Source organism: Electrona antarctica, assembly GCF_951216825.1.
Source record: "Electrona antarctica genome assembly, chromosome: 8".
NCBI classification, from domain to species: Eukaryota; Metazoa; Chordata; class Actinopteri; order Myctophiformes; family Myctophidae; genus Electrona; species Electrona antarctica.
This window is the reverse complement of record NC_136789.1, coordinates 23,729,277-23,788,776: the sequence shown is the minus strand read 5'-3', so window position 1 is coordinate 23,788,776 and position 59,500 is coordinate 23,729,277. Positions and strand designations below refer to the sequence as shown.

General features: G+C 42.2%; 2 protein-coding genes across 2 annotated transcripts; one reads left to right on the top strand and one right to left on the bottom strand.

The window, feature by feature from the left end:
• Positions 1–25,092: 25,092 nt before the first annotated feature.
• Positions 25,093–55,788, top strand: jakmip2 (janus kinase and microtubule interacting protein 2; the record flags this gene model as incomplete). Its single annotated transcript, XM_079507816.1, has 23 exons — positions 25,093–25,221; positions 25,937–26,191; positions 26,970–27,212; positions 28,049–28,264; positions 29,388–29,486; positions 30,013–30,159; positions 33,861–34,001; positions 34,953–35,009; positions 35,474–35,596; positions 35,999–36,127; positions 36,808–36,891; positions 37,038–37,100; positions 38,075–38,173; positions 50,609–50,710; positions 51,107–51,160; positions 51,272–51,337; positions 51,451–51,519; positions 51,870–51,947; positions 52,179–52,229; positions 52,561–52,713; positions 53,329–53,394; positions 54,003–54,079; positions 55,727–55,788. 22 exons carry the CDS (start codon positions 25,093–25,095, stop codon positions 54,051–54,053), a joined length of 2,475 nt encoding a protein of 824 aa, XP_079363942.1. The 3' UTR covers positions 54,054–54,079; positions 55,727–55,788.
• LOC306927930 (E3 ubiquitin-protein ligase TRIM21-like) lies at positions 40,941–44,251 on the bottom strand. Its single transcript, XM_079507817.1, has 2 exons — positions 44,176–44,251; positions 40,941–42,946 (listed from the first exon to the last, which is right to left on the bottom strand). Exon 2 carries the CDS (start codon positions 42,942–42,944, stop codon positions 41,304–41,306), a length of 1,641 nt encoding a protein of 546 aa, XP_079363943.1. The 5' UTR covers positions 42,945–42,946; positions 44,176–44,251; the 3' UTR covers positions 40,941–41,303.
• Positions 55,789–59,500: the final 3,712 nt, after the last annotated feature.

Here is a 59,500-nt window from a genome sequence, read left to right as displayed (position 1 = left end):
GCCATAGGGGTCTCCACGCTGGCCCAGTTTCCCCACACGCCATGCCTGCTAGGCCAGGGGGCATTATTTGTGATGCCATTGGTTTTTGGATCAGCACTGTATGGTTAATCTCTATGAGTTAATAGTTTATAGATCGAATGCCAAATGCAATCCTTTCCCGTTTCCACACTCCTCCACACACCAGCAGAGCCAGGCAGAGCCAGCGTCTGCTTCTGATTGTAATGCAAGATGGAGGCAAGATATCACAATAGAGCCTGCTTTTTTATGTTGAGGACCTCCACATTAATATGTATTTGGCCACGGACCCCCATCTGAAAGGTTTTTGTGCCAGGGAACCCCATATGACAAGATTTGTGTTCAAATAAAATCAAGAAATGTCTAAATGTGTCAAATCTTTTCAAGATGAAAAAGATCTACAGTACAAGCTCACAATGCATTGCAACATGTTGTGAGCTTGTAGATCTATTTTCTTGTTTAACCGAATTATAAAACAAAGTGGTGAAACCGATTTTGATGCTATTTCAACAAATGTTGCTGGGGACCCCCTGGAACCCCTTCAAGGACCCCTGGAGGCTGGAGGTCCCTGAACCCCACTTTGAGAAAGCACAGACGTCTGTGTGTTGTGGTCATTATTTACATTTGAAAGTACAATATGGTTAGAAAATGACACTGATCTTATTCTTACACTTGTTACGTCTTGTTTTGGGAAGGACCTGGATATAGTATCAAGGCATTATGTCTTGTTTTGGGAAGGACCTGGATATAGTAGCAAGGCATTATGACTCATCCATGGTCTCCATGTTTCTCAGCGTCTAACAATGTCAAATGAATACATTTGCTTTGATTGATTGATTGAAGTATTTATTAACAGTTTGCAGAATTACAGTACATTTCAAGCACAACTCAATACAAAAATGTATCATTAACCCATTTTGGGGTCATTAACCCATTATGTTATGCTTTAGCTATTGAAAAATAGCAGATCTACAAGCTCATAGCGCGCCACCGAGTGGCGCGCTACGAGCTTGTAAGTCTGCTATTTTTGAAAAATCGAAGAACGGCTGACATAGAAACATAGCTTTTTCAGAAAACTGTCAGGATGTAGAAGACATTTTTTGAATCTGATCTCAGGTCAAAATGGGTTAAGGGCTTTGGGTATTGTATGTGATCAGTGATTGAGTTACTGGTGGTGAGTGGCCTGCTTTGGTGTTCCAAATGCAAGCCACGATGGGCCTATTTCATATCGACTAGCCTACCAACCGCTGTGTTGCACTCCATCTGAGACTGCTAATCTTGAAAAATGTACACAACTGTCTGTCAATAATGGTGCCATGCCTTTGTTCAATGGAAAGTAAGCTGTAAGTCTGCAATTCTAGCTTGCACTAAAGATGTAGGCCTAAAGAAGGTATAGGCAAGTGGAGTACTAACTCAAAATCAACTAATGAATATTACAGACATCTACTTTGGAAATAGTTATTTTATGCTTATGGCATCCAACCATTAATGTATATTTGTATATGTAATAATCCCAGTTACAGCACAATAAATCCAAATTTAAACCAAGCTGAGTCACTTTTTGGCCACACTTTATGTCTTCATGCATCTCTGTATTAACTGCGATGCCATTTTGCACTCAGTCTGATGGATTGGTGGTGATGTGTTTTCTTGGCCTATAGCAAGCCAGCAGACATAATCCCAGATGAAAACATTGAGGGTGGTGGTGCTTTACTTAAGCAGTCTGTATAATAATGGCATCAAACAGCTAGTGTCACAACCAGATTTATTAAAATTAAATTGCTCTTAGGGGTGGAGGTCGTAAGACTGATCTTATGTAACTAGGAGTGTCATTTGAAAACAGTCCAGCAATTTAAGTTGTGTCTTATAAAAGTATTAAGCAGACAGTGGTAAGCAGTGTGGAGCACTTAGATATCTAATCACTGCCTGGCTTGTCGAGGCAAGGCAACGAAATGCAAAGCAACTTTATTTGTACATCACATTTAATCAAGGCATTTCAAAGTTAAAATAAAATGAAAATCACACCCATGTGAAGTAAGTGGTGCAACTCCGTGTGGGGGTCCCCGGGGGTCCCTGTAACTTCCAGACCCACAGGAACGCGCCCAGGGTGCCGGCCTGGTTCCGGCAAGCCGCCCCGTGTCCGAAACGGTCGAGAAATGACAGAGTTACCGTGTGGGGGTCCCCGGGGGGTCCCCGGAACATCCATACCCCCAGGAACGCGCCCAGGGGGCCGGGCCGATTCTGGCGAGCCACCCCGCATCCGAAACGGTTGGGAAATGACAGAGTTACCGCGTGTGGGGGTCACTCTACTGTACTGATACACCTGAAATCATATACAGTTAATATGTATGTGTGTGTTAGGCTGCACAGTGACACTTGGTTTTGAAAACCAACCAAATGCTATTTTCGTGCTCAGACACAGCCAGCCAGCCAGGCACACACAAAGCTACTTAATGAAATGGTTGCACCACTTAATAATAAGAGAATAAAACAGTGCAGAAGACAATACAAACAACCTCAGTTAAAGGAAGTGATAAACAGAAATGACTTCAGCTTTGATTTATAAGAACTGAGAGTTTTAGCAGACATGCAGTTCACTGGGACTTTGTACCTGATATGTAGTGCATACAAACTGAATGCTTGCCATTTATTTCTGATTCCAGGTTCAGAAAGCAGCATGTCTCAGATGAGCTGAGAGGCCTGGATAGTTCATGATGTAGCACAAGTTCAGAAATGTATTTTGGCCCTAAACAATTCAGTGCTTTATAAACCAACAGTAGTGTTTTGAAATCAACTCTTTGACAGACAGGGTTTGGTTGTTGTCTGTGGTGTTCTACTGCTATTGTTTATGGTTGGAGATGGGAAGACATATTGGAAATGATGTGTTATTACAGACCTCCACATACAGTATTCGAGCTACCAAGGCGGGAAACAAACCCACTCACCTGTGGTCAAGGGTGGGGTTTGTAGTTCCTTACGAGCACCAGAAACTTGATTCTTTAGATTTTATAGGTTAAACCAACTAGTATGTGTTCAACAACACAGCCATGCAAAATAACATTGACACTGACAGCTCATATATGAGGTGACGAAAGCTTGCGTTGTTATATCTATTTTTGAGTGGTGTAAACCACTCCTACAACTGGCTTTGTTAGTCTGTCTGTGCAGAAAAAATGAGTTGCTACGGTCACCCAGTTCACCCGGGTGTGATTTCATTACGTCAGACATTACGTCAGACCACAGCTGATCAGGCTATATAAGACCTTACACCACTCAGTTCACACGGGTGTGATTTTTTTTTTTACTGGTGATAGTGTGGGAATGTTTATGATTCCTCGAATGATGGTCTGTCAGAAGCTCTGAAAATCAAATTCCTGCTTTACATGTGAAATTGCAAATATTGCATGGTCTAATAGATATCAGTGCCAGTGCTGCAGCCCAAGCACACATGTGCTCCTCAGCCACAGCCACTTCGGCCAGGGCATCAAGTCAGAGTTGCACTTCACTATGCATCTTTATATGGTCCTTTCTAGTAATGTATGGTGTTGAAGGGATCACACTGTGATAGTGAGCCCACCTTTTCATAATGTGCATTGACATTTGTGCCTTGTTTAACATTTCTGGCAAGTGTACACAAAATGTGATTATCATCACGCACGCACGCACGCACGCACGCACGCACGCACGCACACACAAACACACACAACCTACAGTACACCAGCAGACCAAGTAAATAGCATTTTTCTTATAAATAACAGTGCCATTAAACATCAATAAGCCATCATGCACCATTTCCTTAGTCCTCAGTGCCTGCCAATGCCATCGCTGCCAATCGGTAGTTTTCCATTAGGTCCAGTTGGCTGGTCAGAGGAGCAGGCAGATTCCAGTTTCATGTCTCGGCTCAGTGGGCTGGCATCTTCCCGGAATCGGTCTGGACGGTCCAGCTGCAACGCGGCTGGATTTGTCTGTCTCAGTGGAGCCGAGAAGTGGGTCATGGTGCCAGTGTGCTTTGTGATGTGGTGGTTAATGTGCTACACACACTAAGAGACACACTGCATACGCATGCACACCCACATGTGTGTGTGTGTGTGTGTGAGTGTGTGTGTGTTGTGGGTCACACACACAGAGGATATGGACCATTCAACTCCCTGACTGTGGTCAGGGAGATTATCCTCTTTCTTACTCTCTGTCTGTTAAGCTGTTCTCTCTTATTAGTCCATGCTGCTCTGTCAGCCAATACATAGCCATGTAAGCTACTGTATAACATGTATGTACGTTAAACCATGATTAATTTAATTAGCTTATTGTATGTTTGTTACGTTTTGTCTTTATTCACCCATGGACCACTGTCCCTGTCCTGTGCAGTCCTTGTCCAGTGGTTCTCACCCAGAGGTCCGGGTCCTCTCCAGAGGTCCGGGTCCTCTCCAGAGGTCCGGGTCCTCTCCAGAGGTCCGGGGACGTCCAGTGGTCCGGGTCCTCTCCAGAGGTCCGGGTCCTCTCCAGAGGTCCGGGTCCTCTCCAGAGGTCCGGGGACGTCCAGTGGTCCGGGTCCTCTCCAGAGGTCCGGGTCCTCTCCAGAGGTCCGGGTCCTCTCCAGAGGTCCGGGGACGCCCAGTGGTCCGGGTCCTCTCCAGAGGTCCGGGTCCTCTCCAGAGGTCCGGGTCCTCTCCAGAGGTCCGGGTCCTCTCCAGAGGTCCGGGGACGTCCAGAGGTCCGGGGACGTCCAGAGGTCCGGGTCCTCTCCAGAGGTCCGGGTCCTCTCCAGAGGTCCGGGTCCTCTCCAGAGGTCCGGGGACGTCCAGTGGTCCTTGAGCATGTTCGAGGTGGTTCCCAAATGATGGAGAGTTGGTAACCAAATGGTCCCTTATAGATCTTTAATCCATTGAGACCTGGAACGCATCCATGTCACGTTAGCGTTTAACCACATTAACCATTTTGGGCGGAAACCCCTTTTGGTGTTTTAAACATTATGTTATAATTTAGCTATTGAAAAATAGCAGATCTACAAGCTCATAGCGCGCCACCGAGTGGCGCGCTATGAACTTGTAGGTCTGCTATTTTTGAAAAATCGTTAAAATGTGCCTCAAATCTTTCCGAAAATTGTCATGATTTAGAAAACTTTTCTTTTTTAAATTTCGACGTCAGGCCTGAATGGGTTAACTCATGAGAGTGTTACGCTCTCAAGAGTAAAATTATTGTTAAACACATGCACTACTTAATTTACAAGACATATACACAATTATAGAATGTGGAAGAATTGTTATTTTGTTACAGTATCTGTTACAGTATCTCTCCTACGGTACCACATCAATACGGTTTCACACCGGTTTTCCGAAGCCAGCTATTCCGACACACTACCATTCCGATGCTCACGTCGGACACATAGTCGGACTGGTGGCATCATCAATACATATAGCATGGAATTGTGGACAAAATCCTATCCGACGATAACAAAATATTCTAAGTCTTTGGTCTGGGAGGCTAAATCTCATCAAATGGTGGTCCGTGGCTCAAATGCAGAATATATAATGGTCCTGAAAAGGGTTGAAAACCACTGACTTACAGTATGACCAACTTGAGAGCTTATCCAGGAACAGGTGATGATGACGTGCCTTGTTTAAGAGCAGTGGAAGTAATTGTGTGAACTGAGAGAAAGTATTACTTTGGTGCCCTTATTTTGCCCTTATTTTGCAACCATTTGCTGGGATTTGAACTATGACCTGTCTGGTCACATATACGCCTTTAATCTTTAAGCTACAAAAGATTGTCAAATTGCTATTGCGGATTCAAAATGATGAAGCGTCCATTGCTATTGTTCCTGTAACATGCGTTCTGTGTAGCTCAGGAAATTACTGTCAGTGTGTTTTACTGTTTTACTAATTTTATTAGTAAATTAACAAAAACATGTAAATCTTATACATTTTCTGTGACTCATTTGAAACTTGAATGCACTCGAGAGTAATTAATTGCCACGGTTGTCATTGTTGGTAGTCATATCTATTATAGGGCTACAATTCTATACTTAAAAATTATAAGAAGATGACGAAAACAAATGATGTGTAATTGGCAATTTATGTCCTTTGCTTGAACCCTGCTAGCTGATTCTTGGAGCAGCAAACTGGTACTGCTTTTGCATGACCCAAAATTCAAGACAAGGAACATAACTCTTTTCTCTGTAAGGTTTCTTACGGAATGATCATCATTTCAGATAGCACTACTGTATCTTCTTGTGCCAGAAGCTGTTCAAAGGGTTCAGTTGCTTTCTTCTGTGATTTCTTTAAGTAGGCTGCTTCTCCTGCGCGTTCTTTGCCTTATTTCTCTCTTTATTGATGTTTGTAAGAGGTAATTTGAAGATCGATGTTCACTCCCTTTGTACAGTAGAAGCAGGTTAAGTAGCACTCTGTCTGTGTGAGACCCCTGGCATTTTATAATGCCTTATGCTGCTTTAATTGAATTGACAGGAGGATTCATCTTTCTTGTGATATTGAAAGAGCAGTTTCAAACTAACTTGACGTCTTTGCATATACTTCTGGGTTCACATTTTGGTTCTGATGTTCTGATTCTTAACCTTGTACCTAAACCTGCTGAAATAAATACTTGTCATTGTGACAATGAAAGTGCAGCCACCATAATATGCAACGAACAAAACAGATTTACCAACAGGATACCCGCTGTCACGCTGCCTTTGTGGATACATCCGGTGCGTCAGATAATAATCCCAGTGAGATGTGTCCGCGGCTGTATTATATTCTCAGAAAACACTAACACCCATGGGATTATTCCCATTGCCTTCCAAATAATATTAGTCAGATTTACACTTCCACTCAGATTCAGTTCATCATAGTGGTGTCTAGGCTACAGCATTATTAGCAGTGATGGTAGGTTGGTTGTTTTTGGTGAAGGATGGAGGTGGATTTATATTATATCTTTGTGATTATTCTATCGATAACATGCTTTTTGATTAATCAAATAATCATCAAGCATGTTTTATTATTAAAAGAAATGCCATATCGGTATCAGAACGGTCTCAAAATAATACAGATTATTTAATCTGTATTATTTAATAGTCACGGTAATAGTCACGGTAATAGTCACCGTGTCTATAGTACCTCTAGTCTAGAACAAAAGCCAAATCAAATATGATGTCAATTTAAATCTTAAGTAAAAACCTTACATTCTTCTACAGTGTACTCATCTCATTCAGGCTATTTATTGATTGATTGAATACTAGGCCTAGGGGCTTGGGCCCCTAGGCCTAGGGCCTAGGCTTGGTTCCAGTTTTCTGAAAAAGCTATGTCGTTCTTCGATTTTTCAAAAATAGCAGACCTACAAGCTTGTAGCGCGCCACTCAGTGGCACGCTATGAGCTTGTAGATCTGCTATTTTTCAATAGCTAAAGCATAACATAATGCTAACACCAAAAGGGGTTCCCGCCCAAAATGGGTTGGACCGGGTGCTGGGCAAACCCTCCTTTCAGAACAACAGCAGAACGCTGCTCTAAACTGTGTTTAAATATTAAAAACTGCTCCACAGTGTGTTCAATAAGAAGTGCTGAATAAGAATAACCATGTTGGGTTTGGGTGATTTACTGAGCACAAATACTGTAGGTGTCTGTGCGTGTGTGTGTGTGTGTGTGTCTGTGCGTGTGTGTGTGTGTGTGTGTGTGTGTGTGTGTGTGTGTGTGTGTGTGTGTGTGTGTGTGTGTGTGTGTGTGTGTGTGTGTGTGTGTGTGTGTGTGTGTGTGTGTGTGTGTGTGTGTGTGTGTGTGTGTGTGTGTGTGTGTGTGTGGGTGTGTGGGTGTGCGCGTGTGTGTGTTTGTGCGCGTGTGTGCACATAAGAAAGATCTGCAAATAACTATGAACTACTAAACAAATGAAATGAGTGCTTTTATTTCATTTATTTTAAATGAGAATCAATCCAATTGAATTGATATGAAATCATTGTTTTCATATCCAGCCAGTGTTCGATTGGATATTAACTTTCACAACAAGTATCCTGAAGTTCAACAATGATTTTCAGATACTGTAGATTTCTCATTCTATGGCTGGTGTCGTTTTGTCACTTTGTTCATACTTTGCAGTGCACTGTAAGGCCGACGGCGGTGGGGGGATTGTTGTTGGCAGTACACACAGGGAAATTAAATGACTATTCGGGAGACAATGTGTGGGGGGGAGATATTACCCTTGCAACCAGTACTGTATACCTAAAGAAATAAGGATAGACATTGTAATCTCCACATTGCCCCTCTGAGAGCTGACTTTGTGTGATCTCACTGGTCCTAATAGCCTGCTTTATGATCTTTGTAGAAAATGTTTAAGACACCCTTCCTCTTCTCATGGTCGAAGTCCAAAGCTGTTTTGTTTTTGTTCCCCTCAGCAATATTGTAAATACTTTCGTTGCTTGGTTGTTGTTGTTTTTTTGTCTTTGTCTTTTTTATTTTGTCTGCCCACTCTTTCTTCTTTTTCTCCTTCTGAAATGTTCACTCTGAAGCGATATTGCCCTTTGCCCCTGTTAAGTGTTGACTTGATGCCATATGTAGTCCTGAAGAAAGCAAGGATGTTACAGAGACACTGGAGATGGAGTAAATGGTAAATGGTGCATTTATATAGCGCCTTTATCCAAGGCACTTTACAGAGATTGTTCATTACATTCACCCATTCACACACACATACATACACCGATGGCAGCGGAAACCATGCAAGGCACCAACTAGCACATCGGGAGCAATTAGGGGTTCAGTGTCTTGCTCAAGGACACTTCGACAGTAACTCTGCGGGAGCCCGGGTTCGAACTGGCAACCTTACGGTTACCATCCAGGCACTCTACCCCTGAGCCACCGCCGCCCCATAAGAAATATGAGTCACTTGGAGGGGGGAGGGAGGGAAGAGGGGTGGAAAAAAATAATCCTGGGAACTGCACTCGTGTCCTATGTATACATAGAAATGCTGTTATTGTACTGCTTTTTCCAAATAAAATAAATATTATAAAAAAAAAATACATTGTAATCTCACAACGTAATAATTGACAATGAGGAAGAGATGGCGTGATGAACAATACTTTTTTTTGGCGACATGGCTCGTGCTGTCTAATGCTCTTTCAGGCATTCTGCCAACTACTATGTTGCATTATATTGAAAGGTACTGCAAAAGACCCTGTAATTAGCCTGTTCTCTTGGGTACAGGAGTTCATAATATGAACATCATGGCTATAAGGAAAATTGCCGTTCTTGCAAATTGTAAATTCTCTTCGACATTATAATCCCACTCATAGCAGCACACTCCCATGCACAGTGTAATGTAATGTGATAAATAAGTGGCCGAAAAACCGATGGAGCCCATGTAATCTACTCACTGGGGCATAATTAAGCCATATTATACGAGAGGGTGTTCTTTATTCTTTATCTTTCACTTCTGCGATACCTTTCGGAACGAGTTCCCACGGCACTGCAGGCGGAACGAGTTCCCACGGCACCACAGGCGTGCATTAATGATGATAAACCACACCCTCGAGTGTAATATTGCAATTATACAACAGTTACCCGTAAAACTAAGATAATCGCCGAAAAATCATATTTCTTTCAATGACAGATGTAGTCACTACGACCACAAATGTCCCAAGAAACTAGCTAGCATAGCCACCGAGTCTTCTGTGCTCTGGGAGAGGAACACAGCTGAAATCCTTGTTTTGATTGTTCCTTTGCACTGGTTCAAGGAACGGCTAGAAGCTGTTTCAACCAATCAGATTGCTTCCTCGAAACGACCTGTTGTATAATATGGATACATGGAGTGATCAAAGTTAGGCCTTCTATTGTACGCAGTGATCATGAATGGAGAAAATTGGGAGTAGTTTCGGCTCACATTCTCACTCTCAAGATGGCATGCTGTTTACTTTTTGGGACGGATTCAACTAAACATAAACTTTTTCGATGTTAACGTTTTAGCGTTAATCGATGAATCAAAAATTAAAACAGTTAACAATTAATTGAGAATTCTGCGGTTCTACTGTATCAGTGTGCGGTTTTCTGTGAATGTAATGCTGTCTGCTCTGCGCACGCACGTGGCAGAGGAACGCACATGTGGGCCAGTTAAATGTACTACAATGCTGTGTAATGTATTCCAACATTGTGATATAGGCTACGTTTTTTTTTAGTTTTTATTTTATATTTTTTTATGGAGGGACAGACAGTAGGCTGACAGGAAATGGGGAGAGAGATGGGGGGAAGACATGCAGTAAAGGCCGTCGGGATCGGGAGTCGAACCCGTGGCACACTGCTAGACTGGATTACCAGCCAAGGTGCCTGGACCATTGAGCCATGGCCCAGGCCATAGGCTAAGGTTTTAAACGGCATGTCTACTGTTCCATCAGACTACTGTTACACAAATGTAGTTCATTGCATGTAGCTTCTGATAGGCTTAACTGTTGCTGCAATTTGGGATTGAAACTAAAAATGGCATGACAGTTCATGTTCTTGAAACAGGCTCAAATGTCTGCTCTGTTCCTGTGATCTCAGTGCGCTTTGCGTACATTTCGTCCCTTTCCCCTTCCCTCAGTAATGAGCTTTCCCTATCGTGCAGTGCCATACGAGCCCAGACCCCAGACCCCCAAGCCTTTTACAGCCATACATCCGCTATGTGGCTCCATTTGGATTAATAACAGCTAGGGGTACAAACTCTCAGGGTGTGTGTGTGTGTGTGTGTGGCTGCGACTGTGTGCGTGCGCATGTGTGTGTGTACTGTATGTATGAGGAGAGATACAGAAAGAAAGGATGCTGGTCATTCTCTCTCTGCATGGTATCGGCTTAGCTTGTAACTGTATTGTCTATTTTTGCTATAAACATTTGCTATATACTGCTATAAACAAATGCAAAATACATAACTGTACATAACTGTACTTATGAACTGTACTTAGGTTCATGCTATTATGAAATGCAAAAACGCCGAAACCATCCATTATACTACAAGTTCTATTTTCTAAAAAAACAGACTTTGCTAGTCTGTAATGCACAGATCAACATGGATGAGTAAGTCAATAATTGTCTCTGATTGTCTGTGTATTCTCATCTTATCTAACTGTAGATCAGTACGTCTGAGGCTATTGTTTAGCCACAGTGTGGTTGGTACATTATGTACTAGCAGTGTGCACATGTGGTTTCATGGTGCATTATAAATTCATTATCATTAGTTGTGCTGGGTTCAATACATTGTCCAGTCTTTACCAAGATCCCCTAATATGATTGTAGAATGGCAGCTGTTGTAAGGGAACAGACAATTATAATCTTACATTTTACATTCTAAATAGTGCTGTCCAACGATTACATTCTTTAATTGTGATTAATTGCATGATTTGTGTAGTTAATCGCACGATTAATCGCATACTAATCGCATGTTTTTTATTGGCTCAAACTTCAATGATAAAAACAGAGAAGCAGTGCATTGTGTGTGTTGCATACGAGCAGGATGCATGCAAATGTATTATGGACAGCACTAATTCTAAATATGCAGTTTTATGCCAAATAATATTTTCCAAAGCAGAGTCTATTTTACTACGACCTTCCTTTCCAACCTGGAACGAGTGAGAACAAGGAGATGAGATGATTGATGAGATTATTAGCTTGTGAAGGATCCCTCTGTCTCATCAATAATTTAACTGTGAAACTGCTAGATACACTTATACTCTACCTCGACAACATCTGCCAGATTGTCTGTCATTCTGTCCAAATGTACCTAGAGACTGAATGTTGCACTCCCTGTCACACTGCAGACAAATGAAGTCCGCTTTGTGCCTCAAAACCGCTCTCAAAATCCACCTCTTCAATATGGCTTTCCACAAATGTTTTGATTTTTTTTTTTAGATTTTTATTTTAGCACAGTATAGAGCAATACATTAAAGCATAAAAATAAAAAGGGAAAGTGCCAGGAGGAGGCAAGAAGCCCTGGAGGCTTATACGAGGCCTCTACCTATATAAAATACAATAAAGACTTTATAACAAGATATAAATAAATATATATATAAACATGATTCAAAATACTTGATAATCTAAGACATGATTAGAGACTACAGAAGAGAATACAAAACTATGAAAATTAAGCGATTGTGAATGTTAGTTCAGTGAAACGAAACGAAAGTTCTACTGAGACCTGGGAACCCACCATTCCATATCACTATCAACTCAATCACCTCTTTGGTCCTGCTCCAATCAGATTAGTCGTGCTGATTGGTAGAGGCCCTACATAAGGGCTCCTCCTCCTTCCTTGTCTCACTCGTGCTCTCTGTTCAGGTCACCCACCACCTCCCCCACACCACCCAAGCAGCAGGCACCACCAGGTTGGCCCTATCCACCCTACAGGGGGGCGGGCTCGGGAGCCCCTGCCTTCCATCAGGCAGGATCTGATCCGGACGGATCTGCACTAATTACTTTGGGGCAGGCCCGTTTAGGGCAAGGTCGCTTCTCGCCCTCAGGCGTTATTATTATGGAACAGTAGGTTCTGTGTTACCGTTGATGTTGTTGGTATTTCTCCGCCGTAAGACAGATCCATGTAAAATGTGTTAGACTGTGATGGTGAATTAAGGCATTCTGATTGTATTCACTCACGGAATCCTCCCACGACGACTTGTCTTGAGAGATCACATGTTACGTTAAGTAACTTCTTCAAACTTCTTGTTTAGTACACGTGTGCTTTCCATGTTTCAGTCTGCACGCCGCCTGTGCACAAGAGCAGTGACTGAGCACTTTGTTTAAAATGCTTTTCAACAGAATAGCTGTATACTTAGTGGCTATTAACTCCTATTTTTAGATTTTTGGCATGCGTTGAGCGTACAGCAGCAAATCGAGGCAATGACATCCACATGTTCCATTGGCCAGAGTCCATCCATGGCATAGATTAATACTTTTTTTTTTCTTCACAGTTTTGTTTATTCAAGATTTCAGGGTATACAGTAAATCAAATAATGACAATATATGTGACACACCCATACGGAACATATCAAAGAGATAACATGTACATATATAAATGTTGTGACCACCATATGCAAAATATTGTGGTAGCATAAAAGAAAAATAAGTTGTATAGTCCTATGCTAACAGGGAAGTGTCACTGATACAAACAAACATAACCTGAATAAAGTTTTGAAACAAAAACAAGACAAACGTACGACAAGACAAGACAAGACACAACATGGCATGGTCATTGGTCACCCCTCCAAAACATAATGGACGTGGCAGTGCACCCATACATGGTTCCTAATAACAAATATACTTAACAACCCAGCTGCGTCGGGAATCATGTCTAGCATGCTCAGATTCAGGATTAAACTCGTTTGGAACTGCAAGTAATTTACCAGTGCGAGGAAGGGGCCCCATGTGTCTTCAAATTTGGATACCGAGCCTCTCATGGTACATCTAATTTTTTCTAATTTAATAAAGTGGAGTACATCTCTAATCCAGTGAAGATGGGTTGGGGGAGCAGAGGACTTCCATTTCATCAGAATTAGATGCCTAGGGGAGGTTCCGGTGACGTCATGACCGAGGCAGACGTGTGAAAGACTAGCTCCGCTGAACCTATTTAAAAAATAGCCTTAAAACTAATCAAAACCTAACAAATGAGTTCGAAAATATACTGAAATGGTCGTCAAAGAATGGTGAAAGGCAAGACTACGAAAGATTCTAGCAAAGGAAGCACAGAAGGGTCCGAATTAAGACCAAACACAAGGCAGCTACGGCTAACACAGCTGAAGCTAACCGGTGAATCATCGCAAGCCATGGCTGGTGGAGGGAACGTGGAGTCGGAGATGCTAACAGAGCTACGGAAGCTCCGAGCGGAAAACAGTGACTTTTATAGAGACACAAAGACCTCGTTGAGCAGACTGGAGGCATCCATGACTGAAATAAAACAACGGATGGACACGCTGGACCAGAGAGTCACTACGGCAGAGCAAAGAGTGAGTGAAACAGAAGACAGAAGCGTGCTACATGACAGAGCATTAGCTTACTTGCTAAAAAAGGAGGCCAGCCTGGCTGCTAAGTGTGATCAAATGGAAAATATGTCACGACGCAACAACATTCGTTTGTTTGGAATTAAAGAAGGGGCAGAAAAGAATGATATGCCTGGCTTTATACAAGGATTCATGTGTGAAACTTTGCATTTGGAAGAAGAACTGTCTGTAAGGGTGGTGAGAGTGCACAGGGCCACTGTGCCCAAACCGAAAGAGCCGACAGCACCACCAAGATCCATAATCGTTCGCTTCCTGGACTATGGGGTAAAACAGACAGTCTTGGAGCAAGCGTGGTCACAGGGAAACATCCAGTATGAGGGAAGAAGAGTGGCGTTTGACCATGACTATTCACATAATTTACAAAGAAAGAGAAAAGCGGTGTGGGAAGTGATTAAAAAGCTGAAAGAAAAGAAAATCAAAGCCCGCACCATCTATCCGGCCCAAATAAAGATCTTCTTGGACACCGGAGAGAAGGTCTTCCCATCCCTACTGGATGCTAGAGAGACACTGAAGCAGATTGGAATCATCGTGGATGCTGAGGAACAAGACGTGTTCGACAGGGAGCTGACACAGGACGGGTGGAAGACGCAAGGAGGGAAAAGAAGGAGCCGTCAGCTGAACCTGGAGGACATCAGAGCCATAAAAAGAGGCAGTCAATTAAATCCCGATGACACCAGACCCACCATTCAAGAGGACGACCAAGAATAGCAACAGACAGAGTATCTCATCCAGGGACGTCGAGGACAGCGAGTTATCTAGATATTCTGAATCACATCTATGAACGTCCAGGAGGTCAGTATCATCTGAAGGGATGTAGTGATAAATTGAATCATTTGTTAGTATAATAAGGACTTAAGGTAAAAAATATATAAGGCAATGGTTATTATTTGAAATGAAGGGGAATGCTTTGGGTGAGGGTGCGAGGGGGGTGGCAGATGGAAATATGTAAAAACGGAAGTCAGTCTAAGGATTTGTTAATTTGTATTATTTTGATTTATGTGAATTTTGTGAAATAATATATGATCCTGCCAGGGAGGCTAATACATTTATGCTAATCTTTTGAGTGTGTACATATGAGGGTTTGGCTTACCAGGGGGGGGGGGGGGGGGGGGGGTAAAGAAGGGACAGCAAATGTAGACATAATTTTTTAGTTCAGTGTTGGATTGTCTCTTCTAGGGGAGGGGCGGCAGGCTAAATACTGAGGTTTTTTTGTTTGTTTATTGTTTGGTTAATAACAATCTCTCAAGTGTATGTTGGGTAACAAGCATATTTTGGGGACAGAGAGACAAGGGAATATCCTCAAATATTGTTTTATTTTATTATCAAGGGGGATGCCTGCCGAGGGGGGGGGGGGGGGGGGCAAAGTATTCCTTTTTTCTTAATTTCAGATAGGTTTTAGTGCGAGTAGGGGGGGGAACCTATGCATGCTCTAAGTTTAAGAGATATGCGAATCAAGCAATGGGATGAGGGCGACATCAGGTGGAGGCCCGTTGCAACTGCACTCTGTGCAAACCAAGAGAGTTTCTCTCTACCCAGAATGCTCATAGGGGGTTTTATGTGTGTTTTTGTTTTGGGGATGAAGCATTCTATGGGGAATTTGGATTGTTGTTTTTACTTTACTTTCTCATTTTTCTTGACATACTTTTGGGACTCAGTGTTTATACAGCTTAAATTCATTGTTTGTGTTTGTAAGGCAGACTTGGGCTTGTGTGGTGAGGAGGGGAGGCATGTTAAAATGAAAAGCAAAAAATATGGCAGATTTAAATTTTATTAGCTATAATATAAAGGGACTTAACAACCCTATAAAAAGGAAAAAGATACTTAGTCAATTGAAGAAATTGCAGTGCTCTGTGGCTTTGATTCAGGAAACTCATTTGTCTGAGATTGAACACTCAAAACTTAAAAGAGAGTGGGTAGATCAAGTGTACGGGGCATCGTGTGCGGGTGGAAAGAAGAGAGGGGTGGCTATTTTATTCAGTAAATCTGTATATTACAGCAATGAGCAAACCTTCCAAGATAAAGAGGGCAGGTATGTAATGGTGGTTGGGACGCTAGGAGGCATAAAGGTCACAATTTTGAATGTGTACGCCCCGAACGAGGATTGTCCTCTGTTTAGTAAAAAAATTGCTGCATTAATTGCAGACAACGGAGAGGGGTTCATAATCATGGGAGGAGATCAGAACTGTACTTTGAGTAATAAGTGGGATAAACTACCGTCATCAACGAAACCTTTATCCAAAAAGGCAATGGCTTTAACAAACATGATGAGGGAGTTGGGCTTGGTGGATGCATGGCGACATCTTCACCCGAATGAAAGAGATTTTTCATTTATGTCCCAAGTATATGGGAGTTATTCTAGGTTGGATTACTTTTGTGTGTCAAAGAAGGATCTTTTTCGTATTAGGGAATGCACAATGGGACAGATCACTATTTCAGACCATGCCCCAGTTTCTATGAAAGTTGGCTTTGAGTTAGTCAACCACTTAAAGTACTGGAGGCTTAATGCCTCATTACTATCAGATGCTAGTATTAAGGAGGAAATAATGGGTGCCATTTCTGAGTACTTTGCTATAAATGATGATGGGAGTGTTTCACCCTCAGTAGTCTGGGATGCGGGTAAGGCCACAATCAGAGGGAAGATTATTTCTATAGGAGCGAGAATAAAAAAGCGAAGGCTTGCAAAACAACAAGAATTGGAAAACAAAATAAAAATCCTAGAAAAAGAACACAAACAATTTGGGAATGGGAAAACACTGGAAGAATTAAAAGAAATTAGACAACAATTGGATGAGTTGTTAACGTATAAGGCAGAGGGGGCACTTAGGTACACTAACAGAAAATATTATGAAATGGGAAATAGGGCGAGCAGGTTGTTGGCCTTTCAACTCCGGAAGGCCCAATCTGGTCGTGCTGTGGCCAAAATCAGACACCCCGAAACCAACCTTGTTGAAACGCAGCCTAAGCAGATCTCGGATGCCTTTGCCAAATTTTACGAACAATTATACAAGGGTCAAGAACAAGAATTTAAAAGAGAAAAGATTATTGAATTCTTGAGACCTCTCGAATTAAATAAATTGGCAGAGGGGGAAGCATCCAAATTAATAAAGCGCATCACTGAGGAGGAAATAAGAGAAACCATTTCCAACTTGAAAAACAACAAATCTCCAGGTGCAGATGGCTTTTCAGGGGAATATTACAAGGTTTTTGTAAATGAACTTTCTCCTAGGTTATGCAAATTATATAATTGTGTATTATCATCAGGAGACCCCCCAAAGTCGTGGTCAGAAGCCATCATCACGGTACTACATAAAGAAGGAAAAGACCCCATACAGTGTTCTAGTTACCGCCCAATCAGTCTTTTGTGCGTGGATTATAAGATATTAACCTCTATATTGGCGAATAGAATTCAAAAGTACATTAAACAATTAATAAATCCTCAGCAAACGGGGTTCATCTGGACTAGACAAGGGACAAACAATATTAGGAGGGCATTAAACATACAGTCACTAGCAGCGAGAGATAAAGACCCATCGATGCTCCTTAGCCTCGATGGGATTAAGGCTTTCGATAGATTAGATTGGCTCTTTTTAGAAGAGACTTTAAAAGAAATGGGTTTTAGAGAAGAATTTGTTTCTTGGATTAATCTGCAGAATTTTTCAAGGTTGAGAGGGGCGTAAAACAGGGAGATTCATTATCCCCTGTTCTCTACGCAATTAGTATAGAATGTTTGGCTGAAGCTATACGTCGAGATACTCAGATCCAAGGCATTCCAGACGATGGTGGGTTCGTCCACAAGGTGGCGCTATTCGCTGACGATGTTTTGCTCTTCATAAGAAACCCACTGCTCTCTATCCCCCCACTCATGCAGTGCCTGCAAAGTTATGGATCCGTTTCAGGTTATAAAATTAACGAAAGCAAATCGGAGGCAATGATGATTTCTGGGTCCTGGCCTACACAACTAAACAAAGATGTATCATATCGTTGGTCTAAACAGGGGTTTAGGTACTTGGGGATTATAATCACACCAAATCCCACACAATTATTTGATGCAAACTATACAAAATTAATTAGAGCCATTAAAAATGATCTGGGGAGATGGGATGTTCTTCCCCTTTCTTTATTGGGTAGAGTTGAAACGGTGAAAATGAATGTATTGCCTAGACTTCTGTTCTTGTTTCAGTCCTTGCCTGTCAGAGTACCCATCTCCACCTTTAAGGCACTTGATCGAATGATTTCTAAATTTATTTGGCAAAATAAAAAGCCCAGGATAAGGCTCAAAACACTTCTTTTGCCAAAAATTAGGGGAGGCCTAGGCCTTCCCAATTTAAAGCATTACTATTGGGCGGCTCAGCTGACTGCAATTGTCGCATGGATAGGTAATGATGAAGAGACAGGTTGGAACCGAATAGAACAGAGCACAATTAAAGGGGTGTCTCTGTCAGCATTACCCTTCCTTGATAAAAAAACTATTGATAAAAACAAAATTAAAATAGGAAATGAATGGATAAAGCATACATTAAAGGTGTGGGAAGCAGTTAGGAAAACACTGTGGGGACCAGGGTCAGTTTCAAGGGCAATGCCAATAGTGGGTAACATTGATTTCTCTCCATCCATAAGTGATACTGGATTCAGTCGTTGGGCTGATAAGGGTCTTAAAACCATAAATCAGTTATTTGAGGGAACAACTTTTAAATCCTTTGCTCAACTCCAGACGAAATTTAAACTCCCTTCAAGTGTTTTATTTAGATATTTCCAAATAAGGCATTATATCATGGATCATAGAGAGAGAGAGCTGGTTAGGAAAACCCCAAACGAAATTGAGGTGTATTTCATTGGTATTGCAGAAAAAAAATTCCCAACTAAAAAACATGTTTCTAATTTATATAAAGCACTGGATGATGTTTCTCAAAATACATGGTACATTAAGGATAAATGGGAATTGGAATTAAATATAATAATTGAAGACAAAACCTGGGAGGACATGTGTGAAGGTTGTCACAAGGGAATAAATAGCCAGTTGTGGAAGGAATTTGATTGGAAACTCAAAACTAGATATTTCAATACTCCTCTGGTCATTTCTTCATACGTGAAAACACCATCCATAGAATTATGTTGGAGAAATTGTGGGGGAGTTGGAGACCATACACACATTTTTTGGGATTGTCCAATAATTTCAGGGTTCTGGAAAAATGTTAAAAAGGAAATTGAAAGGTGTTTGGGGTTGAATATTCCTTCTGGACCCGAGTTATTTCTGCTGGGAATTATACCCGAGGAGTTGCGTGGATGGAGTTACATATTAAGGATACTTTTACTGATTGCTAAGAAAATGATAACAGTAAATTGGAGGGAGGTAAAACCACCTACTATAACCCAATGGAAACAGAGACTGAAGCAGGTTTATATAATGGAGGAAATGACGGCAAGGTTACAATTAAAAATGGAAAGTTTCATACTTAAATGGACTTCTGTAATATTGTACTTGGGTGTTTCGGTGTATGTGTAGAGGTCTAAGAGTGCTGAGTAGGGGTTGTTGAGTCTATAAAAATGCTTCGAATGTTGGATATCTGCTGTATATTGTATTGTATTGTGAGTCATGTCTCCTGCTGTTCCCTGCCTTGTCCTGTACTGTCTGAAGAATGCTGTGTTTTTGAAGTTTGTCAAGCTGTTTTTCTGTTTTTCTTTGATTTCTTTTATTGTCTCTGTTTTTGTTATGTATTTTTGTTTTCTTGTATTCACATTTATGTTTGATTTCTGTTTCATTGTTCGTGTTTCATTTTTTTAAATAAAAACAAAGTTAAAAAAAAAAAGAATTAGATGCCTAGCTAAGAGAGTGGTAAAGGCCACCAAATGAGCTTTGTATTTTGGCAGTAATAGAGTAGGGGGAGAAATTCAGAAAATAGCCGTCATTACATTCGGTTCAAATGGTATCCCAACACTCCTTGACATAGTGTCAAAGATCTCAGTCCGCATAGATTAATACTTAACAGAGGGAGGTCCCATTGCACGTTAGGATGAGACGTGCATAGAGAAACTGTCCGTGATAATGCCATGATGTCGGGAGGTGGTCATTTAGTATCAGATTTACAGAACGTATGTCCATCAGTACACTTATACAGCTGCAGTTCCAGCTCTGACCACTACGTCTCGTGGCTTAAACGTTGGCCAGCCTTACTGGGGGCTTGGTTGTTGTTAGGGTGGTGTCTGTCCTTCACAACCTTTTTAGCTCTGCTCAAACACCTGCTCTCGTGTGCGTCCTGCTGCATGGAGCTCCCTGTGGTGCGCTCAGTCGACCGCATCATCTTTCTTAGACCTCACAGATCCTGGGAGCATACTGTATATTCCCTTAGCAGTGATGGCCCCCAATTTACAATTACAATTTACAATTTAGGCATTTAGCAGACGCTCTTAATCCAGAGCGATTTACATTAAGCAATAACAAAAGCATGGCATACATCATATATATAAAAAGTAGTTATCATGAATCATGCGTAAACTAAGAACGTAACAGTGGAGTATCTATGTAAACTATACATACTATACTATATAATATATTATACATGTGTACTATAAAGTGCTATGACTACATAAAATGCAATTCTAGAGCTGTCTACGTAACAAGCTATAAGTCTGTTTAAAATACTATCTAAGTCTACATAATGTGCTATCTAAGGGCCTAGGCTAGGGAAGGTGCTACGGGCCATGGTGGAGTCTGAAGAGGTGGGTTTTCAGACTACGGTGGAAGATTGGGAGTGAGGCTGAGTTCTGACTGTGATGGGGAGGCTTTGGGTGGTGGTGGCAGAGTAGAAGGAAAGGAACCCCTTAGCAGTGATGGCCCCCGTCAGGAGGCTTTGGGTGGTGGTGGCAGAGTAGAAGGAAAGGAAGCAGTGATGGCCCCCGTCAGGAGGCTTTGGGTGGTGGTGGCAGAGTAGAAGGAAAGGAAGCAGTGATGGCCCCCGTCAGGAGGCTTTGGGTGGTGGTGGCAGAGTAGAAGGAAAGGAAGCAGTGATGGCCCCCGTCAGGAGGCTTTGGGTGGTGGTGGCCCCCGTCAGGAGGCTTTGGGTGGTGGTGGCCCCCGTCAGGAGGCTTTGGGTGGTGGTGGCCCCCGTCAGGAGGCTTTGGGTGGTGGTGGCAGAGTAGAAGGAGCAGTGATGGCCCCCGTCAGGAGGCTTTGGGTGGTGGTGGCAGAGTAGAAGGAAAGGAACCCCTTAGCAGTGATGGCCCCGTCAGGAGGCTTTGGGTGGTGGTGGCAGAGTAGAAGGAGCAGTGATGGCCCCCGTCAGGAGGCTTTGGGTGGTGGTGGCAGAGTAGAAGGAGCAGTGATGGCCCCCGTCAGGAGGCTTTGGGTGGTGGTGGCAGAGTAGAAGGAGCAGTGATGGCCCCCGTCAGGAGGCTTTGGGTGGTGGTGGCAGAGTAGCAGTGATGGCCCCCGTCAGGAGGCTTTGGGTGGTGGTGGCAGAGTAGAAGGAAAGGAACCCCAGTGTCTCTGTTCTGGCCATGTCATAATAGGCCTTGTTTGTCTGTTTGGAGGCAGTACAACGTTTTTAACATGTTGAACAAAATCTACTTTTTAATCATTATATTGTTGTCGCTGTTTGTTGTATGAGAAGTATATCTGAAGGTCTCAGCTTTTGTCTCATTTTTGGGAACCACTGGTATAATATCTCTGCTGCCAGGAAGAAACCACCTAAATGTTCATTTTTCAGGAAATAAAAAATGTGATCTTTTTAGAAATGAAGAAATCCTTATATTTGGAAAACAAAGCAATACTGCCTCATCAAAGTTGGTATTGTGACTTTATATGTTGTCAATTACTTGCATGAGAGGGGAAGAGGTGGTTGCTTTAGCAGACAGTTTGAGGGTCCAATGGAGTTAAGAGGTTTTGTCCAAAGCGTTTTTTTACTACATGTACTTTTCCATTGGTTCAATTTCTAAACAACACACAGATGTAAAGGGTGTTCAATAGCACTGATGTATGCAAAAAGAAGAAAAAAAACCCCCTCTGAAATGGAGTTAGGAGGTTTCCTCCCAACAGCAACAATTGTATACAATGAATATATGTATGTACTTTAAGTATGTATGTATGCCCATATTACAGTACATACATTACATACATACATGCATGCACACGTGTACAATTAATCAATAATGTATTTGCATGTCTATGCATTGAAATATGTTCTTCATATACATACAAAGTGTAGGCCTGTGTTTCCCCTGATACAGTAAAGACGATGACGGTAATATTGCTATGACTCCTATAATACATTATTCTCAGTGTGTAGGATATGTCTAAAGCAAGCCATCATGTTGCCTGGCAATGTTGGACTATTCTGTTACGCACGCACGCACGCACGCACGCACGCACGCACGCACGCACGCACGCACGCACGCACGCACGCACGCACGCACACACACACACACACACACACACACACACACACACACACATTTATAACAACCCAGTGAGAGAGCTGTCTGTAGTCTTTCAGGCCTGGTGATTATCTTTTAGCACTGCCACTATTGATTATTTTCTTAGCTATTATTCTATCGGTTCCTATCGCTAGCCCCTCCAATGTTCAGCTTTGAGGGTTTGTGTAAACACAAACCTTGAATGCCATTGACAATGAATGGCCAGTTTTGAGTGTTTGTCCTAACACAAATATTGCGTAAACACAAACATTAAAGACAAAAGTCGGGACGCAAATTGTGATTGGCCGGAATGAGATGATGTATGATGATTAAGAGCACCCCTCACTTCACACATGTGTGATTCTACAAGCTCACAACGTGTCACATTGCCAGGTGTTGTCAGCTTGTAGATGTGCTATTTTTGCAAATGATGATTTTATTACAATTGATACTTTTTAATAATCGATTAAATTGAATAGTTTCATTAACTGTTGCACCCCTAATTGTGATCCATTGCTAAGCAAGTGAACTGACCACATAAATAATATTAAATATACTAGCTGCATTTTTGGCTACACAGCTAGGAGAGGTGGAAGGATCATTCACCAGGGAAGGTTCTTCACACAGATCTCTTTCAGTTGCATCCTGCTTCACACATTTATTTTTATTTAATACTTTATTAGACAGAAATGTAAACAGCACGAGGTGCAGTCAGACATTTCGGCTAAAAGGATAGCACAAATGGGGTCATGGGGACAAAAACAGAAGGGTGAGCATTTTCATAACCACTTTCCCGAAAGGAAGTGCATGTATTTAATTACAGTCTGACCAGAAACGGGGATAAACCATATCTCCACTGGTGATTAAAAAAAAGACCCAAATCAGAGGCATGGATCCTCCCATGTCATCCCCCCCAGCCATTTGAACTCTGGTCAGTTGCAGTTGCAGTGGCAGCGGTGGCCGAACGGATTGCGGAGCGGTCTTGATACCGGAAGGTCGCCAGTTCGAATCAGCGGTCCGACACGTTAAAATTACCACCGCTGAAGTGCCCTTGAGCAAGGCATTGAACCACTACCATGAAATGTTCTATGAGCAGGGCCTGGCTGGAAACAAGTTCTTGAGCTTAGCCCAGATACCCTGGGTAAATATAGTAACTTTGCTTTGCTTTGCTTTGGTCACACACATAGATAGCAGGGAGTAGCTCAATGTTAAAGTCTCCAATCAGCCAGAGTGGAGTATTTGGGAACAAAGACACTTCAGCTCCACTTAACGATCGAGCTCTTCGCTCAGTCAATAAGTACTTTCACTTGTGTTGCTGGCGGTGAATAGTAATGCGCTTCGTTCTTCTGCTGCAGTAAACAGACTTCCTGAAATGACTCCGATGTACTAAATGGTAAAAAATGGTAAATGGTGCATTTATATAGCACCTTTATCCAAGGCGCTTCACATAGATTGTGCATTCCATTAACACACACATTCATACACAGATGGCGGCGGAAACCATGCAAGGCACCAACCTGCACATCAGGAGCAATTAGGGGTGCAGTGTCTTGCTCAAGGACACTTCAACACTAACTCTGGGGGAGTCAAACTGGCAACCTTGCAACCTTGCAGTTACCATCCAGCCACTCTACCCCTGAGCCACCACTGCTAGTGCCCCTAGACATTAACCATTTTCTTGCAGGGGTTGAAGATATAGTACAATTTTAAGAGAAGATCTTTTAATTTAAATTTTAGTTACAAAAAGTTTCATGTCACATAAATTAGTCATAATCATAAAAAGTCATATTTCGCTGTTGAGCCACCATAAATCACTACAGGGTGAATTGACCGCGACAGCCCTACCAGAAGCACTGGCGACGGCACCGCAGTCTGGAATTGAACCCGGGTATTTGCGGAGGTGGGCCTGAGTTTTATTCAGTGGGGGAAACCAGACAGTTTGTGTTACATACAGTATATGAATCGATGTCCCTCCCCTGCTACTTGACTCTTCCTTCTACACAAACATTTTCATGTCAAGGAGGACCACTGAATTGATATGCATTTGGCTGTGGACCCCCATTTTTTTTTTTTACAAATAAACAGAAAAAACAAACACAAGCAACAACAACAACAACAACAGAATACGTATGCATGGACATTATGTATGAGCACAAGAACATAATATAAAACAAGGATAGACAAGATAAACAAATAAAAATAAATCAAATAAAAAAAACTTAATTAGTTTACACGACCAAACATGCAGCATCATCAACCGTATCATAATGTATACTAAGACAGTATGTGGACCCCCATTTGAAAAGATTTTATGCCAGTGAGTGACCCATAAGATTATTGTCAAAATGTTTCGGAAATAGCAGATCCAGAAGCCCGCAATGTGTCGCGATCTGCTATTTTCAAACTGTTCCTCATTTTGCTGGACATCCACTGGAACCCCTTCAAGGACCTCTGGTGGTCGTCGCACCCCACTTTGAGGACCAGTGTGCTTATATGCAACCCTGCCTCACTACTGGTACCTTTCTCACTGTCTGTGTCCCTATCTCTCCCCACAGCCCCGACATCCAATAGGAGAATGAGGAAGAGGAGGAACTGGAAACTTCAGGAGGGCCTCGGAACGTTTCTGTGAAGTCTCAATGAAAGCATCGGAGGAGGGGGTCCTCTAGTGTTTGATTCAATGGCCAAGAAGGGGCGCACGAAGGGTGAGAAGCCCGAGGCGCTTATCTCTGCCCTCCAGGCAGCCAACGAAGATCTCAGGTCTAAGCTGACTGACATTCAGATCGAGCTGCACCAAGAAAAATGCAAGGTATGTGTGACAGGGAGAGCCCGCCCGATGGCAGATGTTTGGGTCTTATCCCAATTGTGGAGATGTTTTGTAAACTATTTGCTTTGATTTGATTAAAGTAAGAAAGGAATATACGGTATAACCGAAAATGCATAAATACAACATCTACAAGCTTGTAGTTCTGCTATTTTAGAAAATGTTTGAAAACATTTTCACCTATGCATTTTCACCTACTGTATGCACATGCACATTTCAATCTGGACACCAGATTGAAAGAAGAAAAAAAGGGGATACGACACAAAAGTCAAATCATTGCCAAACCAGTATGTTCTGGTTGTTGTGACGGTTGCAGGTAGTCTCACGTAGCCCAGGCAACGATTCCAAAATGTCCTAATGCTATATAGAGTCTCGAACTACACCTCCCGGAATCTAAATGTGCGTGCGTGCGTGCGTGCGTGCGTGCATACTCATCATAGACTGTAAGGTACTCATACAGGTACAAGCAGCTACATGCTATAGTGTGGCATGGTCCTTTATTAATTTGCTCAACAGTGTCATTCAACTCTAATGTTTTGGAATAATAGAATAGTTATTATATTAAGGGAGGATTTTTTTTTATTGTGAATTTCCCAGAAGAATTATACAAAGAATGTAATACTAGTAAATACTAAATCCCAGGTTTCTTCTCCTTCCCGTTCCTGGTCCTCCCGTTCTCCTTCCTTCCTCCTTCCTGAAGGTGAACAAGCTGGAGCGCGACAAGGTGCAGGAGGTGAAGCGCGTCCGGGAGCAGGAGCAGCACCGGCACACGGCGGCGCTGACGGAGCAGCGGGCCAAGTGGCACGAGGAGAAGCAGAAGGAGCTGCAGGCCCTCAGGGAGAACCTGGGACGGCAGCACGAGCTGGAGCTGGCGCGCCACGCCAAGATCAAAGACCAGGAGAACCAGCGGCTCAAGGCGGCGCTGAGCGCCATGCGAGACGGCAGCGGGGAGAAGGTACGCGTGTGTGTGTGTGGACCGCTGGGGGAGAGTGCACAAGAGTACGTGCGAGAGTACGTGTGTGTGTGTGTGGACCGCTGGGGGAGAGTGCACAAGAGTACGTGTGTGTGTGTGTGTGTGTGGACCGCTGGGGGAGAGTGCACAAGTTGATGACTGGCACGGTTTCTACAGTATCTTATCTATTCTTACAGTATCTTCATTATTTATTATGAAGGACTTTATCGATGCCTTGGTTTCTTCCTCCCTACATAGTTGATTGTGTGGTTCCCACACAAAGGAGTCGACTACTTCCTTGCTAGCTCTCTTCGCCGACTGAAGTCGACGTGTGACATTTCATGCACTAACAGTAAATGGAAGTCTCTATAGTGTCGGACTGCAAAGACATTAAATCTTTTTGTGGCATATAATGCCATATTAGTTTTGCTTTAGCATATGGTTGCTAGTGGGTGGAAACCTTGTCCATGTCCAAAACTGTTACTTTTCAGGAAATGGAACCAAATGTTTCAGAAATTGTGAAAATAGATGATCCAGAAGCTCACAATGAGCTTGTAGGTCAGCTATTTTCACTACTTTTGCGCAACACTCTTGTATGATGAAGTGGTGCATTAAATGATGAAATCACATACAAAGTTTGAATTTGGAGATACAAGATTTCTGCCCGACAGCAACGATATGTTAGTTGAATGCAACTGAGTGAACCTTTTAATCTATCATAGCGTGTTAAAGCATGCTAATAAGGTCGCATCGTATCTCATCTCGTCGCCGTGTCCCACAGATACGTACGTCGCTGACGTTGGAGGCCAAGGAAGACGCGCGGCGGTTCTTTGACGTGGAGCGCGTGCGGCTCATCCAGGAGATCGGGGAGCTGAAGAGCACTAAGAAGCAGACGGACGAGGCGCTCAGCACCATGATCCAGTCCGACAAGATGAAGGCGGGCGACCTGCGGGTGGAACACCAGCAGCACCAGGAGCAGGTCTCCAAGATCAAGTGGGACTGCGAGAAGGACATCCGTAGGCTGGTACGTATAGTGACTGTGTGCCCATGCCTCTGGGCACCACACAAGACGGGACAGTGGCGTTGTCTGCTCCTATGCAAAGCAAGTGCTTCATTGATTGTACTTGATCGATTTGTATTGTATTTATTTTTGCCTTCGCTATCTCAGAACAACTGACCTTTGTTTTGTGTCTCCTGGTGTCATGTGACAGTCTGTGGTATGATTAATTCGTATTATTCTCAAGAGTGTGAACACATGCCGATAGGCTCGTCTGTCCTCACATTATGTCTTCCTGCATGCCTGCTTATCATCCGTCTGTCTGTCTTCGATCTAGATTAAATCATCCATTTTACTATTGTCTAATTCTAAATGCATCTGCAGTACTCTAATCCAAAGTAAAATTATCTCCACTTATTATATTCTATTGTAATATTATATCATATCTATTCAGAATGGGACTGAATATATCTGAGTATTTTGTTGATCTCTTTTCCTACTCGCTTGAAAACACAGTTGGATTTTGTAATTCGGCCCATTTAAAGCTGCCCATTATCCCTGGTGCTTCCGTTTTTGTTAGGGAAGGTAGTTTTATTTTCCTCTTCAGAGAAACGTGGATGCAGCCGCCTTGCTACGATGCTGCAAACGGCATGCTGCCTTGTACATGTGAGTCAGGGAAATAAGGAACCTTATACAACTAGATTTTGGAGTTTAGTGCAACATCTAGAGGCCGAATGCTGTCTACATACACCTGAATGAACACCCTTAACGTGTACAATCCTGCACAAAAAGTGTAACTTGTCTCCCACCGTTACATAACCCTTTACCCTGCTGTCTCCTTCTCCCCTCTTGCCTTCTTCCAGGTGGACGAGATCAAGTCTAAAGATCGCACCATCTTCTCTCTGGAGAAGGAGCTGGAGAACACGGCAGGGTTCCTCCAGAAGCTGCAGCTGCAGAAGGAGGCGCTGGATGAGCAGCTGTTCCTGGTGAAGGAGGCCGAGTGCGGCCTGGGGAGCCCCAAGCGAGAGATCCCTGGACGGGCCGGAGCAGGGGACGGAGCAGAGCACTGTGGCAGTCCGGTAGGTAGAGAGTCAGGAATTGTGCACAAAGATGCAAAACGCACACCAAAGTCCTTATAGCGGTGCCGGCCCACGGGAGAGAACTGCAGAGGGAATCTTGAAAAAACAAGAAAGTGGCCACACACGCCAATAGCAAGAGTGCCAATACTTGCATGCATTAGAATGCAGCAGGTTAAGACAAATTAATCCAACGTATCAGTGGTTAAGCCTTCATCAGGGATGGAGAGAGTCAGGAATTAACATGGATTCAAGTTCTCAGTCGCCACGACCAATTTCAGTCATTCCATAAAGCAATATGTTCAGAACCACCTTCCATAAAATCCTAATAATCTCAGATATTTCATGTTAAAGCAAAGGCTAAAACCTCAATCTGTGATTTATTTTCCTGGTTGGAAACATCACAATTTTACACATTGTAGAGAGTCAGGAATACATCTTCATACCGGTACATACACTATGAATGAGTCGGTACAGTATGTGCACACTGACAAACACACACAAGGAAAAACCTGCTCAGTTATTCCCTTCTTGTTTCTAAACCAAATAATTTCACAAAAACTGTAATAAACAGCGTACAATTTGGTAAAGTGAAAAAGGGCTTTGAGACACCGTGCATAAGCTAATGGTCAATGCCCGTGTGCGAAGGCAGATCAATTTCTGCAGACACTGAGGAGATATTCCAAGGACAGAAAATGTCCATGACAGAACTTCTAAAATTATAGGTTGATTATTGCCAATCTGCACGCTCACAAGGCTTCGCAATGCATTAGCCTATATTTAATAACGACCAAAATAGTGATGCCTGGCTGAAAAGGCTTTTCAATGGACTCTACACCCCCACATTCTGTTCTATTATGTTGGATTATGTAAATCTTAGTTGAGTGTAAATTTTTGGTATTTAGAAGGTGCTCTTATCCAGATTGACTTGGAAAGTGCAAAGTTGATGTAAATGGCATGATAGTAGTCATCAAACAACACGATAAGTCGTCATGGATTTAGAGTGCTGCGTGTATTGTAATATGATGTAGGAAGTTAGGCTTATTTGACCTGGAAAAGAGCATGCATCGACATTGTGATTGTAACAGTGTGTAACCCCTGTTTCAACCTGTCACGCTTGCCTCAGGACATGAGGAGAAACCAGAGACGGATAGCAGACCTGAACGCCACCATACGCAAACTAGAGGACCGCAACTCACTGCTGGTGGATGAAAGAAATGAACTGGTACTGTTATGACCTCCTCATTTGTGATCATGAGCATGTCATGAAACTATGAATTATTGTATATATACAGCACTGGCTCTCTTCTCAACAACTGGTCCTGAGACCCCCAGGGATTCTTGATGCAATTCAGGGGGTCCCCAGCTACATTTACAAATGATCAATTCATATTATTTATAGTTTGTTAGGACCCAAATGGACCCTTATAGTTCTGTAACACAGAGAGACGTAAATTAACATTGGTAGAATCATATCTAATGGGGGTCTGTAGCCTAAATCATATCAAACATGATGGCAGCGGGGAGTGGTTTACACATCATGTATCATAAAGCATCTTTGAGTGCCTATAAAAGTGCTCAAGTTTGATGAAATATCATTATTATTATGTTTTTATTTTACTGCTATCTTTGTCTCTGTGTGCCAGCGGATGTCTTGACATTTTAAAAGTCAACAATGCATCGATCCTGCTTTTCCCTCTCCTCCCCCTCTCTCTCTCCTGCTCTCTCTCTCTCTCTACCCCCCCTCCCAGCTGAAGCGGGCGCGGGAGTCGGAGAAGCAGTGCAAGCCGATGCTGGACAAGAACAAGCTGATGAGTAAGAGGAACGACGACTTGACCCAATCGTTGCAGAGACTGGAGGAGAAACTCAAGGGTCTGGCAAGGGAGAACCTGGAGATGGTTAGTGGGAGACGTTCTGGTCTGAGGGTTCATTTCTCATTGCTCCTTTAGCTCACCCTCCGTCGTCCAGCGGAGGCTCGTGGAGTATGACATAGCATCCCTATTGTGGGGGGAACATTGTCTATTTTCAGTGAAGATGTTTGGTAAAAGGACCAGGCCAAGTACAGAGCCAATTGACCTATAGCTAAGCCCCTCCCCAAACTGCTATGGTCCAATCACAGCTAAGCATAACAAGGGTTAGACAAACCTCTCCACCAATAGTTTTCCTATATGATAAAACATTATTTCAAAAAAGAAATGTCACAGGCCTATATGGCAGGCCTTGTTGACAGATTTGGAAGAGATTTTGAAGGTCTGGTTCCAAAAATGAACCAGTATTTAATGTGTAAAATCCATGATATTTACATTGGAATGAATGAGCCCGGCTGGAAAGTGTCCAAGTGGGAGTGTCTAAGTGGTAGAGGGTGGGGCTTTGCTAAAGGTGAATTGTCAAACTATTGACAGTTTCAGTGGTTAAATGAATCCAACATATTAATAGAAAATATTATGTGTAACAAAATTAAATGTAAGAAATACAATTTTTACAATTTGTAGTGGGGGTCCCTGCTTCATCTCTCTCTCTCAGCTATGGGGTCCTTGGCCTGAAAAAACGTTGAAGACCCCTGTTCTAGGTGTCCTACCGTATTATATTCAATACAGAAGCTCTCAACGCATCACAACCCGACGCATTGTGAGCTTGCAGATCAGATAAAAACTAAAACGTTTTAACATTCTATGACATCGTGTTTAAAGTGGATAAAAATCTGTGTACATCAGCTGTGTAGTTGCTGTTACAGATGTTGACAATCTGCTGTAGTGAGAAGAAGCCATCCCTCACAGTTTTCAGCATTTTATTGTATTTGACAATTAATACATACGGTATGTACAGATACATTCATAAGCCCCGCCATTATCAAAATGATAAAAAAAATGATGATTGTGTACTGATGAGTGAGTGAGTGAGTGAGTGAGTGAGTGAGTGAGTGAGTGAGTGAGTGAATGAACGAGTCTGTTCATTCATTGCAGTATGTACAGTAAGTCGTCCTTGGTAAAGCTCTGACCTACCAAATCCTCTCTGGATTAAAATCAGCAAAAAAGAGAGCAGATCTAAAGGTGAAGAACACGTGGCAAAAGTCACGAGCTCATAAAAGCTAAACAAAGACAAAGCCACATTACAGAGCGTTGAGCCTCAGCCCCCAGGATGCCTGTTGCTTTTTAAGACCTCATGTAGTACCCTTGTTTGTAGATTGTACGCACATCATGCAGGCGAATTAAGCTTAGTGAACAATGACGTCTGTAAAAGGTAGAGGATCGTGCACGTCTCTCTTGTTTGGTAAAATTGTTGTCAACACGGAAGACAATATTAGATGGTGGCATAGCAATATGGAAAATGTGACATGACAAAATGATGACAGCTTACATACAAAAGGTTTAGGGGTCAGCTGTCCCGTGTCAGTCTACATATTTCAGATGGAAGATGAATAATAGTAAAATATATACTAGTATATAAGTATATAACGGCTAAAGGTTTTTGTATAACCAACCAGAATGGTACTGTGATATTAACTTGATCATATACAGTAGTAGGCTATACAGTGTTCTGCATCTATTTTAGATACATATCAAATATCAAAACAAATAACACATATAGATTATAGAAGTGTGTCACAGTGTTCTGCAGTGTCTTATTCAGCATATCAAGTAACAGATATCAAATATACATGAAATATATGAGAATGTATCAGATATGTCAGATATTCATAAAGTGATATCTTAATCTTGATTATAGTCTTGATCTTAATCCATTTAAAACCAGAGGAAAGCACCTGTGCCCATTTGGTTCCTAACCATCAATGATTTAGATGGGGACCTTCTGAAACCCCCTCAATGACCCTTGGGGGTCCCCAGACCCCATGTTGAGAATCACTGTATTAAACAAAGATTCAACCACACAGCAGTTACCCATTTAACTCCAACCCGAGTCCATTTCTCAGTCTTATCAGTCTGTGTCACTACGTACAAAGGTATCTCTCACACTCAAGACTTCCCTTGTTTCCACAGTTGGTCTGTTTGCAGCAATTCCCCACCTTAGTCAGAGAGAAGCCTTTCATCAATGTGACAGATGTATTGTTCCGAGAGAACCCTGCGTTAATTGGAGTTGACCATGCAGGACTCTGGCAGTACAACACTCTCCATCCCTAGCCTTAGCCACAGAAGACAGGTTGCTGCTGCTACAGTCCTGTACAGAATACACCCCCCCCCCCCCACTGTTCCATAGACCTCCAGGATATGCTCCCTCCACTATATACCAGATGGTACACTCGCCTATGCACAGCCACACCAGAACATGCTCTCGGCCTCCCAGGCTCCAAAACATGCACATTGGACAGAATCTTTCGCCACACTGCTGTCCAGATGTGGAACAGCTGCCAACCAGAGCATGTCGTTGGTTCCATCTTCAAACCTTTTAAATGAGTTGAGAGACATCTCCTGACAACCCTCACATTGACTGTTGGTTGAGCTACAGTGAACGTTATGATTGGCCAATGGATACATTATCTGACTTGGCTATTGTTCAATACTAGAATTTCGCCGCCCTTCAGGCGGCTCATCCTAGTTCCGTTGCAGCACAATGGGAAGAAGGAAATTGTGGGATTTGACAGACTCCACTTCATGTTTCAGCTGTGTTTTTAAACCCAGTATTGTGCCCTTCACATGTAGTAACGGATGGGTATTATTATTATTTGTTGTATTTTCACATCAAAGCAAATTAAATTAAATTAAAATAAGCACACATGAAACTGCTTTTTACTGTTTTTGGCGGTGTATGGCGGCGGTGTCATGACGTAGCTGTTGACTTTGGGTCCCTTATCCGTGTGTTGGGGACAACTTCTCAATTGTATATATGATGATTGCATCCCCCCAAAAAACCCTCATGTACTCTGATTCAGACGAGGCAGTGGGCTCAGAGGAATGGACTGTCAGGGTGATGAACGGAGGGTTGGTCAATAATATGATTGGTAAGGAAAGGCGTCCTAAAAAACAGACAGACTTGATTGACTCATTGTCGCGGTTGGCAGGCCAGCAACGGACACTCGGATAGACCAACATCTTTCCTTGTGTGTTGGCTCGTAGCATATATCTACGAGCAATACTGCTTTTAAATTGATTTGTTTATCCGTCTAGGTGTGTGTGTGTGTGTATGTGTGTTTCTACAGTATGTCAGTGGTGCTCAACCTTTTTTATGTCAAGGACCCCCAGAATTATCTGTATTTGGCTGCGGACCCCCATCTGAAAATATGTTGTTCCATATGTTGTTGAAGCAAAGATTTGAGTTAAAAACGTTTGCTCTGAAAGAATATACTGTATATTCAAAGATTTGCGCCACATTTTCAAAAATAGCAGATCTACAAGCTTGTTGCACGGCACTCGGTGCCGTGCTATGAGCTTTTAGATCTGCCATATAGCCATATAGCCAAACAGACCAAATAGCGAAAACAGATCTACAACCTTGCAGCTTGTAGACATTTCTGGAATTTTTTGAAAATGTCTGGGAAATCTTTTTAAACTTTCTGGACATTTTTGAAAAGTTTTCATCTAGAATGACACGGCCTAAAATGTGAACACCAGGTTTAAAGTTGTGTGAACTGTGTCATCTGCAGAAGGAGAAGATCAGCTCCCACCCACCGCTGAAGAAGCTGAAGTCTCTGAATGACTTGGACCAGGCCCACGATGACCAGGAGATAGCCTTCCTCAAGCTGCAGGTCCTCGAACAACAGAACATGATCGACGAGCTGACGAGAGTAAGTTCTATACGAGACATGAATGAATGTGGACGTTACAAGACTTTTTAGTAACCTACTGTAGTGGTTCCCAAACTTTTTCATGTCAAGGACCCCCAAATTGACACTAATTAGCCCACAGTCACCCCCATTTGAAGAGATATGCCAGAGACCCCCATAAGAGAAGATTTTTACGGCTCTAGCAGTGATTCTCAACCCGTTTAATTTCAAGGACCCCCCCCCCCCAGTTTGACATTCATTAGTCTATAGACCCCCATTTCATGGCATTTCTATCTCTGGGACCCCCAATTTAGATTGTAAAATCAATGTTCATTTAACTCTGTCCGTTTGGTTCCATTTGTACACTCTCAGAGTTACAGACCCATAAGGGTCCATTTGGTTCCAAACTATCATTTTGCTGGGGAGACCCCTGGAACTCCAATCCAGTTGCCTCATTCTTTCAGGAGGGAACTTGACCCGTAAGACCTGAGGCCGATTCTAAAAATGTCTTCCAAAATCAGAAAACACGTTTTCTGATAAACCATGTCTTACACTGATGACAAACATCGTAACCACTAACCTAAAGGGGAATCTCCCTGGTATCTCCCGGGGGAGATATTGACCCATTCTGGGCGGGAACCCCTTTTGGTGTTAGCATTATGTTATGCTTTAGCTATTGAAAAATAGCAGATCTACAAGCTCATAGCGCGCCACCGAGTGGCGCGCTACGAGCTTGTAGGTCTGCTATTTTGAAAAATCGAAGAACGACTGACATAGAAACATAGCTTTTTCAGAAAACTGTCAGGATGTAGAAGACATTTATAGAATCTGATCTCAGGTCAAAATGGGGTAAGGGTTTTGGTACATGGGACTGGCTCTGAGCAACTCTACAAAAAGCACACTATAGCCATCAAAAGCTGATTTACTTTTTCTTTCCCGTTTGTTGTTTTTTTCCCCATGCCCTTGTTCCAGGATAGAGAAAAACTTCTAAGGAAGAAGAGACATAAAAGAAGCTCCAGGCCAATAAAGGTAGTAAAACGTTGTTTTGTTTCTGTGACGGTACCTAACTTATAAAACATCAGAGTATACTATTTTAAATTATCTGACATCCTGGTGTCAGGAAAACAATTTCCATCTTCACCTGAGATATCAATGAGAACAGCTTGACAGCTGTTGTTGCACTTTACTTATCTGTACAGTATTACGCATCATAAAGAATTATTTAAAACAGACTACAGTATAGTAGTACTGTATACTGTATTTGTAATGATATTAAATTATAATATAATTACAGGGATGTAATTGCTGGGATTTTAAAATGTCAATGGGTGTTTCTCAGAAGCAGTGGTGAACAGCAAAATACTAGCTGAAACAGTTTAGGAAATATTACAGAGCAACTACCTCAAAATCAGTTAAATAATATAGCCACAAAACCTCCACTTTAGTCTTAGAAGACAGCTATCAGTAGAGACCATTTGCCATCTCTTCCACAGAGGCACATCGTAGTAGACACCTTCTTCGGCTATGATGAGGAGTCCATGGACTCGGAGTCATCCTCGGTAGCATCGTTCAGGATGGATCGAACACCTGCCACCCCTGATGAAGACCTGGATGAGGTGAGAACCAATCTTCAGATGTATTATGCTTTAAAATGTTGAGAGGTTTTCTCCAGTTTTTTATGCCATAATGTGTTTTTAGTGAGAAAGAATGATGGCAAAAACATTTGTTTTGAGATGTTAGCTCTCTCTCTCTCTCTCTCTCTCTCTCTCTGAATGTCCAAGGGTGGTACTATGCTGATATATACAGTACAGTAACCTTGATAACGCATCAAAAACTAAATTGAAAACATTTTCCATTCAGCCAGTTTAGGAAGCACAAAATGTCCTCAGACTTCAGGAAGATAAGCACAGCGCTGACTCAATGTTTAAGTTTGTGAACAAACTTTCTTTTTTTGTTTGTTCTGCCCCCACACAAATGATTATTGAGTCCCTGACTCCCACATATTATATCTTGTCCAGGGCCTGGCCAATGAGGAGTCGGAGCTGCGTTTCCGTCAGCTGACCAGAGAGTACCAGGCCTTACAGAGAGCCTACGCACTCCTGCAGGAGCAGAAAGGAGGCATACTGGATGCCGAGATGGAAGCCAAGGTACTGTACAATACCATGGCAACCAAACAAAACATCGCTGACATGTCACTGTGGTAGAAATATCAATGTTCCTACTCCTAGGCAGGACGTTTTCCGCTTTACTTCCACTGTCTCTGAGGTTCTCCGTATCAATGCAATTATAGCCGAGCCGCTGATTGGCTAACATTTGAGGAATATGCCGATAAGAGTCAGTAGAAACTCTGTGAACCAAGTCGGTGTTCAAAAAGAGCTCACAATTTCAATTTATTTTACTATTGATCTCTAACCCCTCCTGCCACTTAATCCTTAGCAGAGCCGGTGGCCATGCTGGCACTGACTATGATGAATAGCTAATAGATGTTCCAATTTGCCTTGGGTTTGTTGTACTACTGTATCCAGTATGTGTCTGTGTTGACCAGTGTTTGTCCTATATATACACTATACAGCTTTTGTCCACACGTCTCATATTTGCCATTGACAATGAAAGGAGAAATTAGGTCAAATGTCCGCCAAATATAAATTTGTGGCAACACAAACATTAAATGCCATTGACAATGAAGGGAAAGTTTACGTCATATGTAGACGAGCAAATCAGCTAACCAATCACATAAACTCAGTTGTTCATGAGATGATATAATGATAATGATGTATAATGATAAGAGCGCCCCATACTTCACACGGGTGTGATTCTGTTTTTTTAGGCTCAGGAGCAGCTTCACGCTGATGTTCTCAGGTACAAGGCCAAAATAGAAGACCTGGAGAAGGAACTGGCCTTCAAAGGACAGGTAGAGAGCTTAAAGCCTAATGCATACACCGCAGGGCGGTGGTGTCACTTGCCATGCTGTTTGACGTACAATGGCACAAATTCAAATATATATTTTACATTACTCATTGCCTTTTTAATATTATTCGTGTTTCTGCCTTTTCTCAGGACTCCAGGTGGGTGGAAGAGAAGCAGCTCTTCATGCGAAGGAATCAGGAGCTCCTAGAAAAGGTTGGCCTCAACTTTACGACAGTCACAGAGATACAGTATTATTACTAGAGTCTACTTTTCATGATCATCATTGTGTGTGCACTAAGTAAGTACACACACAATTTATCACTGTTTATTCGTTGGGTTATTTCAGTCAAATAATCTACGAATTCATGCTGTTATGGAAACCTTCCCAGAGAGACAGTACACAGCTGAGAATGGTAGCTTAAAGCTAGCTATCATAACATTATTAATAGTTCTAGTAGTGAAAAGAAAAGAAAAGAAAAGAAAAGAAAAGAAAAGAAAAGAAAAGAAAAGAAAAGAAAAGAAACAGGTTCTCATTGACCATTAAAACCTCAACATGTAAGAGTTACAGCTGAGTCTTTTAGAGTCTTTTAAAATTCATAGTATCTCAAATAAATGTCCAGTAAAAATTCAAAATGATATCTTATATTGATCATTGCCCCTTTTAGGTTAGGCGTAGGGCTAACAACCCCACCCTGTAAAACGCTATTGTTACAGAAACTAATACCTAGAGTTAATAAAAAATATGAGTTAATATCCATTAGCTACTATAAAGCAGTATTTACACTCACACACACATTGTGATTGATGTGTTTTGAGCTTGTAGTTGTTGCTATTTTCCGGGTAGCAACACTGTCATATGATGGAGTATAAATACAGCTTAGGAATGCCATGGTGACAAGTGAAACCTGAATAACAACTAGTCATTCATAAATCAAAGTAACTCGAACGGTAGTGAATAACAAAGACTCTGGTGACCTGTAATGTAATCATGTCAAGACTGTGGTGTACTCGTTTTGTCTTTTTTTTGTTTTTGTGTTTGTTTTTTGTCTGTGCATTGTAATGTCCGTATTGTGGTTCTTGTTGTTTTCCTATGCTATGTTGAAAAAAGGAAAATGTGTGGTTCTATATACATTGAATTGTGATTGAACTGGTAGAATAACGTGTTCCATTCTCTCTGCTGTGTCCAGGTGGATAAGTTGGACGGGGAGAATAGTCGTCTGCAACAGGAGCTTCAGGACTCCAAAGACCAGAATGAGCTGTTGGAGTTCAGGATACTGGAACTAGAGGTGAGACCAAAGCATATTTAACCCATGCCTAACCCAAGTTTAAACATCCATTCCACTCGCCACAAAATTATGTCAACCATTATGGCCAAAGAAAAACGTTGGTCATTGCACATTTTCTGCAAATCATGGAGTGCCTCAATGGCAGGTGCACCAGATAGAACACCATTTAGCTGTAAAATTACTGTAAACCACGGCCTCCTGTGCCTTTTTGCTTTAATATACTGTAGTACACCTAACAAATACCTCAGTAACCTCTTTACTTTTACAGTCCCATAATTTCCAGGTATTTACCAGGAAAGTTCCCATAATAAAAGGAGAGTTAGTACCTTGTGTTTACCTAGTAACTAATCTGAGTAAAATATAGTTATTGCATCCTTTTAAGACTCTCTGGACATTGCACTGGAGAATGCAGAGGCTATCTTCTTGACTCTCTGTCTGGACTCGTTCAATTGGGGAGCAAGGATTTTCAGCTTCAAATCAGTCAGGCAAAGAAGATGTTAAGGTCACAGAATGCCCTTCAGTCCATCACCAGTGCCACTCTCCATTTTCCTTTTGCTCATGTCAGCTCTGCTGGTGGTCACGGTTTTAATCCCTTTACATGCCACTTTCCCCTGCAGGAAGAGCACTCTCCACTTTATGCTCGTGTAGTTGTTGTCCACCTCGATCTCTTTCTGAATATTCCTCTTTTTCTCTTTCTCAGTTCTCAGTGTGTCCCCTCCTGTAAATATATATGGTGTTTTGTTAAGAAGGGAAGTGAGACAGAAACAGATAAGGAGTTGTTGGCCCGATCCCAGTGTGAGGGTGGGCCCCGTTTGTCCAGCCAAGTATTTTATATGCAGTGTGTCTGGATTTTTAGCTGACCAGCTCCACTTAGCCTCACCATCTTGCATGGTGACCAGCTCGCAGTCACAGAGTGATGATTAAACGACATTTTTTTTAAATGTGCAAAAGAAGAGTCATGTATTATTGAGCAGATGCTCGCACAAAAATATGAATGCATCAAAACATGCATAAATTAATTATGAATAACATAAGGGATTTAAAGACAAAAGTATATTACACATGGATTCATGACTTTTACTGCCTTTTGTTGTACAGGCTCAGCACTTAATTAAACCTTAAAACCTTTGTTTTGGGTGCTTTGTGCAGCACTGCACTGACTCTGGTTACTCTCACAAATCTAAACTCTTGTTTATATTTGCGAAACCTAAATATAATGTATTGTTAACCTAGAGGCCTCTAGTTTGATGGTGGTTAACGTTCATGTTTATCGGCTGTGCAATTAATGGGTTCACAAGATTGACACTTTCTCCCACTGGTGCTGTGTACCCTACCATATATATATATATATATATATATATAGTGATGTGTATATATGTATAGATATATGTATACGTATAGTTTCAGCTCATAATTCTTCACCTACTGTACTTTACCAATACTACGCATGTATTTCAGATCAAACATTGCAGTGAGGTAGATATCAGCTGAATTATCCAATTTAACGCCCTTAAAGGGATAGTTCAGATTTTTTGAACTTAAGTTGTATGAAATACTTGACATTAATATAGTGGTTGCAACTGTATTAATTGATTGCCCGAGTCCCATGGTGGGAGTTCTGCTCTGGTTTTAGTGAAATATCAAGTAGTTCCGGTCATTTTGTGGGGGGCACTGGGGGCCACGCAGTAAAAGTAAATTAATCCACAAAACTAACGTAATTTGTATTGTTGACCTATTTCTAAAATATTAGTGCAACTTTCGTTATTTTTTTACCCCTCTATCACACAGAACTATGTTTTTTGTGTCCATATCACTACGCCCAAAAAATAGTTCCATGTGATAGAGGGGTCAAAGTTGAACGAAAGTCGCGCTAATATTTTAGAAATAGGTCAACAATACAAATTACGTTCGTTTTGTGGATTAATTTACTTTTACTGCGTGGCCCCAGTGCCCCCCACAAAATGACCGGAACTACTTAATATTGACCAAAACCAGAGCAGAACTCCCACCATGGGACTCGGGCAATCAATTAATACAGTTGCAACCACTATATTAATGGCAAGTATTTCATACAACTTAAGTTAAAAAAATCTGAACTATCCCTTTAAAGGAGCATTCAGTGATTTGGGTGATTTGGAAAACCACCCAGTCCGCCCCGGTAACAAAATGTGCACATGCACGCTCTACAGTGGGGGGAAGTGCAACAGGCCAACAGCATGTGCACCAAGGCCCCCCCACTCGATCATGATTAGAGGAAGGCCCCTCTCATCCTGATTGGATGAAGGTTTTGCCACCCGCCACCAAAACTGAAACTAGGGTTTTTTGACCCCAGTCTGGGGGGACAGGGAGGAACTCCTTATATGGTCAGCACACTCTATAGTAGGGAGGATTATCCAGAAAAAAAGAAAGAAAAATCACTGAATATACCTTTAACCACTTTGAACCTGGAGTTCTTATTTTGGACATGTCATTATAGGTGAACATTTTAATATTCATGAAAAGATATCAAGAAGAAGTTCAGAATGATTGAGCTCAAACTATTTTATAGATGAGCTATTTTTGCTATTTGTCATAATTATGAAGAACTATATGCTGAAAGGGTTAAACTAGACCATGCATGGTGTAATATTGAACACATATTTCCCAGTAAGGTAATTTGGCCCAGATGTAACATAAAAGTGTGTATAAGTTGAAACAAAATGTATACATGTACATACAGTACTACATTCTTAGAAAAAAAGTTAAATGAGTGTCATTCTTTAAAGTTTAATGTTCATCTTTGCCGTAACAATTTAAGGAATGCACAGGCACATTTTGACGAGTCACATTTTTCATCTTCTATATGCAGCCAAGAGTAATTATTAACGAATGCCATAACATTTTAAGAAACAAAAATCAAGTCAAGAATCAAGAAAGAGATGTAGTCAACTCAACAGTCTCAGACAGGGAATACAAGTTTAATCTACATGCTTGCCTTAATGGAGTGTTTGACGTTTTTAATTATGACGTGTAAGATTAAGTTCTTTCAATAGATTGCATCTGTTATAGGCACAACCAAATTTCTTGATATTTAATGACAGTTGACTGAAAGTAGACCTGTCACATTTACACATTTTCATGTAGGATTAGTCTAATCTGTGTGGTTGATAGGAGAGATGATCAGAGGAGCAGAGTTTTTACCACCTTGGTTGTTACCTGGACCAAAGTATGGATAGAGTTTCTCAGTGAAGTTGCAGCCAGTGAAAGAATAGAGATGAACCCTGGTCTCCACGTCATAAAAGGAGACCAGACCCTCCTCATAATCCACAAACACTCCCACTTTGTGAAGCCTCTCTCGTACGTGGAGGAGGGCAGAGGGGCTAGTAAGGGCCTTGTACTCATTTCCATTCCTCAACCATATAGTCCAGTAACCTTCTTTGGGGCACAATTGGATTTTCAGTTTCCTGTTGATGGACTCTCTAGCCACTCCGATATCCCACACATTCTTCCCTGTAACCTGAACCTCATAGTAATATCTTCCTGAGGAGAAGCTTTGTTTTCCTAAGACACAGGTAGACCGAGAGAATCTCTCTGTGTTGTCTTGGAGGTTCTGCTTTGTATCTCCGCAATACACTTGTTTTCCATCCTTAGACAGGATGAGTTTAAACTTTGCTGTATTAGGGTCCAGAGTGACATCCACTGCATATTGCTGGATCCTCCTTAGCTCAGCATCACACAACTTTTCCATCTCCTTACTAAGTGTCTTAGCCAACCGAGCCACAGCTGTCCTCACAGTCCCCACATACAATGACTGATGGACATTGACCTTTGTCCAGTCCTTGCTGGGTGAAGGAGTATTGATGATTGTGAAGTTCTGGAGGAACTGGAGGTGGTCTTCAGTGTGTGTGAGCTGCTTCAGCTCAGAGCTTCTCTTCTTTAACTCAGTGATTTCCCATTCCAGCTCTTTAATAAAACCATCAGCCTGTTTCTCTGCTATTTTCTGCTTCTTTTCAATCACATCAATGAGCTCAGCCTGGCTTCTCTCGATAGAGCTAATCAGAGATGTGAACACCTGCACACTGTCTGCTATCTCTCTGTCTGCATCTTTTTTGCTGAGCTCTACTGAGCATAGGACCTCCTGTATCTTCAGTTGTCTCTCCTGGATCATCTGCTGAACTTCAGCCTCTGTTTTCCCCAGCTCAGCCTTCTTTCCTTCGTATGCCTCTTTCAGAGGTACAATTTGGTGTAACTTGTGGTCTAACTCAGTGCAGAACTGGCAAACACACGTGTGGTCAGTCTTACAGAACAGCTCCAAAGGTCTGTCATGTTTCTTACACATAATGTCTTCCAGGTTCGCTACAGGGTCGATCAGTTTGTGTCGTTTTAATGCTATGACTCTCTGATGAGGCTCCAGGTGAGTCTCGCAGTAGGAGGTCAGACACCCCAGGCAAGACTTTACAGCCTTCAGCTTGATCTCAGTACAGACGTCACATGACACTTCATCTGGTTTAGCAGGTTCTTGATTTGTGTTGGAAGGTATTTTCACCTGCTTTGACTTCCTGAACTGATCAACCATCTCAGAAATGAATGTATTAACAAAAACATCCGGTCTCTTATGGAAGATTCTTTGACATAGTGGACATTGACACACAGCGTTAGTATCCCAGTAATGTGTGATACAGGCTTTGCAGTAGTTGTGTCCACATGGAGTGGTGATTGGATCAGTGAACACGTCCAGACAGATAGAACACAGGAACTGCTCTTCGGACAGGAGACTGCTGGCAGAAGCCATTTCTACACACAGAGAATAAGAGTGAAATAATCAAATGTTGCTCTTTAATGATACTTCTCACAGCTTAAGTTACTAGTTATGAATGCGATTTGGATCGTATTGGAATAGAGCACAATAATGTTGACAGATTACTTTACTTAATATGTTGACAGATTACTGTACTTAATGGAAACCTGTCATTCTTTTTTTATTTTTTTATTTACGTTTTATTGAATTTTAATCAAACATACATGTAAACGAAACGACTGACAATTGACAATAGACCAATTATTTGTTTACAAACATTGGGACTGGGCGCATGGGTGACTGTTTCATGTAATCAATTCCCAACAGATCTCCAAACCTGTTGTTTTGGGGAGCGCTGGTTTCAGTCCATTCAACCTCCTCTTGTGTGTTACTGTTGGCTAGTGAGGTGCACCCTAGGAGACATTTATACTTCAAAGCCCAACAGTATTGCGCACAGAGAACAGCTGATATACAAGCTCACATCGCATCGCAGATGCGACTGTTGTGAGCGTAGAGGTCTGCGTGCGCGACACCATCGCGCTACGAAGCATAAATTATGATTTATGATGGGCTGCAGGTGTGCGTGCAGCCGTGCACAAACAGGCTCTGCTGCTGCCGTGTTCATGAGCGCACCTCCCGTTCTTATGACAGCGACTGGAGGTGTGGTTTTGAGGACAACTGTTTTGAATTGCTATTATTGAAACCAAGGATTATATATTTCAAGGGCGAGAGATCACAATAAAAATCCTAATCATTCTTCCACCACACTGGGAGAAAAACAGCATCTGAAAGTTTGATGGGGCATTTTTTACACGAGTGCAGTTATAACTTTTCCATTGCATTTTATGAGAGGTGGCGTTCTTCTGCTGCCTTAATGCACGCGCATGCTGTTTCTTATCAGTGTGACGTTGTCTGATAAGGCGTCTATACATACAACCCAAAACAAGACAATATACGTACAATACACACAAGGGGGATATCTGCCTCTCTTCTCTATTGATGATCATAATACACAAGTACCTCAAACAGGTGCATATACCGGTTAAACAGGTTTAACTGAATTTATACAAAATCAGGTCTTATGGTAGAAACATGAAGGAAACCTGTCATTCTTAACCAGATTAGACTGGCGATACAGACATATGGGAAGATTAATGATTAATAACCCTTTAATATACCTTCTCTCTGGTAATAATGAATAATAATAATAATCTGTTGTACTCACCTTTTTCTAAGTTCTCAGTATTTCTGCAAAAGTCCTGTCGAATGAATGTTTTGTAGCGGCCGTGTGTCACTGTGCCCTTGAACGAACTACTTTCATTTCACTAGATCTGCATCACTGAAAAACTCCTCCGTGTAGCTGTTAACCCTTCACAGCCACAATTCTCAGTCCTTTGTCTCTTTGTCCTTCCCTTCCTCTCATCCAATGATCCAATCATGCTCAACTCCGGGAGTGCTTGAGGGCTAAAGCAGCGGCGTCAACTTTGGGAGTGCCTGAGGGCTTGGGCGCCCACTGAAAAAATAATAAGCCAAATAGCACCCACTGAGATTAAGTTGAAGATCCCCTCCCCCTGGTCATTTTGTCACGTAGGCACAGCCACACACCTTTACGGTGTTCACAGGTATTCAAATGCTAATACGGTGGCTTTGTTCCAGTGACCGCACGGTTCATTCACACTCCGTCTCCTGCAGCAACACAACACTAACACAGTCAGCGGAGAGGCTGCTGTCTGTGTACCGTCGGCCCGTCTGTAAAGAGCCATGACTTGAGACTTGACAAACAGAGCTGCATCTCAGCCAAAATATCCCAAAACAATGTCCGGGGAACAGAACTGTTCCTTTTCCTCAGACTACTTTTACTTTAAAAGGTAAGATGCAGTGGCTGTAATTGGGTCAAGGATCTTGCTTTCGTGAGCAATGGTGTACGAGATTGGTAATAAATTGGTCAAATCATGACATTGTTAGACCATCTGGGGGAAATAAATAAATAAATCTGCGTCGTCGTCGTCCCACCTAGCTAAAGGTAAAATCCACCCGCCGCTTATGGCTGAAACAATTTAATTATTTACTGTTGATCATGCTGAAATGTTGAAACAAGATGCTGAAACAATTTAATGTGTTCGTTAATTGTTGTGAACTGAAAGCGCGCACCACTGTATTTATTAGCAAACTGTAAATTATAAAGTACCAAAAAAATGTTTTTTTCCCCCGCTGCGGCCGGGGGGGGGGGGGGGGGCAGGGAGGCGGGGCGGGGGGAACCCACTGCCGTTATAGGAACCTGCCGCCCCTGGGCTAAAGCACCCACTGACACAATAGTAAGCCAAATAGCACCCACTGACTGAAGGCTGAAGCTCCCCTCCCCCTGGTCATTTTGTCACGTAGGCAAACACCTTTACGGTGTTCACAGAACAGGTATTCAAATACGGTGGCTTTGTTCCAGTGACCGCACGGTTCATTCACACTCCTGCAGCAACACTGACACGGTCAGTGGAGAGGCTGCTGTCTGTGTACCGTCGGCCCGTCTGTAAAGAGCCATGAGCCGGGAGGGAGGGAGGGAGGGAGGGGAGGGGAGGGGCAGCAACACCACCGGGTAATCTGATCTCCACACTGATTTGAGACTTGACAAACAGAGCCATCTCAGCCAAAATATCCCAAAACAATGTAGAACAGAACTGTTCCTTTTCCTACTGTTCCTTTTACTACTTTTACTTTAATTAAAAGGTAAGATGCAGTGGCTGTAATTGGGTCAAGGATCTTGCTTTCGTGAGCAATGTTGTACGAGATTGGTAATAAATTGGTCAAATCATGACATTGTTAGACCATCTGGGGGAAATAAATAAATAAATCTGCGTCGTCGTCGTCCCACGCAATTCTAGCCTACATAAAGGTAAAATCCACCCGCCGCCTATGGCTGAAACAATTTAATTCTTTACTGTTGATCAATGATCATGCTGAAATGTTGAAACAAGATGCTGAAACAATTGAATGTGTTCGTTGTGAAAGCGTACCACTGTGTTTATTAGCAAACTGTAAATAAAGTACCAAACAAAACAAACTGGGGGGGCTGGGGCACTCACTGCCGTTATAAGAACCTTCCGCCACTGGTCCTGTGACTCTGTCTGTCATGTACAGTACATTGGCTGTATTTACTATTTAAAATAACATTTTGATAAATGTCACATGATGACAAAATAGAATTGGACACCAGGTTGAAAGTGGTTAACTTTTGGGTCAAAAGGGTCAATGGTCAAGTTCATAATAGACAGCTAGAACAAGAGATGCTAGTGTGGGCGAGGTTTGTCGGATCTTGGAGGTGGCAGTTCGAGCAGGGGACCTCATACCTTCCTTTTTCTAGCCACATTAGCCAGCTCTGACTGGGGCATCCTGGGGTTCCCTGGGCGGTGTGGAGATATACCTGTAATCCCTCCACCTGTCACTTGGTCTGCCCTGTGGCCTCTCCCCACCTGGACGTGCCTGGAAAACCTCCTTGGGGAGACGACCAGGAGGCATCTTTATAGAAGCAATTTTACTCTAGGTTGGCTATTTAGTAAGTCAGCCAAGTAATCGGTGTCACTTCTTAGCTACTAATGCTAGCCTAACAGCATAAAATTGAGTTGGACACAATTACTCAAGCCAAAACTATATATATAGTTTCAGCTCATAATTCTTCACCTACTTTACCAATACTACGCATGGATTTCAGATCAAACATTGCAGTGAGGTAGATATCAGCTGAATTATCCAATTCAATGCCCTTAACCACTTTGAACCTGGAGTTCCTATTCTGGACATGTCATTATAGGCAAACATTTTAATATTCATGAAAAGATATCAAGAAGAATTTCAGAATGCTTGAGCTCAAACGATCTTATAGATTAGATAGTTTTGCTATTTGTCATAATTATGAAGAACTATATGCTGAAAGGGTTAAACTAGACCATGGTGTAATATTGAACAAATATTTCCCAAGAGGTAATTTGGCCCAGATGTATCAAAAAGTGTGTATAAGTTGAAACAAAATGTATACATGGACATACTACATTCTTAGAAAAAAAATAAGTAAAATGAGTGTCATTCTTTAAAGTTTAATTTTCATCTTTGCCGTAACAATTTAAGGAATGCACAGGCACATTTTGACGAGTCACATTTTTCATCTTCTATAATTTATAACATGCAGCCAAGAGAGTAATTGGTGGCGCGCTATGAGCTTGTAGATCTGCTATTTTTCAATAGCTAAACTATAACATAATGCTTAAAACACCAAAAGGGGTTCCCGCCCAAAATGGGCTAACAGCATAAAATTTAGTTGGACACAATTACTCGAGCCAAAACTACCCACAGTTCAGGGCAAACTGATGTGATGACCCAGTTTAATGGCCCAATTTCCCATTACGGATCAACAGGATTACGGCTGATCTTTTGGAAGTAGCCAAACATGGGAATTAATTACCAAAACACGGCACTAAGCATAGCATACATTCTGCAATTCTTTGGGATTCTACATTCTACGTTTTAAATGTTGTGCGCTGTGGCATGCTTACATTCCATTCACGTGCAGACGCCAAAGAATGTCCTTTGGCGTCTGCGTATGTGGAGCCACCTCATTAGTCCCTAATTTGCTTCACCTTTTGTAGGCCGGAGGATGCTAGAGAGATGGTTGATGATTTGGGTGGGTAGGGCTGTTTTTTTAGTCAAGTACATTTGAAATTGAGACTCTACCTTTTTATTTTAAAGTATTTTATTGAATTTCCACAATTACAAAGCATCACAGTAGCCTACACATCAAGGCTTGTAAATAATAAAACAGACTGCTTGTCATCATATAAATACAAAGTTACAAAAAACAGGCTGCTTGTCATCATATACATACAAAATTACATACATGTCATCACAATTCAGAAACAAGCACCTAGGCGCCAGGGCGCGCGAGCAGCGGTGGCCGAACGGATAGCGGCGCGGTCTTGATACCGGAAGGTTCCTAGTTCGAATCAGCCGTCCGACACGTTTAAATTACCACCGCTGAAGTGCCCTTGAACAAGGCATTGAACCACTACGATGAAATGTGTTCTATGAGCAGGGCCTGGCTGGAAACAAGTTCTTGAGCTTAGCCCAGATACCCTGGGTAAATATAGATTTAATTTAATTTCATTTCATTTCATTTCAAACAGCACCATCCTTTAGTGCGATGTGTGTCTATCCGCTCGCACACCCCAACGCCCAGATGCCTGCACCGAGTGTGTGGTTCTGAAGGTGCTGCCATGCGCCAACAAACACCATTCTTTGGTGCCATGTGTGTCTGTCCGCAAGCACATAACAACACCCCCAAAACCACACACTCCGTATCAACATTTAATTGAGACTCTACCCTTTACCCATCCTAACTATTAGGAGTCTGTGGTGGGGAAACTATTTTTAACAGTGCCCAGGGAGCAGTTATGGGTTAAGTGGGACACTTCTGACACATGGCTGGCTGTCCTATTCCGTCCTATTCCCAGACGTCCTCTCTCTACCCAGTCATCCATCCTAGGACATCCAGTGCACCACACTTCTCCCAAAAGTGTTTGCTTTAGGTCGTGTCTAATGGGCTGAGATGATCCTCGGTGTCTTGCAGGGTTCAGTGGATGTATTGCCTTTACAGATGAGATGAAAACCGTTGGGTGTCTGTCTGATGAAGCAGCCAGTTGTGAGTCACGGAGTCAAGGATCCCGGTTCAAATGACGCCATGTCTCGCATGTCTTCCATCTGTTTCCTGTCTCTCTCCACTCTCCTATCTAAATAAATAAAAACATGACAAAAATAATTTCTATATTCTGTAGTAGGCCTATTGATCTCACTTGCACAATGATTACCTAAGGCGAATCACATGAAATGCTGGTTATAAAACTTTAAGCATTAAACTCATAGGGCTCTATTTTCGTCACCGCTAAACCCCTTATCCCTAAACTTCTTTGCCTTTTTTTACTATTTTGATTTGTATTTTTATAGTTCAACTAGCCAATCTACATTGACACGCTGTGAGCTTGTAGACTGACCATTTTAACTATTCAAAAATGTTTTGCAAAATAGTAAAACCAGGCAAAGAAGTTTAGGGATAAGGGGTTTAGCGGTGACAAAATCAAACTTTCCCTCTCTCGGTCTTGTCACTCTCACACATCTCTCAAAGTATCTCTCTTGTTCTCTCTGTCTCTCCCTCTGTCTCAGTCCCTCGATTGTTTCCTCCATCTCTGTCTTCTCTTTCTCTCCCTCACTCGGGGGACGCCCATAAGACACGTGCCCGCGCACATGCACACACATTTGCGTGCACGTGCCTAACATGCAGACGTGTGTAGCCTATTTAGAAACAGGGTTTATAATGCGCCTTAATTGTATCCATAAAAGTAAATGACAAGTCAAAAACATATTTTATGGACACACTGTCCAGGTCCACAATTCAGAGTCTAAAGGCTCGGCCATCACGGCCACTATTTAATTGCATTCTCCTCCACTGTTGAAACAACAGTGGTGACTGTTGAAACAACAGTGGTGTGAGGCATTCAGCCGTTAAAGGCCGGCGGGCAGGCAGCTACTGTAGCCAGCCAGCCTGTCAGTCAGTCAGCTACTGTAGCCAGCCAGCCTGTCAGTCAGTCAGCCAGGCTACTGTAGCCAGCCTGTCTGTCAGTCAGTCAGCCAGGCAAGAATTCAGCTGACAGTGCACTTTTTGCACTTGTCTTGCTGCAGTGCAGATGTTGAATCAAGCCGGCGAGGGATAGGCCTGCCCCCTAGTGTTTACAGAGGAGAATAGTAGTAGAGTCCCCTCTGCTGCTCTCTCACTCACAAGGGAGTTAACGCTGCAGTATGCACGGTGGTGCAATAATTAATTCAAGAAGAGCAGTGATGGGGTGGCCTGGTGGTTCAACGTGTTTGTGCACACAGAGCACAATGCTGTGCTGGGGATGAGTCGGGAGAACCCAGGTTCAAATCGGACCCCAGTCTTGTCTCGCGTGTGCCTCCGCTCTCTGCCCTTGGTTTCCTGTCTCTCTCTAGTACACTATAGTCATATGAAATAAAGCATAAAATTATGCTGCATAAATTCCAATTTCTTTATTTTGAAAGGTCCTGATACCCAGAATAACTCTTAAAGGAGCACTTCACCACTTTTCAACCTATCTTTATATACTAGGTCCTCACTAATAATCATGATAAAATGGCACCATTTTCTTCTACTCTGTCCGTGTCTCATAGGAGGGCTGTAGGCAGTTCAGAAACCCGTCCACCAGTGACATCATCGATGGGGAATCCAAGCTAATAGAAACTGCAGGCTTTCTAGTACTGAAAAGTTGCAATGCGAAAGTGGAAGCCATTGTTCTCACGATAATACAAATCTAAACATTTTTGTAAACAAAATATTGTTTAAAAAACATCTGTCTAACGATGATGTCACTGGTGGACGGGTTTCGGAATTGCCCACAATCCTCCTATGAGACACAGACTGAGTAGAAAAGAATTGTGCCATGTTATCATGATTATTAGTGAGGACCTATTATATGAAGATAGGTTGAAAAGTGGTGAAGTGGTCCTTTAATAGCCATGAATAAAAAAGTTTTTTTTTCTTCTTTTCTTTGCCCCATAAATGATGTACCTAAAATCTCACATGTCGTCAATCTTTCTTCTCTCTGTAGGAACGAGAGAGGAGATCTCCTCCCTTCAACCACCTGAGGATGCATCCCTTCGCTGAAGGAGTCAGCGCCCTACAGATCTACTGCATGAAGGAGGGAGTTAAGGTACAGTACAGAGTACACACACAGCGGGATATTAACCTACATCACATAACAGGATTATATAACACTGTGTAATGCAACGCAGCATAATGTGTCTCAGTTCTGGTGATTCATCTTGGTGGTTAACCGTTATTTTATACTTTGAATACATATATTTTAAAGCGAACATTTTTAACTCAAATCTTTGCTTCTGGGGTCAGGAGGGGGGGTCCGTGGCCAAATGCATACGGTGTATTGTTGGGGGTCCTTGACATGAGAAGGTCTGAGAACCACTGATATATAGAAACATTTTCAGAAAACTGTTAGACATTTGTGGAATCAGCCTCGGGTCTTAATGGGTTAAAGGAACAATGCAAATGTTTGAGCCTGAGGTTTAATGCAGTTTATCACCCTCCACAGGATGTGTGCATACCAGACCTCATCAAACTCCTAGATATCCTGGGCGACAATGGGGTAAGCGAGCTTTATAATGTCACATGACCCAAACAGTGTTCTAGAAAGGTGTTTCGTTCTTAAACATAGCCAAAATCTATGTATACATTTTTTTTCTCTCTCTTTCTTTAGAATTTACGAAATGAGGAACAAGTGGCGATTATTCAGGCCAGCACGGTTCTGTCGCTAGCTGAAAAGGTAAGCACTGAATCTGTCTGCCTGGCTGTTTGCATTGTTAATACTTGGTAAACTTTGAAAAGCCTCCAGCACTCTGGCTGACCTCTGTATTTGCTGTGTGCGTCGCCCTCTAGTGGATCCAACAAATAGAGGGGACAGAGGCAGCGTTGCATCAGAAGATGATGGACCTGGAGATAGAGATGGTGAGTTAAGACAAATCTATGTTTAATTAAAAAGCATACATGATAAGTGTAGTGAGAGAGTCCATTAACTATATTAACCCCGCCGTCCTTATTTTGGCCATGTATTTAATAAAGGCATACATTTTCAAAGTGTGTGTTCAGAGTTGTTCAGGATTTTTCCAAATGTCTTGGAAATAGCAGATCTACAGGATCTTGTAGATTGGCTCATTTTCAAATATCTGAATTATAAAATGTGGCTTTGTATAAATTATATATAAGTCTATATGACATATACAGTATAAGACTGCCCATTGCTAGTGGAATGTCAGACCGCTCAGTTGAATGTGTGTGTTTATGTGGTGATGATACAGGAGATGTTCTGTAAGCAGAAAGGCTATCTAGAAGAGGAGCTTGATTACAGAAAATCGTCCCTGGACCAGGCCTACATGGTGAGAGAAATGTGTACACGTGTGTGTGTGTGTGTGTGTGTGTGTGTGTGTGTGTGTGTGTGTGTGTGTGTGTGTGTGTGTGTGTGTGTGTGTGTGCGCGAGCGCTTTAATGATTGTATGTTTGAGAGGGTGTCTGTGCATACGTGTCTACTGTATGTATGTGTAGGTGTTCTGCGTGTGTTTTCGGAGGTCAGAAATGATACATCTTATGTTCTTGTCTTTGCTCCGCAGCAAATCCAGGAGCTAGAGGCCACATTATACAATGCACTGCAGCAGGACAAGGTGATCACAGCACTTTTTATTACACCTGTAAAAGTTTTAAATATTCATTCTGCTCAATCGGCTTAAAGAATTGTGTCTATCAAAGTCTACAAATACTATTTTGTATGATTTACTTCACACTTGGCGGGTAAAAGTGCATGGCGAGTGGAGTACAGAGTGTCTATAGTCACTAGACTAGTGTGAATATGCGATTTTCCCCAAGATAGAAACATCTACGATTTGCCTTTCCCTTTAAATCTGAACACTGACTGTACCTTTTTGAGTAGTTTGGGGATTATATATGCACAGCAAAGCAATAGCAAATGTCCTAAACTCCCCACGCTGCCGGCAGGTGATCAAATACGGCGAGCCACTGGACGAGATGCAGAGGGACGAGCTGCGGAACTCCGTGGAGAAGCTGAGGAGACAGATGATGAGGAAGAGCAGAGAATATGACTGTCAGATCCTGGCAGAGAGGATGGAGCTACTGCACCAGGCACACCAGGTGTGTGTGTGTGTGTGTGTGTGTGTGTGTGTGTGTGTGTGTGTGTGTGTGTGTGTGTGTGTGTGTGTGTGTGTGTGTGTGTGTGTGTGTGTGTGTGTGTGTGTGTGTGTGTGTGTGTGTGCGTGTGTGTTATGTGTGTGTGTTATGTGTGTGTGTGTGTGCGCACGCGCGTGCGTGTGAGTGTGCGGCTGCGTGCGTGCGGCTGCGTGCGTGCGTGCGTGCGTGCGTGCGCGTGTCTGCCTGTCTTGGGGGTGTCTGTATATAAATGTGTTCTGTCACATGCACAGAGAAGATTGTGTGCACATCTCAATGCCTATAGGCCAGGTGCTGGATGTCAGGCATCAAGGCAAACATCAAGGAAGAGAAAGAACATCCGCACACTAGTTTGTAGAGCTCCGAGACTTACTTTACTTAGAGGCAACACATTGCAACGTTTCGACCTACTAGGTCTTCATCAGGCAAATATTACAATGACAGAAAAAAGAGCAAATATATACAAAAATCATTGATTCATGATCATGCATAACACCTGGGAGTGGGAAGGAGCACAGCAACCTAGACCAATCATCACAGGGCTAGAACCTGTCTCACCTCGTGTCTCTCTGACTGTTTTAGAGAATCCGTGACCTGGAGGATAAGACAGACATCCAGCGAAGACAGATCAAGGACCTGGAGGAGAAGGTATTTATTTTTATTTTTTATCTTATACTTTATTAATCACCACAGGGGAATTGGTACTCTGTCCACCGGAGTACTGGGCAGCCACTGCACCTCAGCTAAGTCTGATGCCGTGTGAGGAGTGTGTTCTTTTTCTATTTTTGAAAGTTACACTTAAATGTTGTATGAGATAAAAAGGTATGGGCTTGCTCAGAGTTATTAATGCAAAAAAATAAATATTCAAGCATGAAGACAGTTAAGGTAGTGCTACTTCCTTAGGAACTGTATGGAGGAGGAGAACATTACAAATGCTGCCTGAAGAAATGGCAGAAATACAGAATTGCCGTTTCCATTCGTTGCCAAATTGCACTTGAATGGAGGACCGGTCTGTTCGTGACCATCTGTGATGCTGTGACACTTCCTCTATAACTTTAACCTGTCTTTTTCTGTCCTTTTTACTAACATGTCTTGAGTGTCGTCCTAATTGGCTCACTATCTCTTCCTCTTTGTTCCCCTCTTTTCATTTCTCTTTCTCTTTCTCTTTCTCTTTCTCTTTCTCTTTCTCTTTCTCTTTCTCTTTCTCTTTCTCTTTCTCTTTCTCTTTCTCTTTCTCTTTCTCTTGCCCTCTCCAGTTTTTGTTTCTGTTTTTGTTCTTTTCTCTTGCCTTTATCCTTTGGCCTTGAAGTCTGTGGTGTGTCCTGTTGCCGAGGTGAGTCCCATGGGCCGTGAAGTCAAACAAAAACCCATCCTCATCAGCAGACCTTGGTCAAGTAGTGTTTGGAAATACCTCCTGATCCATAGGGAGTTTCTAGACTATTGCGATAACATGAAATTGGTTGAATTACATATGAGATGAGATCAGAGGCCTGTACAAACACACCCAGGATATGTTTGAGTTATCTGGCTTCACAAGCCAACAACCACAATCACGTTGACCCGTTAAGACCTGAGGTCGATTCTACAAATGCCTTCTAAATCAGTTTCATGCCAAGGATCCCCAAATTGACATGTATTTGGCTGCAGACCCCCATCTGAAAACGTGTTGTACCAGGGACCCCCAGAAGAGAAGAATATTTCAAACACATTTTCAAGAAATTTCAAAAATAGCAGATGTACAAGCTCACAGTGCAGCACAAAGTGACATGCTGTGAGCTTGTATATGTGCTATTTTTGAATAGCCAACGTATGAAATATGGATAAAGGAGTTTAAATGATTTTGTGCTATGGCAAATCTAAAAGGAAACAGATGCTCTCCCGGTTTTAATAGGTCGTTACTCGTCAACCCAGGTTATTAGAATACAATAGATTGGTTAGTTGGTGCTTTTTTACGTGATCTCTCATCTTAAACATAATCTACTCCGGTAAAGTAAGTAAGTAAAATCTAGGATCTTGCTAACCCCCAAATCCGGCTTTGTTGTACAGGCCCCAGATCACATCAGATACTTTCTGCAAGCTTAAACAAACTAAAAACGATTATTTTCAAATAGCATTTGACTCATGTTTGTCCTGTTCCATGCCATAGTTTGTCTGTTGTCATCTCTGTCATCTCTGTCTGTTGTCATGTCTCATCATCGTTCCCTTTTTTCTTCACACACGTCTTTTGGCGTTTCATCATTGTCTCATATATCTTCAATGTCTACACAGTTCATTTCTTCTCTACAGGTTTTGCTCCGGGGCCCAAAGTTTGTGTTGACCAGTTTTGACATGAACTAATCGCCATTAGCTTGTATTTTTATTTTTCATTTTGCTCATGTCCATATGTTTTCTCTCATCTCTTGGAACGCATGTTAGACAGTAGTTGTCATTTTAGCTTTAGTGTGTTTTCCCTGCATGGGCCATGTTTCATTTAAGCCTGTGTTTTACTAGATCCCATCACATGAGACTTGGCTTTCCAAAGGGCTCCGGTATTCAAATTTAACTCCACCTGTATGTTAATGTGAAGTAACTGTAATGTTGAAGACATACTGTTGTCAAAATCTGTCAAGCTTACAGTTTATACTGTAGTAGAGTTTACTGCTAATTAGTAACAGCTTGATCAAATGTCAGAAGGGGACATGATGGCTTACAGTTGTTAACTTGGAAATTCAACATATACTTATTATTTGTATGTGTATTGTATTGAATTCTGAGACAAATATCAGAGGAGAGGATGAGCACACCATAGCTCAACTCTGGCTTTGAAATGAGGTGTTCGTAGCAGATACTGTACATGTTGAGAATCATAGGCGCGTGCAGCCGTGCATATTCCCATTTTGACATGATTCTGGGCTTCAGTTAGTACTTGCTTGGCAGTCCACACAGCTTGGACTTAAATACGCATAGCCTTAACTCTGCCCCTCTCTTTCTCTTTGTCTAGGTGGTGTGGCAGCTTGGAGATATAGTTTGTGACTGCAGTGTTATTTATTTTCTGGCAGATCGTGGAGCACATGGTGTACGTACTGTAGCGGTGGCTGCTAAGTGTCCTGATGGTCACCTCTTGTCTGTAAGGGGATCAGACGGTCCCAGAACATATTTGGACCAGTTTTTGTTTGGGTGGTGGGTGTGCGGGGTGTGGGGCTGCGTCTTTCTCTATACACACTCCGGGATGCCGTCCTGGGGAGCGTGGAACCTCTCTCCACTCAGGAAGAATAAGAACCGGAACAGATCAGTACAATGGAATAAATACACATAGAGGTGGATACTGGCAACATGTCAAGATGAGTCGACTAAACGGACCCCCCCCCCCACACACACACACACACACACACATACACACACACACACACACACACACATACACACACATACACATACACACACAAATCACATGTAGTGTAGGACACACAGGCGCACAGCACTCACACCCACATGCACACCCACGTATGCAAACAATCTGTTGACAAAACCAAAGCAAAGTCAAGGAGATGTTTTCTCTGCCATGCAGGGTAACAATACGCTATCAGACAGACAGACAGACAGACAGCTCAACAAACAGACACTCCTTGACCTCACTGAACCACGCACCCTCTCCTCTTCTCCTGTTCGTTTCTTTCCAAACCTGACAGAACGGTCCTCTCAATCGCATCCTGCAGCAAGCAGACTCTGGGCCTTTGAGTACGGAGACTGACTGGCCTCAAGTCAGATCAAACTGGACACTCCTCTGCTGGCCTCAGCTCGCTCTACAGGCGAGCCCTCGGTGCAAAGACTTTTGTGCAAAGACTTTTTGGCTCTCTTATAACTGTAGGGGGACGAATGTGGGTGTGACGCGAGTCTCCGCCTGATAAGAGGGAGCAGAGAGACAGAGAAAGAGAGAGAAAGAAACGAATATGCAGAAGAAAAGGATTTTCCACGCAGGATTCCCATGCTGTAAGGCAAGCCCACGTGATCTCCATTTCCACACGGAATCCAGGGCTTGTGAAACAACCTCTTGCGTTTGTTTGTTTTTTTTTCCGCTCAAAGAACCAGCAGACCGAATAAACTTGAATCTCTGGTTTTATATTTTTTCCTCTTCTTTTCTGTTTTATTTCGTTACAGTTCTGCCCTTCCCACAGTCAGTCGCTGCATACCCAAGACTCTCCACCGCAGGTCCCTGAATCTGTACTGCTGTGTATATTATATATATATACATTTGTTGATATGTACATGTGTCTCTGTTATTTCTAGTAGTCACTCTTTCTCTTCTTTCTGTGAATAGTTACACCTCTCTATTCTCTCCCGCAGCTCGAACAGTTTCTGGCAGTTTATAAATTAACTCGAAAAGGTATATGAATTGCTCGGGTTTTATTGTGGTGACGGCTGCAGAGATGAACTTTATTTCCTTAAAGATTGTGACAGGAAGAATATTTGGAATATGAACGTTGAATATGGAATATTTGCCAGTCCTCCTTCCCCTTTTGTGCCATCCCTTGTCTCCATTTTCTACTGCTAAAGGAGGATGTGTGTCTCTGGTTGACCAGCAGAGGGTGTTGGTTTTCGTCTGACTGATATTCCACTTGCCCTTTTTACGTTTAATGTGATAATCAAATCTATTGACAAATCTGTAAATATGTCCACGCTAACTACTGAACTTCTTGGTCAACCTTGGTCAGACGTAGTTGAAAGTCTGTTCAAATTCAAATCTAATTAGGTTTACTTCAGTAATCAATAATCCAAGTCAGGTGACTTTCAGTACAGCAATATTATGGTTTACAAGACAGTGGTTATTTCAAGAGCTGACTGTCGGATGGCTAAAATACACTGGAAGACAATGGAGAATTTATATGGACCTCAGTTTTCTCAAACACTCCCCACCCCCACCGTCGACAAGAATGCTGTAACTTATAAGCAGTGCAATGTAATTTACCCAATTCCCCATCCCTTCTTTTTTACTAACCACAGTTCACTGTTACTAATACTTTTTAAATGCTATGACCCCCCCTCTCCAAACACACACACACACACACACACACACAGACACACACACACACACACACACACACTGGTGGGTGATTGGTTTGACCCCTCTTTACTGTACGGCCCTTTAATGAAGGTCTCCATGCACCCCCTTTTCCAAATGAAATAGAGGAAAGTTATAGCGTAACACTATACCCGTGCTAACTTCTCCGCTCACTCCCCAAGCTAACTAACTGCGCCCCGACTCCTGCAATATTAACTACCTGGCCCTGCTTGTTCCCAGTGTACCTGAGCTAGTGTATCCATTACCTCCACCCCATCCCTCCCCACCCTGGCAACATTCACTTGTCTAGCACATTTAGACCGAAGTTCGATTCTACAAATGTCTTAAGTTTTCAGAAAAAGCTCATGTTTCTATGTCAGTGGTTCTCAAACTATTTCATGTCAAGGAAAAAAGTATATGTAATTGGCTGCCGACCCCCATCTGAAAATATGTTGTTCCAGGGACCCCCCCAGAAGTTAAAAGTTCACTCTGAAATATATTCAAAGATTTGCAGCCACATTTTCACGATTTAAAAAAAATAGCAGACCTACAAGGCTCGTATCTACATGAGCTTGTAGATCTGCTATTTTTCAACAGCTAAAGCATAACATAATGCTTTAAAACACCAAAAGGGGTTCCCGCCCAGAATGGGCTAGGGTAGCCTCTAGCATCTCATTACATCTGTCTACCTACAGTGCTATACATGGCCCCTCCCTCACTTTATCTCATGTAGGGGAATGATTGAGACTATTTTTGTGCAAACTCAGCTAATCTATAGCTAATTGCCTTAAATGCGCTTTTTTCCCCTCGTCAATTTGTATGTTCCGTTTTTAACGGTTATTTTTTCAGGCGGTTGATATATTATAATGTGATCTATATCGTTTTTATTTCACAGAGGATTGGTTTATTTCCCCCCTTCTTTTTTATCGTTATACCTTTTGTCTTCCAATAAGAATTTAACCCCCTCCTACTTTCGTGTATATTATTAAATGAACAAAAGAAAAAGGAATAATGCTGAAAAAAAATAAAAGTTCATGGCCTTTGATCTTGAATGCGAAAGTGTTGTTTATTTCATGTATTTTTGTATATGTGTATTTCATAGTTGCATAATTGAAGGTAGTTCATTTTAGGCCTCTGGGCTCCATTCACTACCTTCATTAATTTTACCCACACTTCATTCATAGGCAAACTGATGCCGTAGGAGGTCACCAACCCAGCAGCAGGACCGGTATCTGCCTGTTTGTGTGAGGAGGAATAAGGAGGAGCACTGCCACACCCTAACAAAATGAACTCCAGCAGGCTGTTGGTGTGTATGTTTCTGGCCAAACTGTCAGCCAAACTGTCAGACAAGGGCTCATTGTCCTCTAGTTCACTGGTTCCCAAAGTAGGGGTCGGAACCTCACATGGGGTCACGGGACACTGATGGTGGGGTCGCAAAATTATTTTGGGTCATCAAAAATATTTTACACACCTGAATAGAATGTGAAATACAATGTAAAATGATTTTAACCATAATTAACCATAATTGTTATTGTCACAAACCCCCTACATATAGCCCTAGGCATGTGTTGACAAATGTGCATCAAACGTGACCCAAACTAGATTGGCTATTTTCCGTACTTCTTAAACATTAGTTTTCTAATTTATGGAATATCTTAGATTTTCTTTTATTTATTCATGATAATATATAAAATATAAAATATTTTTATTTTGTAT

Coding starts and splice junctions, on each gene's coding strand:
- LOC306927930 (XM_079507817.1), bottom strand. CDS start 42,944: ATGGCTTCTGCCAGCAGTCTCCTGTCCGAAGAGCAGTTCCTGTGTTCT.